Below are 71,596 nucleotides of genomic sequence, written 5' to 3'. Positions count from 1 at the left end.
CGCCAGGGCTCCTTTCTAAACACTTCTGCCCTATCAGCACCTGGTGCAGCATGAGGGAGCTTTCTGCTCCTACTGTAACCGGTGCCCTGCTGGCAACAGTGCCAGGCAGAACCCTGTCCAGGTTCAGGACTCTCGCTGTGGAAAGAATTCAGAGACGAGAGGGGCCAGAAGGAATAAGCAGTAAAGTTTATCAAAGAAAGAGAGAAAGAATACACGTTAAAGAGACAACACGGATGTGTTCAAGGGAGACGCATGCGCCGAGTGGCAGTGGGTTAGCTTGTTATATAGGGAAGTTTTACAGTAATTATCTTATCTCGACCTTTGAACACCAGGTGTCTTCTCTGTTCTAGCAGGAGATAGTTATTGGATCTTGTGACCTGCCATCAAGTATCTAAAATTTGTCTTTGAGCAGATGTTTAGCAGCCATTATGACCCTATGCTTTCTGTCATTAAGAATTTGCTTTGCGCCCATGATTTTACAAGCTTTTATGGTTTGGGGAGGTTTTGGAGCTTTAGGGGAAAGTTTGTCCCAAGAGGTTTGCAGCTGAAGTTTGCAGCTCTGCATTAACTCTTTCAAAGCTGAATAGAAGATGGGGGACCACAGCCTTGATGCCCTGTTCTATCCTGCCTCACTATGAGGAGAGAGCTCTTTTGTCTATACCTGAATATCTAGCTGGTGGCCTGGCATGGGATCCTGGCTTCCTTCTGTGAAGTTGTCTTGGAAGAAGATGTGAGAGAGAAACAAGGATTTCAGGGACTAAAAGCAAACTCAAAAAAAGCAAAAACCAAAAACCTACATAAAAAGAAAAGAAAAAAATAATCTTTACTAAATCTTAAAGTAGTTGATATTTCTGTTGAGTTGGTAGGTGCAGAGTGGGGTTGATGCTTGCAGCCTGGGGCTGAGGGTAGCCAGAGGCTCCAGTGAGCGGATAGCGGGGAAGAAAGCATATTCAAAGTTCTGCTCTTGTCTCTTGTCCAGCCAGCAGTGCAGATTGCAGGTGCAGCTGTCCTGGTAATCATATCAAGGGAGCAGAAAAGGCCCTGCTGGGTGCTCATGAAAACATTTGCAAGTGGAGCAGCTGCCCTCAGCGTTCACTCTCCAGCCCTCCCTCTCAGACCACTATGATTAGGGAATTATAATCTGGAGAGAGTGCAATCTTCCCAAGGAGGATTCTCTCCAAGTGTTGAAGATGAAACCCTTAAGAGAGCAGATGTCTGGTGCAGAGGTAGCAAACAGAGCCCTGGGGCTCTCTGCTCTGGGGCTCATGCTTTCCCTTTTAAAATGCACCAGGATTGGCTCAGTCTGGAGTTCTACATACATATTACCATACAGAGGATCCTTCTCATTGGCCTGCCAGGGCTCCTTTCTAAACACTTCTGCCTTATCAGCACCTGACAGCAACATGAGGAAGCTTTCTGCTACTGTGGCAAGATACCGAGGTCTGCCTATACCTGAAAAGCTGATGAGCTGGAAGCCCAAGCAACTGGACACTGAGCAGTTCACCTTAAAAGAAAGATGACAACATGTAACATTTGAAACAGACTTATTGTAACAGACAGACCAAGAATTTAAAATGAGCATGGTAGGTATATGTAAGAAAATTAGGCAGGGCATTAACAAAGGGAAACCAGGACCAGAAAACATAAAAAGAACTACTGGACATATTAGGTATGAAAAATATGATAGTTTAAATGAAAAAAAAAACTAGATGAAATAAAGAATGCACAGGCGGCAGAGGAATCTTCAAGACAGTAACCTTCCTCAAAACTATGGAAAACAGTTAAGGGGCTGCATTAAACCAGGCAAGTGTAGAATCAAGAAAATGCAGCTTTAAAAGCCATAGAAGCTCCTGGTGCCACTTCCGGCCGGTCCCCTAAACCCTCCCTAATGCAGGGTGGAGCCAATTTGTGCTCCCATTGTTGGTCCTTGGCCCTGTTCCAGAGGGAGCAGAGTTACCCTGGGTGCATTCTAGGGTGCATTGTGTCAGTGCCAGACTATTGGGTGGAAGTCAGAGAATGAGCCCAAGAATTTATCCTGAGCTCACCCTCCCAGAGTTTGTCCTGAGGGCAGAGAAACAGTTTGCAGAGAGCAGGGACAGGGTGAGAAATAATTAAGTTGAAGTGGCCTGGGGCAAAGGACTACCCGCATAAAGTCACCAAGAAAGCACCCAGAAGGGGGAGGAGGCCTATTTCAAAGAGAGTGGAGAGAGCCTTTGGGGAACTCCTGTAAACTATAAACAGGAAATTCTTAACGCCTCCAGCAACTACAAGCCAGAAGAAGCAGGCTTTGCAGCTTGAGCTTCATACAAACTCAGATAAGACAGAGAAGACCCTTTCCCATTTGCCTTGGGCTGACCTCCTTGATAACAGGGCTAAACTCTGAAACAGTACAGTCAATTTGCAGACCGTGAAAGGGCTTTTTGCCTTGGTTTGTTTTGATTAACTCTAGATGTTCATATCTGTCATATCACTAACTAGATACAGACTTTAGGAACAATCAGCTCAGAGACTAAATACCAGGGTTAAAACTTTAACAAACTATAACAAGAAAAACAAGGAGCAGGTGATGATGGCCTATCCAGAGAAACTAGATAGAAATCCAGAGACAATCAACAAAGAGGACCAGACTTTAAATTTACCAGACAGAGACTTAAAGAAAAGAAAAATGATCCTCAATATGCTCATGAAAACATTTGCAAGTGGAGCAGCTGCCCTCATTGTTCACTCTCCAGCCCTCCCTCTCAGGCCCCTAGGATTAGGGAATTATAATCTGGAGAGAGTGCAGTCTTTCCAAGGAGTTTCTAAACACTTCTGCCTTATCAGCACCTGGTGCAGCTTGAGGGAGCTTAAATCACCAGGAGATAAAGGAAATCATCAAGGAGATAAAGGAAAACATGGAGAAAGAATGAAAGGATATGAGGAAACAATGAATGAACAATATGGGAATATCTACTCAGGCTGAAGAGCAGAAAGAAAAAGGAATACGATAGAATGAAAAGAGCTTAGGAGACCATCACACATACTAATATGTGCATTATGAGAGTCCCAAGAAGGAGAATAAAGGGACAGAAGAAATATTCAAAGAAATAATGGTGAAAACTTCCCAAATATAATGAAAGGCATGAATATGCACTCTCAAGAGGCCCGAGAAACATGGTAATGAATTTGTCTCATGCTAAGGACAAGGAGAGAGTTCTGTGAGCTGCAAAAGAAAAGCAACAAGTTAAGTACAAGGGAATCCCAATAAGATTTAAGTGCTGATTTCTCATCAGAAACCATGGGGGCAAGAAGGCAAGGGTATGCAATATTTAAAGCATTGAAAGAAAACAATTGCCAACTAAGAATTTTGTATTTGGCAAGACTTTCTTTAAAAAATGAGAGAGACAGAAACTTAATCCACCAGAGTGTTCCTATGCCAAAAAAGTCCTAAAACCCAGAGGCAGTGGCCTCTTTAAGAACAACAATCAGATGCAGACCCCTTCCCCATAATGTCAACACTCCCTATCAACGTGAAAAAGTTAGGGTGGTCACTGCCTAGACACCACTTAAGATAAAGGAAGTGATTAAACAAGAGGAAGGGGTAGCAACAGACAAGATAGGATTTAACAAAGAATTATGAATACTGAATCTTTATATTAAAAATATGTATATATTTAGATGCTAGGGTATTAGAATAGCTAGAAGGAAATAACTGAAATGGTGGAACTGTAACCTATAACATTCTTTGAAATTGCTCTATAGCTATTCATTGAATTGTGTGTGCTTTTAAAGTTATCACCTTTCCGTATATATCCTATATTTCACAATAAGGAAAGAACTAAAACTGTGGAACTGTAACCCATAATGTTCTTTGAAATTTGCTAACTACCTGTTGAATCATACTTTGAAAGTTATCACTGTTATGTATATATGTTAAAGTTCACAAAAAAAATGCATAAAAATAATTTTAAAAATGAGAGAGATTAAGACATTCCCAGATTAGCAAAAGCTGATGGAGTTCATTACCACTAGACTTGCCCTAAAAAAAAAGCCATGCTAAAGGGAGTTCAGCAGACTGAAAGGAAAGGACACTAGACAATGGATGAAAGCAGCATAAAGAAATAAAATTCCTCTGGTACAGGTAGCTGTATGGGTAATTATAAATGCCAGTACTATTGTATTGTATCTTTTGTTATATAACTCCATTTCTTACTTCTTACAGGTGCTAAAATGTAAATGCATAAAAACTAATGATAAATCTATGGTTTTGGAATATATATATATATAAATTTGTATATATTTGTGAATGTTAGTTTCATGTGTCAGCTTGGCCAGGTGATGGTGCCCAGTTGTCTAGTCAAGCAAGCACTGGCCCAACTGTTACTGTGAGATAGTTCATGGACTTAAATAATCAGTAAGTTATATTGCATCTATCACTGATTACATCTACAATCAACTAAGGAGAGTGTCTTCAGCAATGAGAGACATTTATTCCAATCAGTTGAAGGCTTTAAAAGGAGAAGTGATGACTTCAGGAGTCAGAAGAGAGAGCTTTTGTTCCACCACCTGGACCCCAAAATGACATGATCTTTCCATATACAAAATATATTCATACCATTACAATATCGCAAAAACTTAAATTATTTCAGTAACAATAGTTAAGTACAAGATCCCATCAAAATCAGTTATAGGCATGGTCTGTCTTAAGGCAAAATTCCTCTAGCTGTGGGCCTGTGAAACTCAGAACAAGTTATCTGCTTCCAATATAGGAAGGAGGGACAGTCACAGGATAAACATTCCAGTTACCATAGGGAGAAACTGAAAGAAAAACAGGGTTTAAGGGACCAAAACAGTTCCTAAAACCCACAGGGCAAACTCCATTAGATTTCAAAGTCTGAGAGTCCTTTATAGAATGACGTTTTATCCTTGGGACTTGAGAGAGCAGGAGTCCAACCCTTTCCAAAGGCTTATGCAGCAGCCATTTTCTCTCCAAAAACTGGGGTGAGTGCTCCAACATATCCATGCACTGGGGAGACCACCTTCTTCTCAGCCCCACCCTCCTCAAACTTCGGGGTGCCACCCCATCTCTGCCTCTCTGGGGCAAAGGCTCTCCCCTCTCAGAACAGTGGGGTGGTGGCCAGGCTCTGCCTAAACCCCAGGGAATGTGCTCCACCCTCTCTGAGGCCTGAGGTGGCAGGACTCTTCCTGTGCATCAAGACAGAAGGCCTGCCCTCTGCCTCTGGGGCAAACTCACCGAAATGTCACTCACTGCTGCTCTGAGGTCCTTCTGTTTGTGAACTTTTATAGGACGCCAGTGATTATTCAAGACCCACACTGAATGGGCAAGGCCACACCTCCAAGAAAATAATCTAATCTAATGTATTATCCACAGTTGGGTGGGTCACATCTCCATGGAAACACTCAATCAAAGCAGTCCAACCTAATCAACACTAATACATCTACCCCCACAAGACTGCATCAAAGAACATGGCATTTTGGGGGACATAATACATCCAAACCAGCACAGCTTTCATCTCTACTTCAGTCAGCCAGCTTCTACTAGGGAATTCATTGAAAACCTTCATTGGAGTTGCCAGCTTGCAGCCTTCCCTACAGAATTTGGACTCATGCATCACGATAGTTGTGTAAGACACTTCTATAAAATCTTGTAATCTTTACAGATATCTCCTGTTAGTTCTGTTTCCCTAGAGAATGCTCACTAAGCATATTTACAAAGATATGATTTGTAACAAGCTCAAAAAAAAGGTGGGGGGATGGCGGGGTAGAGGAAAAGTGAATTGTATGCTATTGAAGAGAATTTGGTATCAAATAAAATATAATTGTTATAGATTTAGAGTGTTAAATTTCAACTCCATGTTAACCTCAAAGAAAGTACATGAAAGGTATATTCATAAAGAAATGAGAAAGGACTCAAAATGGTACAATACCAAAAAGCAAATAAATATGGAAGTAGGAATTAATGGAAAAATTGAGGGTCACAAAAGATTATAAGATTTACAAAGACAATAGAGCAAAATGGCAGAAGAATGTACTACATTATCAGTGGTGACTTTAAATGTAAATTGATTAAACTCTCCAGTCAAAAGGCAGAAACTGGCAGAATGGATAAAGAAGCATGTCTAACCTATATGCTACTCACAAGAGTCTCACTTTAAATTCAAAGACATAACGTGGTTGAAAGTGAAAGGATGGAAAAAATATATACCTTGCAAGTAGTAACCAAAAGAGATGTGACATAGCTATACTAAATGTCAAAAAAAAATAGACTTTAAATCAAAAATTGTTATGAGGGACAAAGACGGTCATTATATACTGATAAAGGGGTCAATTCAACAAGATGTGACACTTATAAATAAATGCACATAAATAAATGCACGTAACAGCAGAGCCCCCCCCCCAATATATGAAGTAATTATTGAGAGATTTGAAGGGAGAAATAGGCAGTTCTACATTAACAGTAGGAGATTTTAGCACACCACTTTCAAGAATGGGTAGAATATCTAGACAGAAGATCAATAAGGAAATACGAGACAAATAATATTCTAAACCAGCTAGACTTCACAGACATATATAGAACACTTCACCCAACAACAACAGAATACACATTCTTCTCAAATGCACATGGATCATTCTCCAGGCAAGACCATGTATTAGGTCACAAAACAAGTCTCACTAAATTCAAAGCTATTGAAATCATAGAATATATCTTCTCTGACCACAATGGAATGAAGCTGGAAATCAATAATGGAAGAAATGGAAAATTCACAAATATGTAGAAATTAAACAACATACTCTTTTTAAATCATTTGTTTAAATTTTAGAATATAATGTATATACATAGAAGTGATAGTATTCCATCTGCAATTTAACAAGTAGTAGAGGACAAATATCAAAGAATATTGTGGGTTACAGTTCCATAGTTTCAGTTGTTTCCAAATTGTGAAATATACACAAAAAGGTGATAGCTTTCAAATTACAGTTTAGCAAGTAGCTATAGAACAAATTTAAAAGGATGCTATGGGTTACAGTTCCACTATTCCAATTCTTTCCTTCTAGCTATTCTATAACCTTAGCAACTAAGAAAAAGAGAATTATGTAGAGATTCAGTATTCATAATCCTTTGTTAAATTCAATCTTGTTTGTTGCTACTCCTTCCTCTATTTTAATCACTTTCCCAATCTTCAGGGATGCCTAGGCAGTGACCACCCTAACTTGTTCATGTTGAAAAGGGGTGTTGACATTATGGGAAAAGGGGACACATCTGGTTGATGTTCTTGAGCAGATCATTGCCACTGGGTTTTGGGACTTAGCTGGCATAGGAGTTCTGTGAAGGATTTATGTTTCTGAAGAATAAACTTCATGAGTGAAACTTTTATAGAGTCTCAGATAGGGATCCAGGTATTCTTTAAGTTTTTCAGGACTACTGTTGACTTGGGCTGATCATACTGTGGTCATTTGGCATATCTAGGTAAAGTTTGCATAGGAGTAACCTCCAGGACAGCCCCTTGCCTCTATGTGAACAATCTTAGCCACTAAAACCTTATTTTGTTGCCTTTCTTTTCCCTCTTTCGGTAAAAAAGGCATTCTCAATCCCTTGATGCCAAGGTCAGGCTCATTCCTGGAATCTAGATCCCACATTGCCAGGAAGACTCATTCATCTGGGGTCCTGTCCCATGTGAGGGGGAGGGTGATGGATTTATTTGCAGAGTTAGGCTTAGAGAGAGAAAGTCCATATTTGAGCAACAAAAGAGGTTCTCTGGAGGTGACTCCTAGGCATAATTGTAGGTGGGCTTAGTCTCGCCTATACAGCTATAAGTTTCACCAGAGCAAGCCACAAGATCGAGGGCTTGACCTATAAAGTAAGGGGTTCTTAAGTTCACATAGCATCTGTTATGTCCACAACAATCCATCCATATCTCACATTATTATGACTTAGTTGTACAATCCTCATCACTTTCCATTTTAAACAATTCTTACAACCCAAAACACCTCATAGCTCTTGTCACCCCTTAATTATTTTTCCCTAGTATATGTGTGGTACTAGTATGGTATTCCTATTAATTATAGTCCCTAGTATGCAATAGGTAGATTTTTCCCATATACCCTTCAGTTTTCAATTCTCTGTGCTAGTGTCATACCTTAGAAGTACATCTTGCAAGCACTTATCTATATTTGTGGTGCTGATCTGTCGGAAACATGGCTTTACATAAGCCCTTTCAATTCTATTCACCTTCAATACAGCTCCAATACTTATAATCCCATTAATAATCATCACCCCTATCCATTCTCATACCTTAGAGCTCACCATCATTAACACATCTGAACATAGTAGATTATCATTCCCCCTCACTAGCTTCTCTGTCACTAGGTCCCCAATATTCTACATTATAAGACTTTGATTTCACATTGTTCAAAGAGTTCCTAGAAGTAGTAACATTCAATATTTCTCCTTTTGTGTCTGACTTATTTCGCTCAGCATGATATCTTCAAGGTACATCCATGTTGCCATATATTTCAGGGCCTTGTTCCTTCTTACTGCTGCATAGTATTCCATCGTATGTGTACACATTTTGTTTATTCACTCGTCTGTTGAAGGACACTTGGATTGTTTCCATCTCTTGGCAATTGTGAACAATGCTGCTGTGAACATTGGTGTACCAATGTTTATTCATGTCACTGCTTTCAGATCTTCTGGGTATATACAAAGAAATGGAATTGCTGGATCATAGGGTAATTCAATATCTAGCTTTCTGAAAAGCTGCCAAACTGTCTTCCACAGTGACTGTACCATTATACATTCCCACCAACAGTGAATGAGTTCCAATTTCTCCATATCCTCTCTAGCATTTATTGTTTCCTGTTTGTTTAATGGCTGCCATTCATATTGGTGTGAGGTGGCATCTCATTGTGGTTTTGAGTTGCATTTCCCAAATAGCTAGTGAAGATGAACATTTTTTCATGTGTTTTTTAGCCGTTTACATTTCCTCTTCAGAAAAATACCTTTTCATATCTTTTGCCCATTTTTTAATTGGGCTGGTTGAACTATTGTTGTTGAGTTGTAGGATTTCTTTATATACACAGGATATCAGTCTCTTATCAGATATTTGGTTTCCAAATATTTTCTCCTATTGAGTTGGCTGCCACTTCATCTTTTTGACAAAGTTTTTGAGACACAGAAGCTTTTGATTTTGAGGAGTTCCCATTTATCTATTTTTTCTTTCATTGCTTGTGCTTTGGTTGTAAGGTCTAAGAAGCTACCTCCTAATACTAAGTCTTGAAGATGTTTCCCTACCTTATCATCTAGGAGTTTTATGATACTATTATATTGAGGTCTTTGATCCACTTTGAGTTAACTTTGTATATGGTGTAAGGTAGGGGTCCTTTTACATTCTTTTGGATAGGGATATCCAGTTTTCCCAGCCCTGTTTGTTGAAGAGACTGTTCTGTCCCAGTTCTGTGGATTTGGGAGCCTTATCAAAAATCAGTCGACCATATATTTGGGGGTCTATTTTCAAACTCTCAATTTGATTCCATTGATCAATATATCTAGCTTTATGCAAATACCATGCTGTTTTGACCACTGTAGCTTTATAGTAGGCTTCAAAGTCTGGAAGAGTAAATCCTCCCACTTCATTCTTCTTTTTTAGGAAGTTTTTGGCAATTTAAGGCCTCTTTCCCTTACAAATAAATTTGATAACTAAATTTTCCAAGTCTGCAAAGTAGGTTGTTGGAATTTTGATTGGAATTACATTGAATCTGTAGATCAGTTTGGGTAGAATTTACATCTTAACAATGTTTAGTCTTCTTATCCATAAGCATGAAATATTTTCCCACCTATTTAGGTCCTTTTTAATTTCTTTTAGTAGAATTTTGTAATTTTCTGTGTAGAGGTCTTCTATATCCTTGGTTAGGTTTATTCCTAGGTACTTAATTTTTTTAGTTGCTATTCTGAATGGATTTTTTTTATTCCCTCTTCAGTTAGGTCATTACTAGTGTATGGGAAAGTTACTGACTTATGTTTATTACTCTATACCCCACCACTCTGCTGAATTTTTTTATTAGCTCAAGTAGCTTTGTCAACAAATTTTCAGGATTTTCAAATATAAGATCGTATCATCTGCAAATAATGACAGCTTTACTTCTTCCTTTTCAATTGGGATTCCTTTTATATCTTTGTCTTGGCAAATTGCTCTGGCTAGAACTTCTAGCACAATGTTGAATAACAAAGGTGACAGTGGACATCCTTGTCTCATTCCCAGTCTTACGAGGAAGGCTTTCAGTCTCTCACCATTGAGTACTATGCTTGACTGCAGGTTTTTCATATGTGCCCTTTATCATATTGGGGAAGGTTCCCTCAATTCCTACCTTTTGAAGTGTTTTTATCAAAAAGGGATGTTGAATTTTGTCAAATGCTCTTTCAGTGTCTATCAAGATGATCATTTGATTTTTCCCTTTTGATTTGTTAATGTATTGTATTACATTGATTGATTTTCTTATGTTGAACTACCCTTGCATGCCAGGAATGAACCCCACTTGGTCATGGTGTATAATTCTTTTAATGTATCTTGGATTCAATTTGCAAGTATTTTGTTTAAGAGTTTTTGTATCTATATTCATTATGGAGATTAGCCTATAGTTTTCCTTTTTTGTAGTATCTTTATCTGGTTTTGGTATCAGAGTGATATTAGCTTCATTAAATGAGTTACATAGTGTACCTTTTTCTTCAATTTTTCAAAAGAGTTTGAGCAAGAATGATATAACTTTTTTTGGGATATTTGGTAAAATACCCCTGTGAAGCCATCTGGCCCTAGGCTTTTATTTGTAGGCAGATTTTTCATGACTGATTAGATCTCTTTGCTTGTGATTGGTTTGTTGAGGTCTTCTATTTCTTCTTCTTCTTCTTCTCCTCCTCCTCCTCCTCCTCCTCCTCTTCTCCTTCTCCTTCTCCTCCTCCTTCTCCTTCTCCTTCTTCTTCTTCTTCTTCTTTCGTCTTCATCTTCGTCTTCTCTTTTTGGTTTGAAAAATACAGAAATTTATTCTCACATAAAAGTCCAGAGCTGGTAAAGCAGCATCTTGAAATTGTCAAAGACTCAGACTGCTTCTCTCATGATGTTATATCATCCATAGCATGTGTCTTCCATCTCATGGTGTCCAGGATGGCTAATCAAGCTTCAACTATCTTGTCTGAATTCCATTCAGCAGAAGGGAGGAAGGAAGGCATGAGAAAGGGGGTATCCCATTTCTTAAGGATAGTTTCTGAAAATGGAACACAATTCCATTCACATCCCATTAGTCAGAATTAATCACATGGCTATATCTAGCAATAAGGTAGACAGCCTTTTGCTCAATCAAAATATGAGAGATCTCACTTTTGTGGAAGAGGGGAGAAAAAATACTGAAGGACAACATACAGTCTCTGCCACACATGCCAGTATTTGTTCTAAATTCAGTGTGTTTGTGTTTTTGCCACTTTTTCTAGAATAGATCTGGAACTTAACAGAGATGGATTATTATTTAATCCTTGTAGAACTCAGTGAGGTAGGCATTAACTACTATATCCATTTTTTTTTTAGATGGGGAATAAGTGCTTAAAGCAGCTAGGAGACTTGACTAAATCACACAGTTAAAAAGTGGTGGAGCCAGGATTTGAACTGAAATATGCCAGACTCCTAAGCTATTAATCACCATGGTGATGAGAAAGGCAGAGAGCCAAAGGCAGGGTTCTTCGGTACAGAAGAATTTGAAAGACCCATGGATGAGAAGGAGCTCAGAAAGCAGACTAAGAGGGTAAGAGAACACAGAGAGATAAGAAAAAGAGGCAACACTGAGAGATAAGAGTTAAAACAAAGTAAGTGACATCACGGAACAGAGAAAGGACAAAATTTCAAGAAAGTTCTGAACAAATACCCCAGAGAGATCATATGTGAAAAGAACAGAAACACGTCCAGCTGGATTTGGCATTTTGAGGGTCAAGGTTGACAGGTAGTTTGGGAGTACAGTGGTAAGAGAAGTTGTCAAAATGCCATGATTTGAGATGTGTGGAAGACAAATTAGAGAAAAGACAATAGCTTGAGAGGGATATGGTGGGATCACTGGAGGTTTATTTTTATATCTTTATTTTTAAGATCAGAGACACCTTGAGCCAAGAACAACAGAGCAGTAGAGAGGGAGATAATGAACAGAAAACTAATGAAAAGAAAATTAAAATGGCCCCCACCGAAGCAGTATGGGGTGGGATCTAGAGCACAGGCAAAGAGATTAGTCTTGATCAGGAGGATGGACAGCTCTTCCACTGAGAAGGGAAAGAGGACCAGATGTCTGAAGATGGTTAGTATGTTGGTGGTACTGAAAGAAGCTAAGTTCTATGCTGACCTTAATTTTACTAGGGCAGTAGGAGATAAAGTCATTTGTCAATGAGGGGAGAGGTGAGGTTTGGAGTTCCATGGGAAAGGTAAAAGTTTAGAATGGTTGCTAAGTGAAATGATGGCTGAAGCTGGCAAAGAACATGTGGAAGGACCTAACAGCAGAGAAATCTTGGCTCAAGTGGATACCATGAACTTGTGATGGCTCCAGTCTGCAATGCCTGTTTGATTTTTCTCTGTTAGTCCTTAGCAACCTAGAGTAGATAGGGAATGGTTAAATGGTTGAACTTATTCTGGGCTGAATTATTCATAGTAAGTTCTTCTAGTAACACAGGATATTACTTCATCAATTGGCAGATATTTATCTTTTCCTCACCATTGTAGTGCAAACTGTTTTATAGCGTGATCACTTTTAGCTTAAAAAAATTAAAGACAATATTGATGACAGGCTTAGTTCAGGAAGTTTTAGAAGAGAGCTGAATGACTTAGAAGTCAACATAAATTCTAAGAATCTGCAAATAATTCCATGTAGATATTACAGAATTAGAGGGCTCTCTAGCTTCCAGAGGAGTCCTTTTATTTCTAAATATTCATTGGGAGGAACAAAGCCTTCATTGGGAGGAACAAAGCCTTCTTTGGACTTTTTAACACTGCAAAGGGCTTTGGATAAATTATTAAGTTGCAAACCTCAGAACTGGAGACAGAAAAGCTTGTATTTTTTCCAAACACTCTTACCGTATGTAATTTGCATTATGCATATCATATCCTCATTTCTTTTTTTAAATAATTCAATTTTTTTGAGATATATTCATATACCATGCAGTCATACAAAGTGTACAATCAATTGTTCACAGTACCACCATAAAGTTGTGTGTCTATCACCAAATAAAAGTAAAAAAAGAACACAGGGTGTTTTTTGTTTTTGCACCCATTTTTCTGCTCATCCATCCATACACTAGACAAAGGGGAGTGTGATCCACTTGGCTTTCTCAATCACATTGTCACCCCTCATAAGCTACATTTTTTATACAATCATCTCCAAGATTCAAGGGTTCTGGGTTGCAGTTTGATAGTTTTAGGTATTTACTGTAGCTATTCCAATTCATTAGAACCTAAAAAGGGTTGTCTATATTGTGCGTAAGAGTGCCCACCAGAGTGACCTCTTGGCTCCTTTTGAATCTCTCAGCCACTGAAACTTATTTCATTTCCTTTCACATCCCCCTTTTGGATGCCGGGTCCAGATTCATCCCCGAGAGTCATATTGCATGTTGCCAGGGGTATTCACACCCTGGGGTGTCAGATCTCATGTAGGGGAGAGGGCAGTGATTTCACCTGCCAAGCTGGCTTAGCTAGAGAGAGAGGGCCACAGCTGAGCAACAAAGAGGCATTCAGGAGGAGACACTTAGGCACAATTATAGGGAGGCCTAGACTCTCCTTTGCAGTAACAGTCTTCCCAAGGGCAAGTCCTGTGATTGAGGGCTAAGCCCATCAAACCACCAGTCTCCAAGGTCTGTGAGCACATCAGTAAAAATTGAGGTGAGGAAGCCCAACACCCCTGCATTCTCCCCCAGCAATGTTCACATTAGTGGTAGCATATAATATTTCTCTTTTTGTGCCTGACTTATTTCGCTCAGCATTATGTCTTCAAGGTTCATCCAAGTTGTCGTATGTTTCACGACATCGTTCCTTCTTATTGCCACGTAGTATTCCACTGTGTGTATATACCACATTTTATTTAACCACTCATCTGTTGAAGGACATTTGGGTTGTTTCCATCTCTTGGCAATTGTGAATAATGCTGCTATGAACATTGGCTTGCAGATATCTGTTCATGTTCACTGCTTTCAGATCTTCCGGATATGTACTGAGAAGTGCAATTGCTGGATCGAATGGTAACTCTGTATCTAGTTTTCTAAGGAACTGCCAGACTGTCTTCCAGAGTGGCTGAACCATAATACAGTCCCACCAACAATGAATAAGAGTTCCGATTTCTCCACATCCTCTCCAGCATTTTTAGTTTCCTGTTTGTTTAATGGCAGCCATTCTAATTGGTGTGAGATGGCATCTCATTGTGGTCTTAATTTGCATAGCTAGTGAAACAGAACATTTTTTCATATGTTTCTTGGCCATTTGTATTTCCCCTTCAGAGAACTGTCTCTTCATATTTTTGCCCATTTTATAATTGGGCTGTCTGTACTATTGTCATTGATTTGTAGGATTTCTTTATATATGCAAGGTATCAGTCTTTTGGAAACCTAAATACATGGTTTCCAAAAATTTTTTCCCATTGAGTTGGCTGCCTCTTCACCTTTTTGACAAATTCCTTTGAGGTACAGAAACTTCTAAGCTTGAGGATTTCCCTTTTATCTACTTTTTCCTTTGTTGCTTGTGTTTTGGGTGTAAGGTCTAGGAAGTGACCACCTAATGCAAGGTCTTGAAGATGTCTCTCTATATTATCTTCTAGGAGTTTTATGGTACTGTCTTTTATATTAAGGTCTTTGATCCACTTTGAGTTAATTTTTGTGTAGGGTGTGAGGTAGGGGTCCTCTTTCATTCTTTTGGATATGGATATCCAACTCTCCCAGCCCCATTTGTTGAAAAGACTGTTACATCCCAGTTCAGTGGCTTTGGGGGCCTTATCAAAGATCAGTCGGCCATAGATCTGGGGGTCTGTCTCTGAATTCTCAATTTGATTTCATTGATTGATGTATCTATCTTTGTGCCAGTACCATGCTGTTTTGACTACTGTGGCTTTATAGCAAGCTTCAAATTCAGAGAGTGTAAGTCCTCCCACTTCATTTTTCTTTTTTAGAGTGTTTTTAGCAATTCAAGGCATCTTCCCTTTCCAAATAAATTTGATGACTAGCTTTTCCAAGTCTGTAAAGTAGGTTCTTGGAATTTTGATTGGGATTGCATTGAATCTGTAGATGAGTTTGGGTAGAATTCACATCTTAATGACATTTAGCCTTCCTATCCATGAACATGGAATATTTTTCCATCTTTTAAGGTCCCCTTCTATTTCTTTTAGTAGAGTTATGTAGTTTTCTTTGTATAGGTCTTTTACATCTTTGGTTAAGTTGATTCCTAGGTACTTGATTTTTTTAGTTGCTATTGAAAATGGTATCTTTGTCTTGAGTGTCTCTTCACTTTGTTCATTTCTAGCATATAGAAACATTACTGACTTATGTGCATTAGTCTTGTATCCCGCTACTTTGCTAAATTTGTTTATTAGTTCCAGTAGCTGTATCATCAGTTCTCAGGGTTTTCCAGATATAAGATCATATCATCTGCAAATAATGACAGTTTTACTTCTTCCTTTCCAATTTGGATGCCTTTTATTTCTTTGTCTTGCCAGATTGCCCTGGCTAGTACTTCTAGCACAATGTTGAATAACAGTGGTGACAGTGGGCATCCTTGTCTCATTCCTGATCTTAAAGGGAAGGCTTTCAGTCTCTCACCATTGAGTGCTATGCTGGCTGTGGGTTTTTCATATATGCTCTTTATCATACTGAGGAAGTTTCCTTCAATTCCTACTTTTTGAAGTGTTTTTATAAAACAGGGATGTTGGATTTTGTCAAATGGTTTTTTCAGCATCTATTGAGATGATAATTTGATTTTTCTCTTTTGATTTGTTAATGTATTGTATTACATTGATTGATTTTCTTATTTTGAACCATCCTTGCATGCCTTGAATGAACCCCACTTTGTCATGGTGTGTTATTTCTTTAATGTCTTTGAATTCAATTTGCAAGTATTTTTTTGAGAATTTTTGCATCTATATTCATTAGGGAGATTGGTTGGTAGTTTTCCTTTTTTGTGGCATCTTTGCCTGGTTTTGGTATTAGATTGGTGTTAGCTTCATAAAATGTGTTAAGTATTGTTCCATTTTCTTCAATGTTTTGAAAGAGTTTAAGTAAGATTGGTGTCAGTTCTTTTTGGAAAGTTTGGTAGAATTCCCCCATGAAGCCATCCGGCCCTGGGCATTTATTTGTGGGAAGTTTCTTGATGACTGATTGGATCTCTTTGCTTGTGATTGGCTGGTTCAGGTCTTTAATTTTTTCTCTGGTCAGTCTAGGTTGTTCATAGGTTTCCAGGAAGTTGTCTATTTCCTCTACATTATCCAGTTTGTTGACATACAGTTGTTCACAGCATCCTGTTACAATTTTTTAAATTTCTTTGGGATCCACAGTAATGTCACCTTTCTCATTCATTATTTTGTTTATATGGGTCTTCTCTCTTTTTGATTTTGTCAGACTAGCTAGGGGCTTATCAACCTTGTTGATCTTCTCAAAGAACCAGCTCTTGGTGTTATTTATTCTCTCTATTGTTTTTTTGTTCTCTATGTCATTTATTTCTGCTTTAGTCCTTGTTATTTCTTTTCTTCTACTTGGTTTGGATTAGTTTGCTGTTCATTTTCTAGCTTGTTCAGTTGCTCCATTAGTTCTGTGATTTTAGCTCTTTCTTCCTCTTTGATGTATGCATTTAGTGCTATAAACTTCCCCCTCAGTACCACTTTTGCTGCATCCCATAGGTTTTGATATGTTGTGTTCTCATTTTCATTTAAGTCTTTGGTGGTTATTGACTTCTAATTGTATTCCATTGTGGTCAGATAATGTGCTTTGAATAATTTCAAGTTTTTTAAATTTATTGAGGCTTGTTTTCTGTCCCAGCATATGGTCTATTCTAGAGAAAGTTCTGTGAGCATCAGAGAAGAATGTGTATCCTGGAGATTTGGGATGTAATGTTCTATATATATATCTGTTAAATCAAATTCATTTATCAGATTGTTTAGGTTTTCAATTTCCTTATTGGTCTTCTGTCTGGTTGATCTATCTATAGGAGAGAGTGAGGTGTTGAAGTCTCCCACAATTATTGTGGAAACATCAATTGCTTCCTCTAGTTTTGCCAGTGTTTGTCTCATGTATTTTATGGCACCTTGATTGGGTGCATAAACATTTATCATTGTTATTTCTTCTTGTTGAGTTGCTCCTTTTATTAGTATATAGTGGCTTTCTTTGTCTCTCATAACATTTAAACTCTATTTTAACTGAGATTAATATTGCTACTCCTGCTTTCTTTTGGCTGTAGCTTGCAGGAAACATTTTTCCCATCCTTTCACTTTCAATTTCTTTGTATCCCTGTGTCTAAGATGAGTCTCTTGTATGCAACACATTGACGATTCATACTTTTTGATCCATTCTGTCAATCTATATATTTTAATTGGGGAGTTTAATCCATTTACATTCAACATTATTACAGTGAAAGCTTTTCTTGAATCAGCCGTCTTATCCTTTGGTTTATGTTTGTCAGATTTTTTTCCCTCTCTCTCTTATTGTCTTTTAATGAACCAATATTGAATCTCTTTAGTACTGAACCTTTCTCCATAACTCTCTCTCCTTTCTTTATTTCTCTGTGGGTAAGGCTCCCTTTAGTATCTGAAGCAGGGCAGGTCTTTTATTAGCAAAATCTCTCAGCATTTGTTTGTCTGTGAAAAATTTAAGCTCTCCCTCAAATTTGAAGGAGAGCTTTGCTGGATAAAGAATTCTTGGTTGGAAATTTTTTTCCCTCAGAATTTTAAATATGTCATGCCACTGCCTTCTCGCTTCCATGTTGGCTGCTGAGTAGTCACTACTTAGTCTTATGCTATTTCCTTTGTAAGTGGTGAATTGATTTTCTCTTGCTGCTTTCAGAACTTGCTCCTTCTCTTCAGTATTTGACAGTCTGATCAGAATATGTCTTGGAGTGGGTTTATTTGGATTTATTCTGTTTCTGGGCATTTATGCTTTGTGTATTTATGTTGTGTAGAAGGTTTGGGAAGTTTTCCCCAACAATTTCTTTGAATACTCTTTCTAGACCTTTACCCTCCTCTTCTCCTTCTGGGACACCAATGAGTCTTCTATTTAGACGTTTTGTATTATATATCATATCCCTGAGGTCCATTTCAATTTTTTAAATTTTTTTCTCCATTCTTTCTTTTGTTCTTTCATTTTCCATTTTGTCATCCTCCAGGTTGCTGATTTGTTGTTCAGCTTCCTCTAGTCTTGTACTATGCATACCCAGAATCTTTTTAATTCAGTTGACAGTTTCTTTTATTTCCATAAGATCATCTATTTTTTTTATTTACTCTTGAAATTTCTTCTTTATGCTCTTCTAGGGTCTTCTTCATGTCCTTTATATCCTATACCATGCTCTGGTTGTTTGTCTTTAGCTCTTTGATTAATTGCTCTGAGTACTGTGTCTCTTCTGATCTTTTGATTTGTGTGTTTGGGTTTGGGTTATCCATATCGTCTGTTTTTTTCATATGCTTTAAGATTTTCCATTGGTTTTGGCCTCTTGGCATTTGCTTAACTTGATAGGGTTCTTTTAGGATATGTACACTAATTCAAAGGCTTATCTCTAATTTGTCAGATCTACAGCTTGGTGGCGTACACTTTCTCTAACTAACCAGCATGTGGTGTCTGCAAGCCACCTATTCCATGCAAGCCAGTTCTCCCCAACTTTATCTTTGTGGTGAGTGGGGGTCTGATTCTCTTGGGGGTCCAATTGGTGCACCAAGTTTGCATGTGTTGGTGTTGTCTGCCCCGAATGTGGGGCATGTGTCTGAGCGGTTAGGGAGGGAGGGTGGCTTTAATAATCAAACCTCCTAGGTTTTCCTGGAGATTTAAGGCTGTTGCAAGAGTGTAAACCTTCAGTTCAGTCTCACCACAGATTGTCTCTGCTGCTGACCCACAAGTCCTTCGTATTGGTGTATGGACCTTGGGACTTCTGAGTGGGTCCCTCTTCCAAGCTGTTCCCTCCTAGGGCCTCTGCTGAGGGAAGGCAGTGCTACATCACAAGCGTGCGCCATCCCCAAAGAGAAGTTCTGGGCTGCCAAGCCATGTGGGGTTGTTCCCAGCCTGCTGAAAGGATGACTGAATGGGGCATGTTAATTTCCCCCTTTTCACACAGCTCTGCCTTCCCAACTCTGGGACAATTAGCTGTGGGTGCACGAAAGGCTATTGTCCATGCCCGATATTGTGGCATTTGCACATGTTGCTGGAAACACTTCCTGTCACACTGGGTTTTTTGGCACAGCTCTGGGCTTGGCGCCAGAGCCAGGCAGGGGCATTCCCAGCCCACCGGGAAGATGGCTGTAAGGGGTGTGGTTTTTTCCTCTTTTGGCTCACCTCTGCCTTCCTTGCTCAGAGACAGTTAGCAGCAGGTGCGCAAAAGGCTATCATTCATGCCAGATATTGAGGCATACCCACAGCCCATTCCTGCCGTGCTTCACTGTGCAGTTCTCACTGCTGTATCCACAGCCACTTTTGGGTTTTTTAAAAAAGAACTAGTCTGACTCCAAATGTCAACCCATGGTTTCCTCACACCACAGCATGGCTGCTAGATATTCAGCAGGCTCACTCACGTATTTCAGCATGCAGACTCCCAGTTTCACCAAGTGCATGGTCCCTGTGGATGTAGCAGAACTTGTCCAGCTGGAACTGGTGTTCTGGGTCACTTTCTGGCTTTTATCTAGTATTTTTCATGGAGGTGTTTTTTTGCCCCATCTCTCCTAATTGCCATCTTCCAGAAGTCTCCTTCTATTTCTTCTTGGATCAGTCTAGGTTGTTCATGTGTTTCTAGGAAATTGTCCATTTCCTCTAAATTGTCTAGCTTTTTGACATACAATTGTTCATAGTATCCTCTTATGATTTTTTTTATTTCTTTGAGATCTATAGTAATTATCCTGTTCTCCTTTTTGATTCTGTTTATTTGGGTCTTCTCTCTTTTTGACTTTGTCAGTGTAGCTAAGGGTCTGTCAATCCTGTTGATTTTCTTTCTGTTGTTTTTTTGTTCTCCAGCTCATTCATTTCTGTTTTAATCTTTGTTATTTCTTTTCTTCTACTTGCCTTAGAGTAATTTTGCTGATCATTCTCTAGCCTCTTCAGTTGTTCAGTTAGGTCTTTGGTTTTAGCTCTTTCTTGCTTTGATTAATGCATTTAGAGGTATAAGTTTCCCTCTCAGCACCACCTTTGCTACACCCCACAGGTTTTGATAAGTTGTGTTCTTGTTTCCATTCCTCTTTAAATGTCTAATAATTTCAATTGCAATTTCTTCTTTGACCCACTTGTTGCTTAGGAGTGTGTTGTTTAACCTCCATATATTTGTGAAAGATCTGGTTCTTTGGTCATTATTGATTTCTAGTTGCATTCCATTATGGTCAGAGAATCTCAATAAGATAGAGCAGAAAACAAAGATACTTGCTTTATGTACAAATAAAACATACACATACACAGAACAACACAGAACAAAACAAGGAGTACTCAGAGATGCCCTAAGGGGTGTCCAACTGCTTGCTGGAGTGCAGTTTCCCAATCCTACCAGCATGTTGTGCTCTTGAGGTACAGCTTGCCGGAGGGTAGTTTCCAAACCCCATCAGTAGGTGGTGCTCTTGAGGTGCAGCTTGCTGGAGTGCAGTTTCCTTAACATACCAGCAGGCGGCATTGTCAAGCCAAACTTCACCTGTATGGTGGGTGGAGTCCAAACCAGATGGAGAACAAATCAGTGCACCAGTTCTCTGCTCACCCTGGGGTTGCAATACTGGCCCTGAGAAGGTAGGCAGGGAGTTTGCTCTAAGGCACCCTGCAAATGGAATGTGGGCCTTGCCTGCTGCTTGTCTGCTTGTCTTGTGCCCATGAGTCTCTGGGGTGTGAGAGGAGGTCCTGACTGTGGCTATGGCACCTCTTTCTTCCCTGCTTCTCACTGGTGCATTTCCTGGACTTCCGTGTGGGGGAGAGCAAATGCTGCCTCTGGGGTTCCCTCATGGGAGTTCCCCACTGTCTGCCTGTGGAGGATCACCTCCCCAGCCAACTGTCAAGGTAGGTGCATGGAAGTGGAGAGCCACTGCTGACTCCCTTGCCCAGCAGTGGTCATGCTGCTGTTGGCCAGGAAGTGGTCTGATGGAAACACACTCACCACATCCCTGGAATTGCATGCTTTTTTGTCAGCATCCCCATCAGGTACTGTGGGGGACCCTCTATGATTGGTCACTCCCCAAATCCATGGACCTGGGTGTCTTCCTGTACCTCTCTAGTTTCTTTCATGGAGGAGAATCCCATTCCACCTCACCTACACCACCATCTTTCCAGAAGTCTCCAAACAACATACTTTTAAACAACCAATGGGTTAGAGAGGAAATCACAAGGGAAATTAGCATATATCATAAGGCAATCAAAATAAAAATGCAAACATATCAAAACTTATGGGATGCAACAAAGGCAGTGCTGAGAAGTCAACTTATAACTTAAAATGCTTATGTTAAAAAAGAAGAAAACTTTCAGATCAGAGACCTAACCTCAAAACCAGAAGAGCTAGAAAAAGAACAAACTAAACCCAAAGCAAGCAAAAGTAGGAAATAACAAAGATTAGAGGACAGATAAGTGAAATAGAGAATTTAAATAAATTAGCTAGATGCAAGCTGGTTCTTTGAAAAGATTAATAAAATTGACAAAACTTTATCTAGACTGATGAAGAAAAAAAGAGAGAGGATACAAAGGACTAAAATCAAAATGAAAAGTGAGACATTACTACCAGACATTACTACTGACCCCACTGAAGTAAAAAAGACTGTAAGAGTATACTACAATGAACTGTATGCCAACAAATTAGATAACCTAGATGAACTGGAAACCTTCCCAGAAACACACTAACTACAGTGGCTCAAGAAGAAATAGAAGCTCTCAACAAACCAATAATTAGTAGAGATTGAATGTATAATAAAAAACCTCCAGAGAAAGAAAAGCCCAGGACCAGACAGCTTCACATGGGAATTTTACCAAACATTCCAAGAAGAATTAACACCAATTCTGCTCAAACTCTTCCAAAAAATTGAAGAAGAGAGAACACTCCTTAATTAATTCTAAGAGGCCAGCATCACCCTCATACCAAATCCAGATAAAGACACAACAAGAAAACTACAGAGCAATATTTGTTATGAATATAGATGCAAAAATCTTCAAAAACACTAAAAAACTGAATCCAACAGCACATCAAAAAAATTATACATGATCAAGTGGGATATATCCCAAGTATGCAAGGGAGGTTCAACATAAGAAAATCAGTAAATATAATACATCACATTAACAGGGTGAAGGGGGAAAACCACATGATCATTTCAACCAATGCAGAAAAGGCAGTTGACAAATCTAGCACCTCTTCTTGATTAAAAAAAAACACTTAGAATATTAGGAATAGAAGGAAATTTCCTCAATGTGTTAAGGGGCATTGTATTAGTCAGGGTTCTCTAGGGAAACAGAATTAACAGGAGATATCTGTAAATATGAGATTTTATAAGTGTCTCACACAACAGTGGGGATGCACAAGTCCAAATTCCTTAGGGCAGGATGCATGGGTCCAAATTCCATAGGGCAGGCAGCAACCTGGCAACTCCAATGAAGGTCTAAGATGAACTCCCCAGGAGAGGCTGGCTATCTGAAGAAGAGAAATTCCATACGGTAGGCTGTGAGCTGGCACTCTGATAAGGGTCTTCAATGAATTCCCCAGGAAACGCTGGCTGAAGAAGACGTGAAAGTTCTCTCTCTTCTCCCTTAAAAAAAAAAATCTTCAACTGATTGGATTAAATCCAGCTGGTTGTATTCTCTCATTGTGGAAGACACTTCCTTCATTGATGTAATCAGCACAGATGCAATTAATTGACTGAGGATTTAGTAAACTAGCCTTCTTAGAGACCATCTCTAAATAGAACACAATAACAGACATATGCTTCACCTAACAATACTCAGCTGTCCTGTGTACAATCAGAAACACACCAAATCTCTCCAGAATAGGGTGCAAGTCCTTGGGTAACATTCACTCTTTTTTTTTTTTTTTTTTAATCATCATTTTATTGAGATATATTCACATACCACGCAGTCATACAAAACAAATTGTACTTTCGATTGTTTACAGTACCATTACATAGTTGTACATTCATCACCTAAATCAATCCCTGACACCTTCATTAGCACACACACAAAAATAACAAGAATAATAATTAGAGTGAAAAAGAGCAATTGAAGTAAAAAAGAACACTAGGTACCTTTGTCTGTTTGTTTGCTTCCCCTACTTTTCTACACATCGATCCATAAACTAGACAAAGTGGAGTTTGGTCCTTATGGCATTCCCAATCCCACTGTCACCCCTCATAAGCTACATTTTTATACAACTGTCTTCGAGATTCATGGGTTCTGGGTTGTAGTTTAATAGTTTCAGGTATCCACCACCAGCTACCCCAATTCTTTAGAACCTAAAAAAGGTTGTCTAAAGTGTGCGTAAGAGTGCCCACCAGAGTGATCTCTCGGCTCGTTTTGGAATCTCTCTGCCACTGAAGCTTATTTCATTTCCTTTCACATCCCCCTTTTGGTCAAGAAGATGTTCTCCATCCCACGATGCCGGGTCTACATTCCTCCCCGGGAGTCATATTCCACGTTGCCAGGGAGATTCACTTCCCTGGGTGTCTGATCCCACGTAGGGGGGAGGGCAGTGATTTCACCTTTCAAGTTGGCTTAGCCAGAGAGAGAGGGCCACATCTGAGCAACAAAGAGGCATTCAGGAGGAGACTCTTAGGCACAAATACAGGGAGGCCTAGCCTCTCCTTTGCAGCAACCGTCTTCCCAAGGGTGAAACTTATGGTAGAGGGCTCAACCCATCAAACCACCAGTCCCCTATGTCTGTGGTCATGTTAGCAACCATGGAGGTGGGGTAGGCGAATACCCCTGCATTCTCCACAGGCTCCTCAAGGGGGCACTACATCGTTTTTTTTTTTTTTTTTCCTTGTTTGTCTTTTTTCTTTTTTTTTTTTTTTAACTTTCCCTTCTTTTTTCAAATCAACTGTATGAAAAAAAAAGTTAAAAAGAAAACAAACATACAATAAAGAACATTTCAAAGAGACCATAGCAAGGGAGTAAGAAAAAGACAACTAACCTAAGATAACTGCTTAACTTCCAACATGTTCCTACTTTACCCCAAGAAAGTTACATACTATAGCAACATTTCAGTGAACTTGTTCCTACTACATCCATCAGAAATTAACAGACCATAGTCATTTCTGGGCATCCCCAGAACGTTAAATAGCTTATCTGTTCTTCTTGGATTATTGTTCCCCCTTCCTTAATTGCTCTCTACTGCTAGATCCCCTACATTCTACATTATAAACCATTTGTTTTACATTTTTCAAAGTTCACATTAGTGGTAGCATATAATATTTCTCTTTTTGTGCCTGGCTTATTTCGCTCAGCATTATGTCTTCAAGGTTCATCCATGTTGTCATATGTTTCACCAGATCGTTCCTTCTTACTGCCGCGTAGTATTCCATCGTGTGTATATACCACATTTTATTTATCCACTCATCTGTTGATGGACATTTGGGTTGTTTCCATCTCTTGGCAATTGTGAATAATGCTGCTATGAACATTGGCGTGCAGATATCTGTTCGTGTCACTGCTTTCCGATCTTCCGGGTATATCCCGAGAAGTGCAATCGCTGGATCGAATGGTAGCTCTATCTCTAGTTTTCTAAGGAACTGCCAGACTGACTTCCAGAGTGGCTGAACCATTATACAGTCCCACCAACAATGAATAAGAGTTCCAATTTCTCCACATCCCCTCCAGCATTTGTAGTTTCCTGTTTGTTTAATGGCAGCCATTCTAACCGGTGTTAGATGGTATCTCATTGTGGTCTTAATTTGCATCTCTCTAATAGCTAGTGAAGCTGAACATTTTTTCATGTGTTTCTTGGCCATTTGTATTTCCTCTTCAGAGAACTGTCTTTTCATATCTTTTGCCCATTTTATAATTGGGCTGTCTGTACTATTGTCATTGAGTTGTAGGATTTCTTTGTATATGCAAGATATCAGTCTTTTGTCAGATACATGGTTTCCAAAAATTTTTTCCCATTGAGTTGGCTGCCTCTTTACCTTTTTGAGAAATTCCTTTGAGGTGCAGAAACTTCTAAGCTTGAGGAGTTCCCATTTATCTATTTTCTCTTTTGTTGCTTGTGCTTTGGGTGTAAAGTCTAGGAAGTGGCCTCCTAATACAAGGTCTTGAAGATGTTTTCCTACATTATCTTCTAGGAGTTTAATGGTACTTCTTTTATATTGAGATCTTTGGTCCATTTTGAGTTAATTTTTGTGTAGGGGGTGAGGTAGGGGTCCTCTTTCATTCTTTTGGATATGGATATCCAACTCTCCCAGCCCCATTTGTTGAAAAGACCATTATGGCTCAGTTCGGTGACTTTGGGGGCCTTATCAAAGATCAGTCGGCCATAGATCTGAGGGTCTATCTCTGAATTCTCAATTCGATTCCATTGATCTATATGTCTATCTTTGTGCCAGTACCATGCTGTTTTGGCAACTGTGGCTTTATAATAAGCTTCAAAGTCAGGGAGTGTAAGTCCTCCCACTTCGTTTTTCTTTTTTAAAGTGTCTTTAGCAATTCGAGGCATCTTCCCTTTCCAAATAAATTTGATAACTAGCTTTTCCAAGTCTGCAAAGTAGGTTGTTGGAATTTTGATTGGGATTGCATTGAATCTGTAGATGAGTTTGGGTAGAATTGACATCTTAATGACATTTAGCCTTCCTATCCATGAACATGGAATATTTTTCCATCTTTTAAGGTCCCCTTCTATTTCTTTTAGTAGAGTTATGTAGTTTTCTTTGTATAGGTCTTTTACATCTTTGGTTAAGTTTATTCCTAGGTACTTGATTTTTTTAGTTGCTATTGAAAATGGTATCTTTTTCTTGAGTGTCTCTTCAGTTTGTTCATTTCTAGCATATAGAAACATTACTGACTTATGTGCATTAATCTTGTATCCCGCTACTTTGCTAAATTTGTTTATTAGCTCTAGTAGGTGTATCGTTGATTTCTCAGGGTTTTCTAGATATAAGATCATATCATCTGCAAACAATGACAGTTTTACTTCTTCTTTTCCAATTTGGATGCCTTTTATTTCTTTGTCTTGCCGGATTGCCCTGGCTAGCACTTCCAGCACAATGTTGAATAACAGTGGTGACAGTGGGCATCCTTGTCTTGTTCCTGATCTTAGAGGGAAGGCTTTCAGTCTCTCACCATTGAGTACTATGCTGGCTGTGGGTTTTTCATATATGCTCTTTATCATGTTGAGGAAGTTTCCTTCAATTCCTACCTTTTGAAGTGTTTTTATCAAAAACGGATGTTGGATTTTGTCAAATGCTTTTTCAGCATCTATTGAGATGATCAATTGATTTTTCCCTTTCGAGTTTTTAATGTGTTGTAATACATTGATTGTTTTTCTTATGTTGAACCATCCTTGCATGCCTGGAATGAACCCCACTTGGTCATGGTGTATGATTTTTTTAATGTGTCTTTGGATTCGATTTGCAAGTATTTTGTTGAGGATTTTTGCATCTATATTCATTAGGGAGATTGGTCGGTAGTTTTCCTTTTTTGTAGCATCTTTGCCTGGTTTTGGTATTAGATTGATGTTAGCTTCATAAAATGAATTAGGTAGTGTTCCATTTTTTTCAATGTTTTGAAAGAGTTTGAGTAAGATTGGTGTCAGTTCTTTCTGGAAAGTTTGGTAGAATTCCCCTGTGAAGCCATCTGGCCCTGGGCATTTATTTGTGGGAAGATTTTTGATGACTGATTGGATCTCTTTGCTTGTGATGGGTTGGTTGAGGTCTTCTATTTCTTCTCTGGTCAGTCTAGGTTGTTCATATGTTTCCAGGAAATTGTCCATTTCTTCTACATTATCCAGTTTGTTGCCATACAGTTGTTCATAATATCCTCTTATAATTTTTTTAATTTCTTCAGGATCTGCAGTTATGTCACCTTTTTCATTCATTATTTTGTTTATATGGGTCTTCTCTCTTTTTGATTTTGTCAGTCTAGCTAGGGGCTTGTCAATCTTGTTGATCTTCTCAAAGAACCAACTTTTGGTGATATTTATCCTTTCTATTGTTTTTTTGTTCTCTATGTCATTTATTTCTGCTTTAATCCTTGTTATTTCTTTTCTTGTACTTGGTTTAGGATTGGTTTGCTGTTCATTTTCTAGCTTCTTCAGTTGATCCATTAGTTCTTTGATTTTGGCTCTTTCTTCCTTTTTAATATATGCGTTTAGTGCTATAAATTTCCCCCTTAGCACTGCTTTTGCTGCATCCCATAGGTTTTGGTATGTTGTGTTCTCATTTTCATTCGTTTCTATATATTTAGCAATTTCTCTTGCTATTTCTTCTTTAACCCACTGATTGTTTAGGAGTGTGTTGTTTAACCTCCAGGTATTTGTGAATTTTCTAAGTCTCTGATGGTTATTGACTTCTAATTGTATTCCATTGTGGTCAGAGAATGTGCTTTGAATAATTTCAATCTGTTTAAATTTATTGAGGCTTGTTTTATGTCCCAGCATATGATCTATTCTGGAGAAAGTTCCGTGAGCACTAGAAAAGTATGTGTATCCTGTTGATTTGGGATGTAATGTCCTGTAGATGTCTGTTAAATCTAATTCATTTGTCAGATTGTTTAGGTTTTCAATTTCCTTATTGGTCTTCTGTCTGGTTGATCTATCTATAGGAGAGAGTGATGTGTTGAAGTCTCCCACAATTATTGTGGAAACATCAATTGCTTCCTTTAGTTTTGCCAAAGTTTCTCTCATGTATTTTGTGGCACCTTGATTGGGTGCATAGACATTTACGATTGTTATTTCTTCTTGCTGAATTGCCCCTTTTATTAGTATGTAGTGGCCTTCTTTGTCTCTCAAAACATCCCTGCATTTGAAGTCTATTTTATCTGAGATTAATATTGCTACACCTGCTTTCTTTTGGCTGTAGCTTGCGTGAAATATTTTTTTCCATCCTTTCACTTTCAGTTTCTTTGTGTCCCTGTGTCTAAGATGAGTCTCTTGTATGCAACATATTGATGGTTCATTTTTTTTGATCCATTCTGCGAATCTATATCTTTTAATTGGGGAGTTTAATCCATTTACATTCAACGTTAAAACCGTGAAGGCATTTCTTGAATCGGCCATCTTATCCTTTGGTTTATGTTTGCCATATTTTTCCCTCTCTCTATTAATATCCTTTATTGTACCCATACCGAATCTCTTTAGTACTGAACCTTTCTCCAAGTCTCTCTGTCCTGTCTTTGTTTGTCTGTCTGTAGGGCTCCCTTTAGTATCTCCAGTAGGGCAGGTCTCTTGTTAGCAAATTCTCTCAGCATTTCTTTGTCTGTGAAAAATTTAAGCTCTCCCTCAAATTTGAAGGAGAGCTTTGCTGGATAAAGTATTCTTGGCTGGAAATTCCTCTCACTCAGAATTTTAAATATATCGTGCCACTGCCTTCTCGCCTCCATGGTGGCTGCTGAGTAGTCACTACTTAGTCTTATGCTGTTTCCTTTGTATGTGGTGAATTGCTTTTCTCTTGCTGCTTTCAGAACTTGCTCCTTCTCTTCTATGTTTGACAGTGTGATCAGTATATGTCTCGGAGTGGGTTTTTTTGGATTTATTCTATTTGGAGTTCGCTGAGCATTTATGATTTGTGTATTTATGTTGTTTAGAAGATTTGGGAAGTTTTCCCCAACAATTTCTTTGAATACTCTTCCTAGACCTTTACCCTTTTCTTCCCCTTCTGGGACACCAATGAGTCTTATATTCGGACGTTTCATATTATCTATCATATCCCTGAGGTCCATTTCGAGTTTTTCAATTTTTTTCCCCATTCTTTCTTTTATGTTTTCATTTTCCATTCTGTCATCTTCCAGGTCACTGATTCGTTGTTCAACTTCCTCTAGTCTTGTACTATGAGTGTCCAGAATCTTTTTAATTTGGTCAACAGTTTCTTTAATTTCCATAAGATCATCCATTTTTTTATTTAGTCTTGCAATGTCTTCTTTATGCTCTTCTAGGGTCTTCTTGATTTCCTTCATATCCCGTACTAGGGTCTCATTGTTCATCTTTAGGTCTTTGAGTAGCTGCTCTAGGTGTGTCTCTTCTGGTCTTTTGATTTGGGTGCTTGGGCTTGGGTTATCCATATCGTCTGGTTTTTTCATATGCTTTGTAATTTTCTGTTGTTTTTGGCCTCGTGGCATTTGCTGACCTTGATAGGGTTCTTTTAGGGTTTGTAGACCAGTTGAAGTCCTTATCTCTAATTTATCAGATCTACAGCTTCGTGGAGTACACTTTCTCTAAGTAACCAGCAGGTGGCGTCCACGAGCCACCTGTTCTCCACAAGCCAGATCTCCCCTGCTTAGCCTTTTTGGTGAGTGGGGGAGTGAGTCTTGTGGGGCCCAATTGGTGTCCCAAGCTTGCGTGTGTAGTTGGTGTTGCCTGCCCTGTATGTGGGGCGTGTTTCTGGGCAGTCGGGTAGGGGGGGTGGCCCTAACAATCAAATCTCCCTGATGATCCTAGAGTTTTAAAGCTACTGCAATAGTCTAATCCTTCAGTTCAGTCCTGCCACAGTTTGTCTCTGCCACTGACCCACAAGTCTTTGGTATTGGCGTATGGCTCCTGAGACTTGCAAGTGGGCCCCTCTTCCAGGCTGTGCACCCCGGGTCCTCTGTTGAGGGATGACTGTGCTATGTCGCAGGTGAGTGCCGTCCCCCCAGGGCAGTTCTGGGCTGCTGGGCTGTGTTGGGAGGCTCCCAGTCTGCTCAAATGATGGCTGAATGGGGCTCTGTTAATTCACACTGCTCCCCCTTCCCAGCTCTGGGACATTCAGCTGAGGTTGCAGGGAAGGCTAATGTCCACGCCCAGTTTTGTGGTGTGTGCCTGTTATTTGAAGCACTTCCGTCACACTGGGTTGTCTGGGGCAGCTCTGGGCTATGGGGCTGGCGATGGGCAGGAGTGTTTCCTGTCCACCAGGATGGTGGCTGTGAGCGGACACCCCCCTTTTCTTGGGAAGTTGTGTTGTTTAGTGAATTTTCTCAGCCACTGGATTATTGCCTTTTGTCTCAGAGCTCTCTTAGTTCTGCTCTTGACTTGACGTGCCCAAATTTCAATTCTTTGAAGCTTTCTGTATTGAGCTTCTTAGAGTAATTGTTTTAGAAAAAGCAAAAAGGATTTAAAAAAAAAAAAAAAAAAAACAGCCCTCCTCAGAGATCTAATGGGTTATTGAAATGCTAATAGACAAAGCAACCAGGGCCATTAAGGAAAAGTGCCCAGGGCAGAGAGATCAGCCTTGCTTCGGGATTTGCATATGCGCCTCAAGGCCTGATCTCCGCCCTTCCCCTTTCTGTGTTCACCAGAACTCCAAAAATCCTCTGCTTTTATTTTGGAGTTTTTCGTGTTGTTTTTTTTCTATGCCTGTCTCCTCTCTGCTGGGCTGGCTGCTCTCAGAGTCTCTGGTGTCTGGCCTCAGTCTATCTATGGTTGGAGTTTGAATCAGTAGAATGAGTTTCCAGTAAGAGCAGCCACTGCAATTCTCCCTTCTCCTTCCTGGAGCTGACAGCCCCTCCTCCCCCGGGACTGAGCCTGGCAGGGAGGGGCGCGGGTCCCCTGGCCGCAAAAACTTACAGATTTCGCTGATCTCAGCAGTTCCACGTTTTCATGAGTGTTGTATGAAGTATGCCCAAAGACAGATTGCTCTGTGGTGTCCAGTCCACGCAGTTCCTGGCTTTTTACCTACTTTCCTGGAGGAGTAACTAAAACATACAGCTCACCAGTCTGCCATCTTGCCCCGCCTCAACATTCACTCTTAAACTTGATATCCTATAACTTAAACACTACAAAATGAACAATACAAATTATGTCATATGATAAGGCAATAAGATAGAGAAGAAAACAAAGATACTTGCTTCATGCACAAATAAAACATACACAGAACAAAACAAGGAGGAAATACTCATGCCATCACAGTCCTCATTTCTGTCATCAATCACTTGGTCATACTTAATATTTATTACTACCTACTTCCATTACCCATTCCATGTTCCCTTTACCCTCAGCAAGCACTTTAGCTGGCTGTGGTTCTTTGCCTGGTGGGGTGACCCAAACCTTCATTCCTGAAGTTTCTGGGCCATTGGTATCCCTTCCTTGATTGAGTTGTTGAAGTGTTCCATTGACTTTAATCACAGGGCATGGTAGTACTCAGAGATGCCCTAAGGGTTGTCCTGTATCCCAGGAAAACTCTTCTTCACTTCTATTGTGTAGGTGCAATCCTATTTCTCCCTGATAGTCAGGATCAATCACCCCAGCCAGGACAGTAATCCCCTTCCTTGCCTGTTAATGCAGAGGCACCAGAAGCCCACAGTGGCCAGGTGGCAGTCTTAACTTCCAGTTCAATGGAATTATTGTTGTGTCTCTTGGTGGGAGCACTCCTTCTTTTGGAACTAAGACTTGTAAACCATCAGAGCTTAAGCCTGCAGGGAGAGGAAGCAAAAGTTTTCCTAGTGGATCACTAGGGGTGATAATGAGTGGTGCCACTCCTGTTTCCACCCCTTGATTCCTGGACCTGTGAATCCTGGCTTTGGGGAAACAGCACCATAGAGTGGATGCTGATTCAGAGCATGCACAGCCTCCTGGATAACACTGTCCCAGCCCTGCAAGGTAATGCCACTGTTTTGGTGCCATAATTGAGTCTTCAAAAGGTCATTCCACCATTCTATCAACCCAGCTGCCTCTGGATGAAGGGAAACATAAATCTATAAATCTAAGATTTATAAAAGTGTCTCACATGACTGTGGGTATGCATGAGTCCAAGTTCCACAGGGCAGCCAGCAGGCTGGCAACTCCAATGAAGATGTTCAAGAAACTCCTCAGGCAGCTAACTGGCAACTTTGACAAACTCCTCAGGAAATGCTTTGCTGGTCTGCCAAAGAAGAAGTGAAGGTCCTCTATCTGTCTTGCTTAAAAGTCTTCAACTGATTGGATTAAATCCAGCTGATTGCATTCTCTCTTTGTTGAAGACATGCCCTTCATTGATGTAATCAGTTACAGCTGCAGCCAATTGACTGATGATTTAATAAACCAGCCTTCTGGCTTATTAACTAGCTACAAATGTCCTTGCAGTAATGGTTAGGCCAGTGCTTGCCTGACCAGACACCTGGGTACCATTACCTGGCCAAGTTGACACATGAACCTAACCATTACACTTGGTCAGAAGCAATGCTGTGAGTAATACCATGATGGTGGATAAAGCATTCTGTAAGTCTATGGAAGGTAGTATTGGCAGAAGCATTGAGTGCAGGGAAGGCAAACCCATATCTGGAGTATGTGTCTATTCCAGTTAGAACAAATCACTGCCCCTTCCATGATGGAAGTGGTCCAATGTAGTCAATCTGCCAGCAGGTAGCAGGCTGATCACCTTAGGGAATGGTGCCATATCAGGGACAGAGTGTGGATCTCCACTGCTGGTAGATATGGCACTCAGCAGTGGCTGTGGCCAGGTTGGCCATGGTGAGTGGAAGTCGATGTTGCTGAGCCCATGGATAACCTCCACCCCTACTGCCATGATCACTTGTTCATGAGCCCATTGGGCAATGACAGGAGCGACTGGGGGAGAAAGCTGACTGGTATCCACCGAACAGGTCATCTTATCCACGTGACTATTAAAATCTTCCTCTGATGAAGTCACCCTCTGGTAAGCATTCATATGGGACACAAATAACTTCATGATTTTGCCCCTCAGAAAGTTCTATCCACATACTTCTTCCCAAGACTTCTTTGTCACCAGTTTTCCAATCATGTTCCTTCCAAGTCCCTGACCATCCAGTCAAACCATTAGCAGCAGTCCATGAATCAGTATACAAGCATACCTCTGGCTTGTTCTCCTTCAAAGCAAAATGAACAACCAGGTGTGCTGCTCAAAGTTCTACCCACTGGGAGGATTTCCCCTCACCACTGTCCTTCATGGACATCCCAGAAAGGGGCTGCAGTGCTGCAGCTGTCCACTTTCAGGCGGTGCCTGCATATCATGCAGAAGCATCTGCAAACCAGGCCCAAGTTTCCTCTTCCTCAGTCAACTGATTGTAAGGAACTCCCCAAGAGACCAGAGCTCTGGGCTGGGGAAGAGAAGGTAAGGTGGAAGGAGTGAGGGCCATGGGCATTTGGGCCACTTCCTCACATAACTTACTTATGCCTTCAGGACCCACTTGAGCCCTATCTCATGTGTACCATTTCCATTTTATGATGGATTGCTGCTGTGCACACCCAGCTTTATGGATTGGTGGGTTGGACAACACCCAGCTCATGATAGGCAACTCAGTTCTCATGTAACTTGGTGGCCCATGGTTAAGCCTTCTATCTCTATTAAGGCCCAATAGCAGGCTAAAAGCTGTTTCTCAAATGGAGAGTAGTTTTCTGCAGATGATGGTAAGGCTTTACTCCAAAATCCTGCACTGTGATTCTCCTATAGGAGCCTGCTAAAGGCTCCAAACAGCATCTCTATTTGCTACTGACACTTCCAGCACAATTGGATCAGCTGGGTCATATGGTCCAAGTGGCAGAGCAGCTTGCACAGCAGCCTGGACTTGTCACAGAGCCTCCTCTTATTCCAGTCCCTGATCAAAACTATAAGTTTTCCTTGTCATTCAGTAAATGGACTGGAGTAGCACACCCAAATGAGAAATATATTGTCTCCAAAATCCAAAGAGGCCAACTAGGCCTTGTGCCTCTTTTTCATTGTAGGAGAAGCCAGCTGCAATAGCTTATCCTTCACCTTAGAAGGGATATCTCGACACACCCCACACCACTGGACACTTAGAAATTATACTGACATGGAAGCCCACTGTATTTTTGTTGGATTTGTCTCCCATCCTCTGACATGCAAATGCCTTACCAAAAAGTGTAGAGTAGTTGGTACTTCTTGCTCTCTAGGTCTAATCAACATGATATCATCAATATAATGGACCAGTGTGATGTCTTGTGGGTGGGAGAAACAATCAAGTTCTTTGAGACCATATTATGACATACAGCTGGAGAGTTGACAAACTCCTGAGGTAGGAGAGTGAAGGTATACTGCTAGCTTTGCCAGCTGAATGCAAACTGTTTCTGGTGGTCCTTACTAACAGTTATTGAGAAAAAAGCATTAGCCAGCTCAATAGGTGCATACCAGATGTGCCAGTTTGAGTGTATTGTAGCCCCCCAAACACCATTATCTTTGATGTGAACTTGTGTGGGCAGATGTACTGGTGTTGATTATCTTGCAATTCTTTGAGTATTTCCATAGAGATGTGACCCACCCAACTGTAGGTGATAACTCTGATTAGATAGTTTCCATGGAGGTATGACCCCACCCATCCATCATGGGCCTTGATTAGTTTACTAGAGCACTATATAAGCTCAGACAGAAAGAGCAAGCTTACTACAGCCAAGAGGGACACTTTGAAGAATGCACAGTAGCTGAGAGAGCAGCTGCAAATGAGATACAGTTTGAAGACAGCCATTGAAAGCAGACTTTTGCTCTGGAGAAGCTAAGAAAGGACAAATGCCCCAAGAACAACAATTGGGAGAAAGCCATTTTGAAACCAGAACTCTGGAGCACCAGCCACATGCCTTCCCAATTAACAGAGGTTTTCCAGACACCACTGGCCAACCTCCAGTGAAGGTACCTGATTGTTGATGTATTACCTTGGACACTTTATGGCCTTAAGACTGTAACTGTAACCAAATAAACCCCCTTTATAAAAGCCAATCCACTTCTGGTGTTTTGCATCCCAGCAGCATTAGCAAACTAAAACACCAGGTACAAGGAGATGTGTTGATTTGCTCAAGAAATGATACCACAACTAGAAAAACAGCTGCAATTGAAGTCACCACCTGATTAAGTTCATGATAATCCACTGTCATCCTCCAAGACCCATCTGTTTTCTGCACAGGCCAAATTGGAGAGTTGAATAGTGATGTGTTGGGAATCACCACCCCTGCATTCTTCAAGTCCTTAAGGGTGGCATTAATCTCCACCATCCCTCCAGGAACCCTACATTACTTCTGGTTTACTATTTTGCTAGGTAGGGGCCATTCTAGAGGCTTCCACTTGACCTTTCCTACCAAAATAGCCCTTACTCCATGAGTCAGGTAACCAATGTGGGGATTCTGCCAATTGCTGAGTATGTCTATTCCAATTATGCATTCCAGAACTGGGGAAATAACCACAGAATGGGTCCAAGGACCCACTGGACCCACTGTGAGATGGACCGGACCTAAAATTCCATTGATCACCTGACCTCCATAAGTTCCTACTCTGGTGGACTAGAGTGACATTTTGGGTCTCCTGGAATTAATGTCATTTCTGAACCAGTGTCTAATAATCCCCCAAATATATGATCATTTCCTGGTCAAATGCCTTAGGTCTCCTTGGGGAAGTCTGGGAGGAAGATTAACAGTATAAATTTTTGGCAGTGTAACAGGGTCCTTCCCCAAAGGTATCCAGCCTTCCCCTCATTCAAGGAGCTCTGGGTCTGTAAACTGTCTCAAGTCTGGGAATTGATTAAGAGGCTGCAACTCTGTTTTTGTAATTCAAGGTAGACTTTTGTTCACTTGACCTAGAATTCTTCTGCTTATACAGCTCAAACAAGAATTTAGTAGACTGCCCATCTATTTTACTTCTAGAAACTGCATGATCTTCCAGCCAACACCGTAAGTCTCTGTGAGTCAGATTATTTTGACTATTGCTTTGAGCCTGCTGTCCATTATGGTAGCCATACTGCCCTGTCTTTGGTGATTAATTGCTGCCACATTAATTCTGCCAACTCAGGATCTGATTATCCCCATTGTGTTTAAGGATTCCAGCTCAGTGACAACAGTTTTCACAGGAATATCTGATCTACAGAGAAGGGCAACTACAGAGCTCTTCAGGGATGATGGAGCTAACGTCACAAATTTATTCCTCACAGTCCTGGTGAAAGGTTTGTCCTCTGGACATTCCTGGGGTATGTGAGCAGGTCTTCCATGATAAATCCACTCTAACATTCCAATCTCTCTAAGTCTTTGGATCCCCTCCTCAACATTATACCAGGGCAGTTCTGGCATTTTACCACAGGTAATGTCAGCCACCTTTTGATCCATATTTTAGCCAATCGCCCAAACTGATAATGCCTTTTCTAACCCCTTGAGCTACACTGAATGCAGAATCTCTGCTTAGTGGATCCATATCAATAGACTCAGCCTGTTCCAATTTTATATTCCTCCCACCATTATCCCACACCCTTAATATCCATTCCCACACATATTCCCCTGATTTCTGTCTATATAAATTAGAAAACTCATGCAGTTCATCTGGGCTATCGCATACTTCCTTATGGGTTGTACTTTGCACTTCACCTTTTGGGGTCTGCTGGGACTTTAGTCTAGTTATAGGTCTTGAAGAAAAGAGTGGTGGTGGGGGTGGGATGAAAAGTTTTCTTCAAGCTAATTACCTCAGGCATTCCATTCCAGTTTCATCTGGTGAAACAGGATTAATCTCTCTAGACAGAGGAATGAGGGCTGTTTCTCCAGGGCAGGTGATTACAGGTTTAGCAAGCACTGAAGGGTTAATCTCTTTAGGTGGCAGTTGGATGGCAGGCTTCTCAGGGCAGACTGGAGGTTGTGAAGATGTTTCCTCAAGCAGGCTGGAGGTCAGGTAGCTGTCTCTTCAGGGCAGACTGGAGACTGGGTGGCTCTTACCACAGGGCAGGCTGGAGGTAGGGGGGCCATTTCCTCAGGGTAGATGATTACAGATATATCTAGCAAAGACTCAGCAGAATCCACATTTCCAATGTCCCCACTGCCATCATTATCAACCCATATGTCCCCATCCCAATTTTCAGAATCCCATTCTTTTCCAATCAATGCCTTTACTTTAACAGCAGACACTCTGCAAGGTTGAGATTTTAGTTTACATTATAAATCTGCTACTTGCATAATGAGACTCTGGGTCTGGTTTTCAGAGATTTCAACTCTGCGGCCACAGGAAATAAGTTTCTTTCAGGGCACACATAGAAACCTTTACATCTTTCATATGGCATTTAAGTTGAAAATTTGAAGCCTTCAGCTTGTCCCTTTCTCTTATAAATGTACCCAGTGTATCTAAGAACAACCAGCCAACATGATTATACCTCTTAATTCCACAAAACTCTGTTAAGGTGTTGAAAACACTGCCACCCAGAGCCTTGCCTCATATAAGAGTATGATTAGGAGAATCAAATAGTGATATTTTGTGTATCTCCATTGCCAACTCATGTCATGGACTGTCAGTGTCATCTTGATTATTGGAAATAGAGTCATTAGTGCCTTTGAATCTAATCAGATTAGAAAACCAATTGTAAAAGCCCATTTTAAGATTCTGTTTCTCAGACCCACTCCCGGTACCAAGATGTATTAGTCAGGGTTCTCTAGGGAAACAGAATCAACTGGAGATATCTATAAATATGAGATTTTATAAGAGTGTCTCATGCACCTATGGGGATGCACAAGTCCAAATTCCCTAGGGCAGGACACACAAATCCAAATTCTGAAGAGCAGGCAGCAATGAATGTCTTTGATGAACTCCCCAGGAGAGGCTGGCTGGCTTAAGAAGTGAAAGTTCTCTCTCTTCTCCCTTAAAAGTCTTCAACTGGTTGGATTAAATCCAGCTGATAGAATCCTCTCATTGCAGAAGACACTCCCTTCATTGATGTAATCAGTCACAGATGCAATCAATTGACTGCTGATTTAATAAACCAGCCTTCTGGTTTATTAACCAGCCACAAATGTCCTTGCAGTAACAGTTAGACCAGAGCTTGCTTGACCAGACACCTGGGCACCATCACCTGGCCAAGTTCACACATGAACCTAACCATCACAGGCATATATGAAAACCCCACAGCTAACATCCATACTCAATGGTGAAAGAATGAAAACTTTCCCTCTAAGATCAGGAACACGATAAGGATGCCCACTGTTGCCACAGTTATTCAACATTGCACTAGAAGTTCTAGCCAGAGCAACCGGGCAAGAGAAAGAAATAAAAGTCATCCAAATTGGAAAGGCAGAAGTGAAACTTTCCCTATTTTGCAGATGACGTGATCCTTGTTTTAATCTCCTAGGCTGCATAACCGAATACCATGAAATGGGTCAGGTTAAATAACGGGAATTTATTCACTCATGGTTTTGAGGTCAAGAAAATGCCCAAGTCAAGGTATCATCAAGGCAATGCTTTACCCTGAAGACTGTGGCATTCTGGGGATGGCTGCCGGTGATCTTGGTTCCTCTGTCACATGACAAGGCACATGACGGCATCTCCTGGTCTCTTCCTTCTCGTCCTGGTTCTGTTTCATCTTCTTGCTTTTTGTGGCTTTCTCTCTCTCGTGTCTGAGTTCATTCCATTCATAAAGGACTCCAGTAATAAGATTAAGACTCATCCTGATTGAGGCGGGTCACACCTTAACTGAGGTAGCCTCCTAAAAAGGTCCTACTTACAATGGGTTCACACCCACAGGAATGATTAAATTTAAGCACATGTTTTTTCTAGGGTACATACAGCTCCAAACCACCACATACTCAGTCCACAGGTTGGCTCCTCTATAGAGGGATTCTTGAGCAATCTCCACTCCTCAATCTCCACTCAGCCCTACTAACCACTCCCTGCACAAACTTTTTCTATAAAAAGCCTGTCATAGGCTTTGTGGGCCAGAACTGTTAAGACTATGCAGCTCTGCCATTGTAGAACAAAAGCAGCCATACTTAATGTGGGGGGAAATGGCATGGTTGTATTTCAATAAAACTTTATTTACAAAAATAGGTGGCAGGCCAGATCTGACCCTCAAGCTGTAATTTGCCAACCCCTGTCCAATATGCTGCACATTTATTTACAAATCTTCATCTCCTGACTCTACTCTAAAACTCCCAAGTAAGGAGCCATGGCTTATTCATTTCAGAAGCCTGTACCTGGTCAGCATAGCTTTGTGAGGCAGTGTTGTACAGGGGTCAAAGGTGGGGCTCCAGAGCCTATCTACTTCTGTCTGAATACTAGTTCTTCTTCTGTGGGGCTACATAATAAAATCTACCTCATAGAGATTTCCTAAAGCCACAGTGGAAGTAAAAGGCTTCTCATTATGATTGAATCAGAAAAAAAAGTCAGAATACAAACACTTCTTAATTCTATAGACCACAACCTGCTTTCTTGCCCTTCATAAAGTTTTTCTAGTATATTTGCTTATAAATATTTATTATCTACAGTTATATATTTAACTGGAAAAAAGAGAAAAACGAACTGATCGTATGATTTACAATGAAAGTGAAACATGGTAGGTATATGTGTAACTGTGTGTCTATGAACAGAGAATCAACACAAAAAAAAAGATAAAAGAAAGAGGTAAAAACAAACAAACAAACAAACAAACTTGTTCCATGAATCTCTGTCTTTCTTTGAAGCCTACACTTGAAATACATAGATTAAAGGTAGTCATATTGGGTAAAAAGATTTTTAGCATGTAAGTGCTATGTTCACTTTACATTGACGAGAAGGAATCATAAAAAGGGTTTTGCTGCTTGGGGAAGAACATAATTAATTTTAGTCTTATTGGGACCTGGTTTCCACGTGCAGAATCAGCTCTTGTTTAATTCCATATATATCAACACAAAGAAAAGACTTTCCCAGCAAACTATCTGTACAAACAAAGGGAGACTGCATTCTTTCTGTGCAAGAATTTTTGTCCTAGTTGTTTCTGTTTAATTGATATGAATTAGACTATATATGTTCATTGCATTCAGAACACTGGAATAGGAAGAGTGACTGAAAACGGGGTGAAGAGATAAGGAAGGAGGAGGGTTGGGCAGTGGCTGAAAGAAAGGCACTGAGAGAGGAATAGGCCACCAGCGGTCCTGGAGAGAGCGAGCGAGCCCAGCCCCTCCACAGGCCCTGGGATTCTCCGGACGGGGAAATGCAGGGGGTCCGCAGCTCACAGGTTGATGCTAGCCATGGTCTTCTCCTTGGAGGGGGAGGGAGGCTCTGAATTCTCCCCCAATAGCCTCTTCTCAGACCCTTCCTCAACCTGAAAAGAAAAGGGAGAAAAAAAATCCCTTCTGGGAAAAAACTCCACCAGGAGGAGTTCGCTTCTAAAAACTTCAAAGTCAAGAAGAGGGAAAGGGGAGGGAAAAAGAAAAGGAGACAGAAAAGGAGGCACAAGCATAAAGGTGCAAAGGAAGGGCAGCTAGACAAATATCTAGGACAGAAAGGAGGAAGGTGACTGTGCCGGTTTGAATGTATTATGTCCCCCAAATGCCATTATCTTTGATGTAATCTTGTGTGGGCAGACATTATCAGTGTTGATTAGACTAATTCTTTGAGTGTTTCTTTGGAATGTGCCCCACCCAGCTGTGGGTGATGACTCTGATTGGATAATTGCCATGGAGGTGTTGCTCTGCCCATTCGGGGTGGGTCTAAGTTGATCAGTGGAACCATATAAATGAGCTGACATAGCAGAAGGAACTCAGTGCAGCTGTGAGTGATGTTTGAAGAGGAGCTACAGCGAAGAGGGACACTTTGAAGAATGCACTGGAACTGAGAGAGGAGCTTCAGCTTACAGAGACATTTTGGAGACGGCCTTTGAAAGCAGACTTTTGCTCTGGAGAAGCTAAGAGAGGACAAACGCCCCAAGAGCAACTGAGAGTGACATTTTGGAGAGAAGCTGAAGCTTAGAGAGGAATGTCCTGGGAGAAAGCCATTTTGAAACCAGAACTCTGGAGCAGACGCCAGCCACGAGCCTTCCCAGCTAACAGAGGTTTTCCGGACACCATTGGCCATCCTCCAGTGAAGGTACCCGATTGTTGATGTGTTACCTTGGACACTTTATGGCCTTAAGACTGTAACTGTGTAACCAAATAAACCCCCTTTTATAAAAGCCAATCCATCTCTGGTGTTTTGCATTCTGGCAGCATTAGCAAACTAGAACAGGGGGGTAATTAAAGGAGGGCAGAGGGAGACAGAGGGAGAATTGAAGTTAACCCAGGACACAGAGATGGGGTCAAATTCCCCATGCAGCGAAGGGGAGAGTTGAGTACTGGAAAGAAGCTGAGAGGAGAGCATGGCCTCTGATGAGCAGGGTTCTTGGCCCAGGGTCCCTCCCTCTTCCCAGAGCTTCAACAACCAGATCCACTCTTGTCCAGCAGGGCCTCCCTGACAACTCACCAGGGGCCGGGGGCTCTGGTTACACAATCTCCGAAGACCCACTCCCAGGGAAGCCAAGGACACAATAACCTGCAGGACACAGACAGCCAGGAGCAGAGCACGGATTGCTAGGAATAAGTTCTGGAGAAAAAAGAAGGAAAAAAGACACAGTAAGAAGTCTGCTCTTCCAATTCTGCTTTGACCACCACCTCGTCACCAAGCCAGACTATATTATCTAGTGATGGGAACAGCCACATCTCCCACCCCATTTGCCTGCCTGCAGTGTGACCTTGCCACTAGCTATCAAGAGGTGCAGTCTACTTGTCCACTCCCTTGAATCTGGATGGGTCCTGTAGCTGCTCTGACCAATATAATATGAGTGGAAATGGTGCTATGCCATTACAGGGGTAACTCTTCAATGGCCTGGCAGTTCCCTTTTCCTTCTTCTTGAAATGCTCTTAGGTGGGATGTTCCCCATTAGAATCTAGTTGCTAGGCTATGAGAAGCCCAAGGCACATGGAGAAGCCATTGTAGGCATCCTGGTGGACAGCCATTATGTTTTGGGGTGGTTTGTTATGCAGCATTAGATAACTGGAACACTGCCACACCAGAAAAGACAGAAGGGTGGCTCATGATCTCCTCTCCTAAATGTTTCTTCTTTGCTTCTCATCCCCTTTGACTCAGGGACTCTTCATGCCATGAGGGTCTGAGGAATTTCTTGAGCTTAAGTTAAAACCTCATGAACCAAAGATCTAGAATTAAGTCCAAGATCAAAGAGCCTACACCTCTGCCCTCTAGTGCCCCAAGGCCATGGGAACCAAGGGGCTGTGATGAGTTCCTGAAAGACTGGACTCTTCGTGCTCACCATCAGCATTTGCATGTAAGATCTGCACTGACTCTCCTTCCAGTCTGAGTTGTAACTGCTTCTACGCCTCCAACCGTACTCAATGGTTGTGGGAGATTGTGGGAGATCACACACAGTGTCAATGTAGAAGAAGCCATCAGTTTGCCAGGTTAAGCTATTCACACAGAGGACGACGGCAGCCAGTGCAGTGGCAATGCCAGCCAGCGTGAGCAGACCTGAGACACAGCCCTAGAAGGGAAAGAGGTTCAAGAAGCAGTTTCCCTCTATTGATGGCAGAGCCACAGGAGCCCAGCCTCAAACTTGTCTCTCCCTCCCCAGATCCTGTCCCAGGAAACTCTTCCCACCCCTCCAGGAAAAACTCCAAGATATTGAGGTTTGGGGGTAGAAGACAGAAAAATAGAAGCAGAAAGACTGAAACATAGAGGCAGGGAGATGGACAAGGTGGGGGTCAGAGTATGCCCAAAACTCACTGAAAATTTGCCCTGATACTTCTCATGGACAATGGCCCCAACTCCTGCCACAATAGCCTGGAAAGAGAAGACACTAGAAAAAGCACTCTTATTTATTCTCCCTCAAATGATCTCTCATCATCCTTCCCCCAGTCATTCCCAGAAAAGCCAGTGTGAAGCAGGATCCATGGGACAGGCAATGAAACCTAGTGTGTGGTCAGGACTCCCATCTACTCACTCTCTAAGGCAGTTTCTTCATGACAAAAGGCATTTGGACTCTAGGTCTTTGACTTCTTTCCCAAATCCCTGACCCTTATCTAAAGGAACTTTCTCCTTGCCCATAGTCTTTTGCCTCCCACAGAGCCTCTCTGCTCACAGGCCTTTTCTTACTCACCACAGTCCCTGCCCAGAAGGCACAGCCCGAGCCTCGCAGCTCAATATAGGGCCCAAAGTAGAGGAACACTCCAAGAGCACAGCTCACAATCCCCAGCAATAACTGGGTCACCTGCAAGACAAGAAGAAAAACCAGACCCCTTCCCAAGATCCCAATCACACCAGGATCGATGGCCCACTGCTACAAAGGTGGCTTTTCTCTCCTCATCTACCTTGATGCCTCCGCAGCTCTGGATTCTGAGAAGTTCTGTTCCCTTAACCCACCTGAAGCCACATGCTCCTGGTTCTCCCCTCATCCCTCCGATAAGCCTGGCTGTTTATTCTTCAGTACCTTTTCCTAACTACCACACTGTGTCATCCCACATGGTGATTCCCACATTTTTCCTCATTCTCTCTTAGGAATCCCACCATCCTGTTCAAACCTTCAGCCTGACCTCAGCTTCTGACCCCAACCTTTCTCTTGAGATCTAACACATAAATCTAAGGCCTTCTGTGGCAATCATAAAGAAAGATGCATCACTTAACTGAAAGGAAGTGAGGTTAGCTGAAAGCCTACAGTTTTTAGCTTCTTTGGGGTCCTCCTTGAATTTCAAGCTGAGGGCACACTTTTTGGGATGGCTCCCCTGTCAATGATTGGGCAACTTCCACCTAACATGGAACTCCTCTAATGGGTAATCTTTACTCTGGAGTTCCCCACTGGGCTGGCAGAGACCTTTCCTTGTCTGCCCTCCTGTCTGATGGCTCCTTCTGTCCAAACCCACTTCCTCTCTTTGGATTTCATAAGAGTTATACCCTAACAAACCTTTTGCACTCCTAACTCTGACTTAGCCTCTGCTTCCTGGAGAACCCAACTCTCAGCCTCCACCTGTAAGTCCTTCACCACCTGAAAATCCTGCCAGCATCTCAGATTCATCACATCCAAATGCCACATTCCGCCCCCATACTCCCAAAGTTTGACTTCCTTCGTCCCATTTCACTGGTCATCCAAGCTTCACACCTCAGTGTGTGCTTGGGCTCCTCTCTTCCTTCAGACCCCGAGTCATGGAGCTCCCACCCCACAAAAGATAGAGACTCCTTTCTTTCCTCATTGTTTCTGCTGTGACCACCAGGTACAGCCCCTCAATGCTTTTCCCTGTGCACCTCCTAGGTCTGAGGCAGCCTAAAGGCTAAGTTCCTGCTCAGAATCCAACCACCAGAAAGCTGATTCAGGACAGACTCCTCATCCTGTCCCTCAAGGTCCTCGACGAGAGGGCCCCTCTCTGCATTTTCAATCTAGCCAACCATGAGCCCCAGTCATGTTCTCCACATGCCAAGCTGGCTGGACTCTTTACCACTATAGACCTTGCCCTAAGCTTTATGTTCTTGCCATCCTCTTAACCCAGAATTCTTTTTCCTCAGTCTTCCACCTCTATCTGTCTGAATCTACTCCTTCTCCATTCAAGATCTGGCTCAGGAGATGCCAACTCCTGCCTGCTGAGGACTTCTCCTGGGCTTCCTTCTTCTCATGGCACCTGATTTTCCTTCACTTCCAGTCGTTTTCTGTAGTTGCCTGATCCCTTCTGAGAGATGGAGAGCAGGTGAAGGTTATACCCTAGGGATTCTCACCATTGTTCTCCCTGAAATGCCTAGGTATTGCCTTGCACGCTGCTGGCCCTTAGGCACATGGGTTCAATGAAAATGAATTAACAGCTCCAGAGGTTCTTCCACCCTTGCCCCACCTCTGGCTGGGATTGCCCCTTTGTAGCAAAGAAGAGGCGAACATTCCTTTTCATCCAAATCTCTGGTGGAACCTTGCATGGCTTTTCCTTTTCCCAACCACACAGCCTCACAAACGACATAGGCAGAAGGAGATCTAAAATATTCTTGGGTACAAAATTGGATATAAACAGTGAGCTCTCATATCCCTCCTCATGGAAGTTGAATCCACTTTCCTTTTCTGTATCCCATTGAAGGAGAGCCTCCATCCTTGTCACCTCGTGAACCCATCTCTCCAGCCACTCTTACCCCTAGTGCCAGCTGCTCGTGGCCAATCCTGGCTTTGGAAGGGGCAGTGTCCTGAGGGCGAGACAGAAGCTGCTTCAGGGAACCCCCAGCTTTTAGAAGTTGGGACAAAGCTGACTCCTGATGGATGTGGACATTGATGTGGGTGGGCTGGGAGAGTGCAGAGGCCACTTTGACTCCATTCACGGTCATCACGTTGTCAGTCATCCTGCCTGCCCAGGAGAAGAGACACAAGAGTAAGGTCTGGGACGAGGAGATGAAAGGTAAGGTAAAAAGGAGTCCATCACATGGATAAGGGGAGAAAAATCTGTCTCCTCCTCAAGATTCACAGGGTGCTCCCAGTGCATGGCCACAGTGACCTTAAGCTGGGATACAAATCAGAATCACCTCTGAAGTTTTTCACCTCATGCCTGCTTGGGCCTCCTCCCAAAATGATCTGATACATTTTGTCTAGGGTCTAAGGTGGGACAAAAAAAAGGAATTTTAATTATTTTAGTGACTTAGTTATATATATTTACACATAATACTTTCACACAGTTGCAAGATTCAAAAGATACCAAGAGAACTGCCCACCCATTCCGGGGCTGAAGGAACCTAGTGAGCTGGAGAAGCCCATCTCCCTAAATTACCAAGATTTTCAGAAACATCTGAAAAAATTTAATTTGGGAGGAAGAACCTAAGATGGCAGCTGGGTGAGATGGCAAAAAAACACCTCAATGAAAAATACTAGATAAAAGCTAGAAAGTGACCCAGAACACCAGTTCCAGCGATGCACCAGTTGGGCAAGGTCTGCTAAATCCACAGGGACAGGGCATTTGGTGAAACCAGGAGTCTGCATTCTGAAACGACAGGCTGGGAACACCCCTGCATGGCCCGGCAGGCCAGGGCTTCCCTGGAGGGCCGGCACGCACTTGTGACGTGGCACAACCTTCCCTCAGCAGAGGTCCTGGAAGATCATGGCTGAGAAGGGGGACCTGCTCAGAAATCCCAGGGACCCTATGCCAATACCAAGGACTTGTGGGTCAGCGGCAGAGACAATCTGTGGCAAGACTGAAATGAAGGCTTAGACTCTTGCAACAGCCTTAAATCTCCAGGAACACCTGAGAGGTTTGATTATTAAAGCTTCCCTGCCTCCCTAACCACCCAGACACATGCCCCACATTCAGGGCAGACAGCACCAACAACACACCCAAACTTAGTGCACCAGTTGAACTCCACAAGAATCAGATCCCCACACACTACAAAGACAAAGTTGGGGAGAACTGACTTGAGGGGAATAGGTGACTCACAGATGCCATCTGCTAGTTACTTAGAGAAAGTGTATGCCACCAAGCTGTAGAGCTGACAAATTAGAGATTGGTATTTTTTATATCCAGAAACAACCCTATCAAGTAAAGCAAATGCCAAGAGGCCAAAAACAACAGAAAATCTTAAAGCATTTGCTAAAACCAGATGATATGGAGAACCCAAACCCAAACACCCAAACCAAAAGATCAGAAGAGACACAGTACTTGGCGCAATTAATCAAAGAACTAAAGACAAACAACGAGAGCATGGCACAGGATGTAAAGGACATAAAGAAGACCTTAGAAGAGCATAAAAAAGAAATTGCAAGAGTAAATAAAAAATAGAGGATCTTACGGAAATAAGAGAAACTGTTGGCCAAATTAAAAAGATTCTGGATACTCATAATACAAGATTAGAGAAAGTTGAACAATGACTTAGCCTCCTTGAGGACCACAGAACAGAAAATGAAAGAACAAAAGAAAGAATGGGGGAAAAATCGAAAAAATCGAAATGGATCTCAGGGATATGATAGATAAAATAAAACATCCAAATTTAAGAATCATTGGTGTCCCAGAAGGGGAAGAGAAGGGTAAAGGTCTAGAAAGAATATTCAAAGAAATTGTTGGGGGAAAACTTCCCAAACCTTCTACACAATACAAATACACAAAGCATAAATGCCCAGCGAACTCCAAATAGAATAAATCCAAATAAACCCACTCCAAGACATATTCTGATAAGACTGTCAAATACTGAAGAGAAGGAGCAAGTTCTGAAAGCAGCAAGAGAAAAGCAATTCACCACATGCAAAGGAAACAACATAAGACTAAGTAGTGACTACTCAGCGGCCACCATGGAGGCGAGAAGGCAGTGGCATGACATATTTAAAATTCTGAGAGAGAAAAATTTCCAACCAAGAATACTTTATCCAGCACAACTCTCCTTCAGAATTTGAGAGAGAGCTTAAATTTTTCACAAACAAATGCTGAGAGATTTTGCTGATAAAAGACCTGCCCTACTTCAGATACTAAAGGGAGCCCTACTGACAGAGAAACAAAGAAAGGAGAGAGAGATATAGAGAAATTTAACAGAGATATACAGAACATTACATCCCAAATCACCAGGACACACATTCTTCTATAGCGATCATGGATCTTTCTCCACAATAGACCATAAGCTGGGACATAAAACAAGCCTCAATAAATTTTAACAATAATTGAATTTATTCAAAGTACATTTTCTGACCACAGTGGAATACAAATAGAAGTCAATAACCATCAGAGACTTAGAAAATTCACAAACACCTGGAGGGTAAAAATGAGGGGGAGATGAAAACATTCCCAGATAAGCAAAAGCTGAGGGACTTCATCACCAGTAGATCAGTCTTATAAGAAATGCTAAAGGGAATTGTGCAGGCTGAAAGGAAGGGACACTAAACAATTGACTGAAACCACATGAATAAATAAAGATTTCCAGTAAAGATCACATGGTAAATATAAATACCAATACTACTGTATTTTTGATTTGTAACTCCGCTATTTACTTCCTACAGGATCTAAAATACATAAACTGCAATGATAAATTAGTGGTTTTGGACTCAATGTAAAATATGTAATTTTTGACAAGAACTACATAAAGGTGAGGGAATGGAGGAGTATAGGAACATAGTTTACGTGTCCTATTGACGTTAAGTTGGTATTAAAGAAAAACAAGATTGTTATAGATTTAAGAGGTTAAATTTAAGCTCCATGGTAAACACAAAGAAAGTATCAGAGAATATGACCATAGAGATGAAGAGTATGGGTTACAAGAAGTGGGGGAAGGGGCAATGGGGAGTTAAGAAATGAGTGTAGGGTTTCTGTTTGGGGTGAAGGGAAATTTCTAGTAATGGATGGTGGGAAAGTGATAGCATTGCAACATTCTAAATGTGATTAATCCCACTAACAGAATGCTAGGGAGGGGTTGGAATGGGAAGATTTAGGCTGTATATATGCTTCCACAATTGAAAAAAAAAAAACAGTCTAAATAGATAATGACAATTAAATGCCAAGGATGATCCTGGATGAGATCTGAGGATGGAGGAGAGGAGGCTCAAAGGGACACAGCTGGGACAAAAGAAAGAAAAAAAAGGAAATCTAGGATGTAAGCTTTGTATCAGTGTTGAATTTTTTTAACTTCTTAGCTGCGCTTAATGGGATTGCATAAAAGAATGTTCTTGTTCATGGGAAATGTATATGTGAATTATATTGTTTGTTCAAGGATGTGTGCAGCTTGCTCTCATATGTTCAGAAGACAGAGCAATAGATGATGGATGATAGGGAGGGAGGGAGGGAAAGAAAGAAATGGTGGTGTGACAGGATGTTGAAGTTGGTGGATCGGGGTATCGGGGGAGGGGGATCGAGGGGTCAGGGTATGCTGGAGTTCTGTGCATGGGGTTTGTATTGTTTTTGCAACTGTTCCTGTAAGTTTGAATTTATTTCAAAATAAAATTTAAAAAAAAGATACCAAAGGGTATGCATTTAAAACCCTCATCTCTCATATTTTTCTCCCAGCCACATTGTTGTCTTCCAGATGAAAACAATCTCATCAGTTTCTTGTATGTCCTACCAAAGTTTTTTTTTCTTTTTGCATATAAAAGTCTGTAAAAATATGCTTTCTTCACACTTTTTTACCCCATATGTTTTGACCATAATCCTGTATCAGCCCACAGAAAGCTTACCCACTCTTTTGTATAACTGCATAGTATTCCATGGTATGAATGCAGCATAATTTACTTCTGAAGTCCCCTCTTGACAGGCCTTTATACCAAAATTGTTTTTTATTACAAACATTGTAGACTTGGTGCATAAACAATGGAAATGTACATTTGTAATTTCAGTGGACATTGCCAGTTACTCTCCATAAAGGTTGTAGCAGGAGCAAAATCTAGAAGTGTCTATTGCCCCTCACCATGGCCAACAGTGTGTTAACACACTTTTAAAAAATATTTTTTAATTTCACATGAGGAAAAATACCTTCTATTATAGTTTTAAATCACTTTAATGCAATAAAATATATTTCAAGGCATTTCGATAAATTACACATCAGTGTGACCACCACTACAGTCGAGATATAGAACATTTCTATGCTTCAAAACATTCCATCATGCTCCTTCCCAGCAAATCTTCCAACCACTGGTCCCAGGCAAGCACGGATCTGCTTTCTGTAACTATTCCAGTATAGTTTTAAGCCACAGCTCTCTTCATAGGAGTGAGGCTGATCATCTTTTGATAAGTTTAAAAGCCATTTTTATTTATTTCTTTTGTGAACTCTCCCATTCATATCTTATGCTCTTTTTGTTTTGTTTTGGTCTTTACAGGAGTACTTGGTGTATTAGAAAAATTAGAACTTCATCTGTAATATGGGTTCCAAACATTTCTTTACAATTTGTGATTTATTTTTTTACTTTGCTTATTATATTTTTATATAAACCCAAGTTTTCTATCTGTTTCTGGAAAGCTTCCTGGGTTTTAAATCATACTTAAAAAGGATTTCCCCATTTGAAGATTATAAAATAATTCTTCCATTTTTCCTTCTAAGTAGTTCATGCTTTCAGTTTCATATTTAAATGTTGATCCATCTGGAATTTATCTTCATGTAAGTTGGGAGACATGGACTTAAGTTTTATTTGCTTCAGATGTCTACCCTCTTGTTCCAACAGCATTTTTGGAATAAATCGTCTTTCTTCTACTGATTTAAAATGCTCCTCTCAGCAAAAAAAAAAAAAAAAAAAAAAAAGTTCCTATAGGAATTTGGGTCTATTCTAGTCTTCACATTCTGTCCCTTGGTATATATGATAAGCCATGCACCATTACCACAATTTTAATTAAATGAGCGTAGAGTTGAGCTATTTCATGAAACCCTCATGTTATTTTTTTTTCTTTCAGAATTGCCATGAAATTGTTGGTAGTTTACATCTCCATATACACTTTAGAATCAACTTGCTGAGATCCAAAAGAATCTTCCATAGGACAATTCCAATGGGCATCCCAGTTAATTATCACTGTTTAAGTTGAATATTGTTAATAAAAATTCTAATAACACCAGTAATAATAGGAATTCTAAAGTCTTTGTGTTTGTATTCTACTTACTTTTCAAAGCAGTTCCACACTTTCACCTACCTGACTGAGTTAGAAAGGATGGGTACTTGACAACTTCACAGATGATCAAGAGATTCAGACTTGTTCACAGACACACAAAAGGAAGTCCAGCTCCAGATTCAAGACAGATCTTCTGTTGAGGGCCCAGGAGTCAGCAGAAAGTTAGCGGCCCTGAGGGGTCCTTGGGCTCCAGCTCTCTCCAAGCCCCCTGGGGATCACCACTTTCTCCCACTGGGCTCCAACCCCCAGACAAGCCTCGCCCCCCGGCTCTCCCCCTTGTCTGGCCTCAGAGGCCTTGAGATTCCCTCCTCCCGCCCGCCATCCTGATGCAGGGTTGTGGGCTCTTCCTGCTGCCCTGGACAATTTTCCCCTACCAGTTCCTCCCCATGCCCCTGGACCTGGGGGAAAGAGTGCCCGCGTGCCCTGCTCGTCCCTGTGCCCCCAGCCCACAGTCACCCTACAATAGGGCTTCGCCCTCAAAGGACCCTCAAAGGATCTCTCAACACCAGATGGCCAGAGACTTTCCCCCATCCCCATCCAGAATTAAGGTGTGAGGCAGTGTTGAGGATGGAGAGACCGAGCCAGGCCAATTTGCCCAGGGACAGGCCCTCTCCTCCTTTCCAGCCAGCTTTCTGGGGTCACAGTCCTCCATCCAGTGGTCCCTCCCTCCCAACCAATTCCTATGGGAAACCAGGAATGGGGAAAGTGGACAGCCTGTGAGATCGGAGGGGGCTTTAAGGGACTGGTCTTGGAGATTCCCCAAGAGAGAGAGGTTCTCTGGCAAAGGGTCTGCTGGGAAAGGGGCCCACAGGGCCCTGGAGGGCCCCACCTCACCTGCTCTCCTCTGTGACCCTGCAGCAGAATGCGGCAAAGCAGATCCAGAGCTGGGAGGAGCCTGAGCTGGAGCTGAGGACCCCAGCTGGAGGGGAAGAACCTGGGGGAGAGCCAGAAAGGGAAGGTTGGAGGGAGGGGCGACTGGACTTCAGCACAACTTCCCGGCAGACATCTGAGGCTAAGGGGCCCTTCTGGGGATTTTCAGACTTGAGGAGATAATCAGTGTGACTGGAGAAGGCAGAAGGAACTTGGTGGGCACACACACACACACACACACACACACACACGCACGCACACACATCCATCCATTCAGGAAACATACACGCAGACCCGCACTCACCAGCATAGGCCCATACCCATTCAGAAATCCCTGGCCCAGTTGGTTTTGCTTTGTTTGTTTTGCTTTGCTTTGCTTTCATGGCATAGTCTACACATTATTCCTGCCCCCACCCCCATCCCCCAAAAGGGGGAAATAGCCCCATAGACTTCCCCAGAGTTCATCGGCTCCATCATCTCCTTCACTCTCCCTCACCTTCACTTCTGATTGAGCCACTAGTAGCTGGAAAACCCCAGAAGGGCCCCTTAGCCCCAGATGTCTGCCGGGAAGTTGCACTAAAATCCAGTGCCCCCTCCCTCCAACCTTCCCTTTCTGACTCTCCACCAAGATCTTCCCCCTCCCGCTGGGGTCGTCAGCACCAGCCCAGGCTCCTCCCAGCTCTGGTCTGCTTTGCCGCACTCTGCAGCCAAGTCCCAGAGGAGAGCAGGTGAGGCGGGGCCCTCCACGGCCCAGCGGGCCCCTTTCCCGGGAGACCCCTTTGCCACCAGACTCCCAACCCAAGGGATTCTCCGGGACCAGCCCTCCAAAGTCCCCACCCTGCCTCACAAGCCCTCTCCATCCCTCGGCTTCCCTCAGGACCTGGGAAGGGGAAAGACCCCTAGATAGGGCTGACCCCAGGAAGTTTAGCAGGAGAGGATGTGTGTCCCCCGATCATCTGGTCTTTCACCTCCGTCTCCACCCAGAACTCAGCCCTTCATTGCTGGACCTGGCCGTGGGGTGGGGGTGTTGGACAGACAGTTCAGTGCTGAGTAGGCCTTGGTGGAAAGGCAGGTATTTAGAGGCTGAATGAGGTGTGACCCCGGAACCCGGCCGTGATTTGGGGGTCCCCCTCCAGCCTGAAAGGGGAGACAGAGAAAAGGGCCCAGGCAGCCTGCCACGCTCCCATACAGGAGTCCGGCAGTAGAGGGCTGAGGAGGTGAGGACCACAGGGCACCTGCCGGATCCAGACCCCCGGGGCAGTGGGAGGGAGGTGAGTGGGAATGTCTGGGTGACGGGTACCCCGCAGCCCACGGCACAGCCAGGCTGCCGCTCAGTGACACCCTCGGGAGAAGGCGCGGGGTGGTGCTCTGTTGCTCTGTTCTGCGACCCTGGGTGGCCATCTGGGGCCTCGGAGCCTCCACTGCTCATCCCTGAGCAGACGCGGCGCCTGTCCTCCCGAACTCCAATGGAATCTTTGAAATAATAAAAATATTTTTCTGTCAACTTCTCCTCACCCGGGCTCCCTCCCTCGCTCGCAGGACGGATGGCCACGGACATGGGGCCCGCAGACGGAGGTGAGGCGGTCCCTGCGGCCCCCCAGCCCACCCACATCGATGTGCACATCCACCAGGAGTCTGTCCTGGCCAAGCTCCTGCTCAGCGGGTGCTCCCTGCTGCGGACCCGGGCCCGCCCCCGGGACGCCAGCTCCGAGGCCGCGGGTCGCCGGCTGCTGGCGGCGTCCTGGGTGAGTGTGGCTGCCCTCCACGGGGGGCAGGGGGGCGGGCGGGCATCCAGGTTCCCACGTCTCAGTCCGGGGAGGCCCCCTCTTCCGGCTGGCCACGCACTCTCTGCCGCTCTCTGAGAGGGAACTGAACTAGCTTTTCCTTCTTACTAGAAATCAAGTTTTGGGGTGCTTTGTTTCTGTTGCCCGACCCCCACCCCACCCCACCCACACACCTCTTTTCTTTCTTTCTTTTTTTTTTTTTCTCTCACTTACTGGTCTTTCAATAAAAGCTGCGGCTAAGGTAAGCTGCAGTCTAAAGGGATATGAAACAGCCATTGACCTTTTCTTGTTTTTTCTTTATACCACTGACCTTTTAAAGTCTCAGCTGGTAGCCCCCTGCATCCTCTTCCCTTAACCAGGTCCCCAGGGTGGGCTGGCTGCGCGCTCTCTCTTTCTCTGTCACTCTCACTCTCGCCTTCTCTCTCTCTATTGGTTTTAACCATTACTGCTTGGCTGGAGTAGTCAACACCTCAAAGGTGCTCTGAGATATGGGGCAGAAGGCTCATCCTGGGCCCCAGTGATCTGGAGTTAGGTTCCTTGTCTTTCAGGTGGTGCAGATCGTGCTGGGGGTCCTGAGCGGGGTCCTGGGAGGATTCCTGTACCTCTTCCCCTACTCCTACCTGCTTGCCTCAGGAGCTGCCATCTGGACGGGGGCTGTGGTGAGTGCGACAGCAAGGATGGTTGACTGGGGCCCTCCTCTCTAGGCAGCTGTCACCTCATTATTCTCTTCATCACCATCACCATCACCATTGCACCACAGGATGTTAGAAATCAAAAAGACCCGAAATTATCTGGGCCCGGTCCTGTTTCTACAGATGAGTACATGCCTGAGAGAAGTGAAGTGTTAGGTCCAAAGTCACACAGGCATTTCTGATTCCCTGGCCATTGCCTCTCTCCATCTTCCACAGCAAATATCAGTTGAGGATATGGGGACCTGGCCCCTGCCATGCAGAAGTCTGCTGCGAGGCGGTGGGGGCAGGACACGTCAGGACTCTATGCTTGGCAGGGAAGCACCTGCTCCTCTTCTTTGTCTCGCATTGTCCTGTGCAGGTCCTGCAGGCAGTGGGAATTCAGTGGGTGTCATGTAACAATTGTGATAACTGTGACACCAGAGTGTGCACAGTCTGCAATAGGAGCTTTGTGGGCTGATCTCATGGTAGGACTGAGGAATCCTTAGACACACCTGCACTCTTAGATCAGCAGAGCACAAGTATGCATTGAGAGACAGGCAAAATGTAATTATGCTTATCCATCCAGTGGCAGAAACCACTCAGGATTGGTTATAGAACAGTCACACAGCATTTGCATCCCTCTGTCCACGGGGAGGGACTGGCCCCTGTTCTTGAATTGGGCACTGCCAGGACAGTGCTGATGCAGCACAGAGCCTGATGCATTCCAGACTGTACTGCAAGCTTCTTCAACAACCCACAACACAGTTCCTCATGGATGTATTTGACCTCATTGCACCCTGCAAATCCCACCCTTCTTGGAACTTTCGTGAAGCACCTGGTGATGCTTAGAAAGAAAGGTTTTGGAGAAGGGGATGTTCAAGCTTGACCTTGACCACAAGCACTTTTAGATTCCCCCAAAACAGAAGGACCTGCAGCCTCAGGAGTTTTAGCCAAGCCTCAACACCCTCATCAATGATCTTACTACACAGACAATAAAGCTTAGCTCCAAACCTTGAGCAAACCTAGAGGGTGCTGGGGGAGGGCCTGCAGGACGGTCAGCTGTCTTGGCAGAAGTCACAGTGACAGAGGGAAAAAGTAGGTGACTGAGGGGAATTGCTTTCCTATGCTAACCCTGCTCCTGGTTTGATTTCTCCCCAGGCTGTGCTGGCTGGAGTAGTTGCCTTCACTCATGAGAAACGGGGTGGCATGTGCTGGGTGAGTCCAGGGAAGGGCAGGGGCTGGAACCAAGCTGGAGGCTGCCCCAAGCCTCCTGCCTGCACCAGCTCCCTGGACTTTAGCCCTCTTTTCCCCAGGCTGGGCTCCAGGAGAGACTGGACCCACCAGGGTTTCCTCTGCCTCCTCTCTCCACCAGGGCTTACTGAGGACGCTGCTTGCCCTGGCAGCTTTCTCCACGGCTGTTGCTGCTATTACAATTTGGGCTGATTGGTACCACGGATACCCTTTCTATAATGAAGACTATGTCTGTGGCAGCTCCTCGGAGGGCTGGCCCACCCTACCCCCTAGCACTAAGAGTCCAGAAGAAGTCAGAAGGCTAAGCCTTTGTCTCTCCTACATAGACATGCTGCGGGTAAGTGACCAAGGAGAAGAGGCAGCAGCAGGTGGCGGGAAGTACACCAGACCTGTGGACTCCCCAAGCATGGCTCTTTTCTGAGCTCCCCCAGAAGCTACAGGCTTGGGGATGAAGGGTGGAGAGTGACTTCATGTCAGTGAGGAGCAGAAAGACACAGCAGGGATGGTGACAGTCCCTCTGGTGCCTATGAATTTGGTCCTCTGTTCCCAGACCTTGTACAAAGGACTTTGGGCCTTGCTTTTGAGTGTCTGGATTGTGCTGCTTGTGGCATCTCTAGTCCCCCTGGGTCTGTACTGCTGGAGAATCCTCCTACCTAAGAAGGTAAGTCCCTAAACTGTGCGTCTGCACGTTCTAGGGGTGGCAAGGCTTTCCAGAGGAGACAGGAATAGAAGGTTTGGGGATACAAAAAGGGCCCATTACAGGGAGTCCTGAGTGGCATTGTGCCACTCTTTCTATAGCAGTGGTGGCCCAGCCAGAGAGACCCTGTCCCAGACTTAGTGGTCCCAAGACCAAAGAACCCAGGAAGCCAGGGGAGTCCACATCCATGATAGGCCTTTGGGGCTCTTGGCATCAGGTACCATGAGGTTGATGGTGGGATGTGACTGGCTCCAGAACTAGACTGCCCTGGTGGAGAGAAATTCTCCTTTCTCTCCCCATCAGGGCTGTCTCACTCCACCTCTCCCTCAGGAAAAGGACAGGAAGGAACTGCTGGAAGTGGAATCAAGCCCTGCCTCTTTCTGAGTACTCCTGCCTGGAGCTCCTGCTGGACTGTGAAGGCCTGCATCTGGTTCTTGGAAGAAGAATTAGACAGGAAAAGAGACTCTCCAAGAACCCCAGATGTTCTCCCCACAATCATATCCACTGCCTTGCATTCCCCAATCAACCTAGTGGCTCTTGCCCATTTATTACTCACCTTCACCATCCTGCCCTGCTTTGTGTCCCCTCTTCAGCAGTAATTTGATAATAAAATCTTGTTGTATTGCTCCCAGCTTCTTGCTTGGTTATTACAGAGGATTTCCCTTGGCTGAAAGAAGCAGTGGAGAATGAGCCAACAGCAAACCTAAGATGTGCCTCCCATGGCTCCCCAACCTCTCTTGGTCTAGGGTTGCTGGCCCTTCTTTGAGGATGGTCCTGGGGCTATAGGTCAAAGTGCCTGGGTACCAGGGATAAAGGAGCTAGACTCGGAGCCCCACTTCCTGCCTTGCAGATCTAAGAGGGAGAATGCTTGACAATTTGAGAATTAGATTTCTTTATTTGGATTGTTTGGAGATATTAAAAAATAGGTAACATAGCACCAAGATGCAATCATTTTAGAAAACGTTTTTTCAAAGATAGGACATCTAACAGTAGGTGAGATACAAACGCTGAATAATTGTCCCATGAAAAAATTCCCCCAAATACTTGATAACATATGGATTCTATTCATAGTTAAAATGTGAGGAAAGAGAAATCCTCAAAGGCCATCATGGAAGTAGGAGCAGGAATTCAGAGATGAGTCTTGAAACAAGGATCTGCCTCTTTCAGGGTCCCACAACCACTCACACACTTGGAGCCTTATTAGAACAAGTGACAGGACTCAGTGTAGAGTTGTACCCAGAGCTAAGTTTTAACACAGCAAAAGAATACACAGCAGAGATTGTGGGGAAACGGTGGAGTAGGAAGGTCCGGGAATCAGTCTTTCTACCAAAACAACTATTGAACTGGCAGGAGCATTCTGAAGCAACGATATTTAAACCCCCAGGTCTTGTGGAACACTGTGCAGCACCCAAGAAGGAGCTGGGGGAAGAGGCTCATAAATTGCAATAAGTGCCTGCGAGCTTCACCCTGCATGCAGCGGCTGCCATTCCCCTTCCCCTAGCCTCGAGGTGGGCAACAGTGGGCACTGGAGCTCTGGACCTGGTGCAGCTCGCTGGTGCGAGGGAGGAACAACAAGACCTAGTCCTCCAAACTCCAGAACTGTGTGGTCTGATCCCAGATTGCTGTTTTTTTTTGTTTCTGTTTTTTTTTTTAAATTCAATTTTATTGAGATATATCCACATACCATACAATCATCCAAAGTGTATGATCAATTGTTCACACTACCATCATATAATTGTGCAGTCATCACCCCAATCTATTTTTTGAACATTTTCCTTGTACCAGAAAAAGTGAAAATAAGAATAAAAAAATAGAAGTAAAAGGAACACCCAAATCATCCCCCCCATCCCACCCTATTTTTCATTTAGTTTTTTGTCCCCATTTTTCTACTCATGCATCCACACACTGGACAAAGGGAATGTGATCCACAAGGCTTTCACAATCACGCTGTCACCCCTTGTAAGCTACATTGCTATACAATCATCTTCAAGAGTCAAGGTTACTGTGTTGCAGTTTGATAGTTTCAGGTATTTACTTCTAGCTATTCCAATGCATTAAAACCTAAAAAGGGTTATCTATATAGTGCATAAGAATGCCCACAAGAGTGACCTCTCGACTCCATTTGGAATCTCTCAGCCACTGAAACTTGATTTTGTTTCATTTCACATCCCCCTTTCGGTCAGGAAGATGTTCTCAATCCCATGATGTCGGGGTCCAGATTCATCCTCGGGAGTCATATCCCAGGTTTCCAGGGAGATTTACACCCCTGGGTGTCAGATCCCACCTAGTGAGGAGGGCAGTGAGTTCACCTGCCCAGTTGGCTTAGCTAGAGAGAGAGGGCCACATCTGAGCAACAAAGAGGTACTCAGGGGGAGACTCTTAGGCACAATTATAAGCAGGTTTAGCCTCTCCTTTGTAGTAATGAACTTCCTAAGGACAAGTCCCGTGATAGAGGGTTTGGCACATCAAACAGCCAGTCCTCAGTGTTTTTGAGAACATCAGCAACAATCCAGGTGAGGAAGCCCAACACCTCTGCATTTTCCCCCAGCTCCTCAGGAGGGCCCTGCATTTATATACTTTGGAATGTGTCTCTGTTTCACACTAACCTATGTGTACTTACCAGGTCTCACTTCTATTAAAAGTTCCATGTAATAATGGTATTTGAACAAACTGTACAAGTTAAATTGTTTAGAAAATATAAATCTTGCACCAACTAAACATTTCAACCCTTGGTCTCCCATGATATTTGAAGTTTTAAAACACAGTCAGTATTGTCCTTTACCCTTTGGCCTGATTTGCCCTAGTCCTAACCACATCTGCTTCATTCATATCAGTAGTTGAAGTCTGGAATCTCTTTCAGCTTTTTTAACAGTTGCTATATGCTCTAATACTGACATTCAAATCTGCCGAGTTCTAGCTCTGAGTTTCAGGTGTCACACAGATACCCAAAGTTCCAGGGATCAATCAGGTTACACATAAAGGGATCAGCATCTTGGAATCTGGAGATAGCCATTACAATTCAGGAATAGATGTGACTGCTGTAAGAGCTCACAATCTAGGGACTGTTACAATAAGCATTCCCCTAATAAGCTGTGCTCTAAGGTTCAATTCTGAGTTTACACATTGTAGTTAGTCCACATTGATGAGGCATTGTAGTAGTTGCCTTTGTTTCTGGCATAGTGCCTTCAAAATACTGTCTACAGGTTCCATTCACATCATTAGGTGTCTCACAGCTTCACTCCTTCTCGCAGTTGCTCAATATTCCATTGTAAGCACACACAACAGTTCACCATTCTGTTCCTTACTCGATGTCCCTTAGGCCACCTCTACCCATTGCCAATCATGCATACTGTCTCCATAAACACCAATGTGCAAATGTCCATTCATGCTCCTGCTCTCAGTTCCTCCAAGTAAATGCCCCCTAATGAGGCTGCAGGACCTCATTAGCTTCGAGTGGAACCACCCCACTGTCCTCCAGAAAGGCTACACCATTCTGCCTCCTAACCAACAGTAAATACGTACATCCCTCTCTCCAAGTTTTCACCAGGACTTTTATCCCTGTTTATATTTTTCCATACAATTTTATACAGCTATATTCACATACCATATAATTAGCCACAGTATACAATCAGTTGTTCATGGTATCATCATAGAGCTGTGCATTTATCACCATAGTCAGCACTTGAACCTATTGATTACTATGAAAAGAAAAGCTTTTTTTTTTTAACAAATAATAAAAAGATAATAAAAATAAAAATAAAATATCATACATTCCAATATAGTAGTAGAGTCAGACAACACCACCATTACCAAGAGTCCAATATCCCACCCTTATATACCCCTCTCATACACATTTAACTTTGGTATATTGTCTTTGCTACATTTAATGGAAGCATCTTACAATGTTACTATTGACCATAGACTTCATTTTGTTTTGATTATATTTGTTCCCCAATACCATCCCCTTTCCAACACTCTGCATGGTTGACATTCATTTGTTCTCCCACATGCAAGAGCAGTTTCATATTTGTACATTTAGTCACAATCCTTGACCACTCCAGTTTTTGCTAAGTTAAACAGTCCCAGTCTTTATCTTCTATATTTACCTCAGGTGTCATACATTTCCCTAGCCCACCGCTTTCAGCTTTACTCACAGACATCTTTGTTCAGTGTAGTTACAATATTGTGCTACTGTCACACAGTATTATGCTATCTATTTCTGGATCTATACAATCAATCCTGTTGAACATTCTGTAGTCCTTCAGCATCAAATGCCTGATTTCTACCCTCTTTCTAGCTCCTGGTAGCCTGTGTTATCATCTTTTAACTCTCAAAGTTTGCTCATTAATGCTAGCTTATATTAGTGAGACCATACAGTATTTGTTCCTTTGTTTCTGGCTAACTTTATTCAACATAATGTCCTCAAGGTTCATCCACATTATTATATGCTCCGTGTCTTTCTTCTGTCTTACAGCTGTGTAATATTCCATTGTGTGTAAATATCACAGTTTGTTTATCCACTCCTCCGTTGATGGACATTTGGGTTGTTTCTATCTCTTGGCAATTGTGAATAATGTCGCAATAAACATTGATTTACAAATGTCCGTTTGTGCCTTAACTTTCAGTTCCTCTGACTATATACCCAGCAATGGAATAGCTGGGTCATATGGTAAATCTATACTTAGCTTCCTGAGGAACCACCACACTGTCTTGCACCATTCTACATTCCCACCAACAATGAATAAGTGTGCCTCTTTCTTCACATCCTTTGCAGCACTTGTAATTTTCCGTTTTTTGGAAAATGGCCATTCTGGTAGGTGTGAGATGAGATATCATTGTGGTTTTGATTTGCATTTCCCTAATAGCTAGTGAAGTTGAGCATTTTTTCACGTGTTTTTGAGCCATATTGTATTTCCTCTTCAGAAAAGTGTCTGTTTATGTCTTTTGCCCATTTTTAAAATTGGGTTGTTTTTCTTTCTGTTGTTGAGTTGTAGGATTGCTTTATATATTTGGGATATTAAACCCTTATCTCATATGTGGTTTCCAATTATTGTCCACATTGTGTAGGCTGCCTTTTTACCTTTCTGACAAAGTCCTTTGATGTACAAAAGTATTTAATTTTGAGGAGATCCCATTTGTCTATTTGTTCTTTGGTTGTTTGTGCTTTGGGTGTAAGGTCTAGGAAACCACCTTCAATCACAAGATCTTTAAGAAATTGCCCTACGTTTTCTTCTAAGAGTCTTATGGTCTTAGTGGTAATGTTTAGGTCTTTGATCCTTTTCAAGCTAATTTTTATATAAGATGTGAGATGGGGTCCTCTTTCATTCTTTTGGAAATGGATATCAGTACTCAAAACACCATTTATTGAAGAGGCTGCTGTGTCTCAGTTGCTTTGGCTTGACTGTCTTATCAAAGATCAATTGTCCATAGATGCGAGAGTCTATTTCTGAACACTCAATTCAATCCATTGGTTGGTGTTTCTATCCTTATGCCAGTACCATGCTGTTTTGAGCACCATAGCTTTGCAATATGCTTCAGAGTCAGGTAGTGTGAGACCTCTCACTTTGTTCCTCTTCATCAAGATATTTTTGGCTATTTGGGGCACCTTGCCCTTCCAAATAAATTTGGTTATTGGTTTTTCTGTTTCTGCAAAGTAAGTTGTTGGGATTTTAATTGATATTACATTGAATCTATGAATCAGTTTAGGTGGAATTGACATCTTAATTATATTTAGTCTTCCAATCATGAACATGGTATGTTCTTCCAATTTTTTTAGGTCTTGTTCAATTTCTTTTAGCAGTTTCTTGTAGTTTTCTTTGTATAGATCTTTTGTGGCCTTCGTTAAGTTTATCCCTAAATACTTGATTCTTTTGGTTGCTATTGTAAATGGAATTTTTTTTATTTCTTCCTCTTGTTGCACATTCCTTGTGTATAAGACCACTACAGATTTTTGTATGTTGATCTTGTAGCCTGCCACTTTGCTGTATTCACTGATTAGTTCTAATAGTTTTGCTGTAGATTTTTCTGGATTTTCTACATATAGAATCATGTCATCTGCAAACAGTGAAAGTTTTACTTCTTCCTCTCCAATTTGGATGCCTTTTATTTCTTTTTCTTGCCTAATTGCTCTAGCTAGAACTTCCAGCACAATGTTGAATAACGCTGGTGACAATAGGCATCCCTGTCTTGTTCCTGATTTTAGAGGGAAAGCTTTCAGTCTCTCCTCATTGAGTACAATGTTAGCTGTGGGTTTTTCCAATATTGCCTTTATCATATTGAGAAAGTTCCCTTCTATTCATATACTTTGAAGTGTTTTCATCAAGAAAGGATGTTGAATTTTGTCAAATGCTTTTTCTGCAATCAATTGAGATGATCATGTGGTTCTTCTGCTTTGATTTATTGATGTGGTGTATTACATTAACGGATTTTCTTGTGTTGAACCAGCCTTGCATACCTGGAATAAACCCATCTGGCCATGGTTTATAATTCTTTTAATGTACTGCTGGATTTGATTTGTGAGTATTTTGTTGAGAATTTTTGCATCTATATTCATTTAAGAGATTGTTCTATAATTTTCTTTTTTTGTAGTATCTTTGTCTAATTTTGATATTAGAGTGTTGTTGGCTTCATAGAATGAGTTAGGTAGCTTTCTCTCTTCTTCAATTTTTTGAAGAGTTTGAGCAGGATTGATACTAATTCTTTCTTGAATGCTTGGTAGCATTCACATGTGAAGCCATCTGGTCTTGGGCTTTTCTTTTTTGGGAGCTTTTTGATGACTGACTCAATCTCTTTACTTGTGATTGTTTTATTGAGGTCATCCATTTCTTCTCGAGTCAATGTTGATTGTTTATGCTTTTCTAGGCAGTTCCATTTCATCTAAGTTGTCTAGTTTATTAGCATATAGTTGCTCTTAGTATCCTCTCATTATCTCCTTTATTTCTGCAGACTCAGTATTTATGTTTCCTTTCCTGTTTCTGACTGCATTTATGTGCATCTGTTCCCTCTCTCTCTCTCTCTCTCTCTCTCTCTCTCTCTCTTTCTCTCTCTCTCTCTCTTCCTCCCTCCCTCCCTCCCTCCCTCTTTTGTTAGCTTAGCTAGGGGTCCATCAATTTTGTTGATTTTCTAAAAAAACAACTTATGTTTTTTTGTGGATTCTCTCTATTGTTTTCCTGTTCTCAATTTCATTTATTTCTGCTCTAATCTTTGCTATTTCTTTCCTTCTGTTTGCTTTGGGGTTAGTTTCCTGTTCTTTCTCTAGTCCTACCAGGTGAACAGTTAATTCCTCAATTTTTGCTCTCTCTTCTCTTTTAATATAGGTGTTTAGGGCAATAAATTTCCCTCTCAGCACTGCCTTTGCTGTATACCATAAGTTTTGATATGTTGTGTTTTCAGTGTTATTTGCCTCGAGGTATTTACTAAATTCTCTTGTAATTTCTTCCTTTACCCACTGGTTTTCTAACAGTGTGTTTGTTAGCCTCTATGTATTTGTGAATTTTACAATCTTCTGTCTGTTATTTATTTCCAACTTCATTCCATTATGGTCTGAGAAAGTGTTTTTAATAATATCAATATTTTTTAATTTGTTGAGACTTGCTTTGTGACCCAACATGTGGTCTATACTAGAGAATGTTCCATAAGCCCTTGAGAAAAATGTGTATCCTGCTGTTGTGGTGTGTAGTGTTCTATAAATGTCTGCCAAGTCTAGATCACTTATCGTACAATTCAACATCTCCATTTCCTTATTGATCATCTGTCTAGATGTTCTATCCATTGATGAGAGAGGTGCATTGAAGTCTCCAACTATTATTGTAGAGGTATCTACTTCTGCTTTCAGTGTTCTCAGTTTGCCTCATGAATTTTTGGGGCACTCTGGCTTAGTGCATAAATATTTATGATTGTTATGTTTTATTGATGAATTGACCCTTTTATTAATATATAGTGTCCTTCTTTGTCTCTTTAATTGTTCTACTTTTGAAGTCTAATTTGTCTGATATTAATATAGCTACTCCCACTTTTCTCTGGTTGCTGTTTGCATTAAATATCTTTTTCCAGACTTTCACTTTCAGCTGATTTTTTTTCCTTGTGTCTAAAGTGAGTTTCTTGTAGACGGCATATAGATAGGCCCAGTTTTTTAATCCATTCTGCCTGTCTGTGCCTTTTTATTGGGGATTTTAATTCATTAACATTTAGTGTTATTAGTGTAAGGGCAGTACTACCATTTTGACTTCTGGATTTTATAGGTAATGTCTTATTTTTTCCTCTCTCTCCTTTTACCCTTCCTGATAATCTTCATTTCTACACTCTTCTCCAAACATCTCTTTCCTGTCTTTTCCTATCAGCCTATAGTACTCTTTTTAGTATTTCCTGTAGTGCTGGTCTCTTATTCACAAACTCTCCCAGTGTATTTTTGTCTGAAAATATTTTAATCTTCCCCTCATTTTTGAAAGACAGTTTTGCTGGATATGGAATTCTTGGTTGACTGTTCTTCTCTTTCAGTATCTTAAATATATCATACCACTGTCTTCTTGTCTCCATGGTTTCTGTGGAGAAATCTGTACATAGCCTTAGTGAGCTTCCCTTGTTTGTGATGGATTGCTTTTCTCTTGCTGCTTTCAGAATTGTCTCTTTTTCTTTGACATAGGACAATCTGATCATTAAGTGTCTTGGAGTAGGTCTATTGGGATCTATTCTGTTTGGGGTATGCTGTACTTCTGGAATCTGTAATTTTCTGTCTTTCATAAGAGTTGGGAAATTTTCAGTGAATATTTCTTCTATTATTCTTTCTGCCCCCTTTCCCCCCCTCTTCTCCCACTGGGACACCCGTAACACATATATTTGTGTGCTTCATGTTGTCACCCAGCTCCCTAAGACCCTGCTCATATTTTTCCATTCTTTTCACCATCTGTTCTTTTGGTGTGTATGAATTCAAAAGTCTTGTCTTCCAATTCATTGATCCTTTCTTCTGTCTATTCAAATCTACTGTTGTATCCCTCCATTGTCTTTTTCATCTCTTCCATTATGTCTTTCATTCCCATAAGTTCTGCCATTTATTTTTTCAGTTTTATGAATTCTTTATAGTCATCCAGTGTCTTTCTTAAATTCTTCATCTCTTTTGCTATCTTTCCTCAGTTCATTAACTTGATTTTTGAATTGATTTAGGAGATTTGTTTGATCTTCCTCAGTTCATTGAATTAATTTACATCGGTTGCTTCAACTCCTGTATCTCAGTTGAACTATTAGTTTGTTCCTTTGGCTGGTCCATATTTTCTTGTTTCCTAGTATGGCTCATTATCTTGAGCTGTCTAGGCATCTGACTTACTTGATTAGTTTATTCTTGAGCTTGTTTTCACTCTTTTACCTAGGGTTTTCTTGTTGGTTGGCTTTGTTCTCTAACCTTTGGTTTTCCATTCAGCTTATTCTAGGCCTCTAACTTAGGTTCTATTTAGTTGATCAAAGTTTTCCACCTCTTGTTTTTCTGTTTCTTGCCCTGCCTCTATGTAGCCTTTTTGCCTGAGGGTCTCCTCAGATATGATCAACCCCAGTCAGGTTTTCCCAGGCCAGAGAGGACCAGATCTTAGGAGGAGGGTATGGAGTTTCCTTGATAATGAGACCCTCCTGTGAGGTGTTTAGCTTCTGTGCTTTTCCTATCCTGTCCAGCAGGTGGCACTTGCCAGCCAGAAGTTCCCCCAACAGTGTAAGGAGATATGGAGCCCTTAGTTCTCCTGGTGACCCTGACCCTGTCGGGGCATGGCTGACTAAAGCTGGTTTCTGAGTTCCAGCCCCTGGGGTCTGAGTTCCCTGAAGGGGGGCTGCCAGCGGAGCTGGACAATGTCCCCCTTCTCTTGGGGGAAATTATGGCCTTTAGCAAATTATATCCCCCACTAGACTTATTGCTTTGTGTCTCAGAGCTATCTTAACTCTGCTCTTGCCTGGGCCCAAATTGCAAGTCTTTGAGGCTTTCTGTAATGGGCTACTTACAATAGTTATTTTTTAAAAAGAGAAAAAGATTAAAAAAGAAAAAAGAAAAAAGAAAAAAGAAAAAAGAACCAGAAAGGCCCAATATGGACTATTTAAGGGAAAGCCCTTTAATTCCAGCCTTGCAGTTCTGATTGGTTATTGAAATGCAAAAAGACAAGGAGTTGGAGAGCAATTGCAGTGTGGGGTGGGGTGGGGGGTGGGGGGTGGACAGAAAAACTGGCTTTTCAGAGAAGGGCCCTGGCCCCCTGGGTTTGCATATGTTCCTGATTCTGTTTGATCCCAGCCCTTCTCCATATTATATTCATCCCCAACTCTAAAGTCTCTGTTTTTGTTTTTGGTTTTGGTTTGTTTGTTTTGTTTTGTTTTTGCTGTTTTGCTAGCCCTATCTCCTCTCTGCTGGGCTGACTGCTCCCAGATTTTCCAGTATCTGGTCTCAGTTTATCTATGGTTGGAGTTTCTTCAGCAGTCTGAGTTTGTTAATCAGTTCTGTAACTGCAGTTTTCACTCCCAGTTCCCAGCATCAATGGCCCCTCCTCCCTCAGGAAACCAGCCACAAAACAGTCTGTTGTGCCTGGCAGGGAGGGGCACAGGCCCCCTCACTGTGAGAACTTACAGAATATGTTGATTTCAGCTGCTCCAAATGCTGGAGACTGTTGTATTATGCATGTACAAACTCAGGTTCCCCTGAGGTGTCTGTTCCACACAGTTCTTGGCTATCTACAAGCTGCCCCAGAGAAGTTACTAAAACACACACCTCACCACTCCGCCATCTTGCCCCATCCCTCTCAGATCGCTGTTTTTGTTGTTTTTGTTATTGTTGTTGTTTTGAGTTAAGACTTGTGGATTTTTTTGGGTCTTGCTCTCCTTTGTAAGTTTCATTTTTTTTTAAATTCAGTATTATTGAGATATATTCACATACTATACAATCATCCATGGTGTACAATCAACTGTTCACAATACCATCTTATAGTTGTTCATTCATCACCCCAATCTATTTTTGAACATTTTCCTTACACCACAAAGAATCAGAATAAGAGTAAAAACTAAAAATAAAAAAGGACATCCAAATCACCCCCCACCCTATTTTTTCATTTAAGTTTTGTCCCCATTTTCCTATTCATAAACTGGATAAAGGGAGTGCAATCCACAAGATTTTCACAATCACACTGTCACCCCTTGTAATTTACATTGTTATACAATCGTCTTCAAGAGTCAAGGCTACTGGGTTGGATTTTGGTAGTTTCAGGTATTTACTTCTATCACTGTTTTTTTTTTAAGTTTAATTTTATTGAGATTGTTCACATACCATACAATTATCCAAAGATCTAAAGTGTACAATCAATTGCCCACAGTACCACCATACAGCTGTACATCTATTACCACAATTTTTTGTTCAATTTTTAGAACATTTTCATTACTCCAGAAAAGAAATAAAGGCAAAAAAAGTAAACTCAAATCTTCCCATACCCCTAACCACTTCCCCTCCATTAATGACTCATAGTATTGGTATAGTACATTTGTTAATGTTGATGAAAATGTTGAAATACTACTAACTGTAGTATATAGTTTGCAATAGGTATATTTTTTCCCTAAATGCTCCTCTATTATTAACTTCTAGTTATAGTGTCATACATTTGTTCCAGCTCATGAAAAAGATTTCTAATATTTGTACAGTTAATCACAGACATTGCCCACCATAAGATTCACTGGTTTATACATTCCCATCTTTTAACCTCCAACTTTCCTTCTGGTGAAACACATGACTCTGAGCTTCCCCTTTCTACCACATTCACACGCTATTCAGCGCTGCTAGTTATTCTCACAATATGCTACCATCACCTCTGTCCATTTCCAGACATTTAAGTTCAAACTAGTTGAACATTCTGCTCATAATAAGCAACTGCTCCCCATTCTTTAGCCTCATTCTATATCCTGGTAATTTATATTTCATTTCTATGAGTTCACATATTATAATTAATTCATATCAGTGAGACCTTGCCTTATTTGTCTTTATGTGTCTGACTTATTTCATTCAATATAGTGCCCTCACAGTTTCTTCATCAACCCATTTTTTAAGATGGTTTTGTTTACACACCATATGTTCTGTCTTTAAGTAAACAATTGCTGTTTCCCTGTATAGTCACATATATATGTATTCACCACAATCACCACTATCTATATAAGGACACTCCATTTCTTCCACAATGAAGGAGGAAGAGTCAAAAAAGGTAGTGATACAAAAGAAAAAGAAAAAAGAAAGAGAAAAAAACATGACAGCTAGGAAGCAACAAAAGGAAAGATACAATTAAACTAAAGTAGAATAAACAGTCAGACAACAACACCAGTGCCAAGAGTCCCATATCCCTCCCTTATGTCCCCCTCTTATATGCATTTAGCTTTGGTATATTGCCTTTGTTACATTAAAGGAAGCATAATAGCATGTTTCTGTTAACTATAGCCTCTAGTTTGCATTGATTGTATTTTCCCCCCCAACACTACCCTATTTTTAAAACCTTGCAAGGTTGACATTCATTTGTTCTCATGTAAAAACATATTTGTACATTTTGTCACAATTGTCAAGCACTCTATGTTTCACTGAGTTATACAGTCCCAGTCTATGTCTCTCCCCTTTCTTTCTGGTGTCCCCCATGCTCCTAACCTTCCTCTTTCAACCATACTCACAGCCATCTTTGTTCAATTGACTTACATTGCTGTGCTACCATCACCCAAAACTGTGTTCCAAACCTCTCACTCTTGTCTTCCTTTCTGTCTACAGTGCTTCCTTTAGTATTTCCTGTAGAGCCCGTATCTTGTTCACAAACTCTCTCATTGGCTGTTTGTCAGAGAATATTTTAGTCTCTCCCTCATATTTGAAGGACAGTTTTGTCGGATACAGGATTCTTGGTTGGTGATTTTTCTCTTTCAGTATCTTAAATGTATCACCCCACTTCCTTCTTGCCTCCATGATTTCTACTGAGAAATCCACACATAGTCTTATCAAGCTTCCTTTGTATGTGATGGATCACTTTTCTCTTGCTGCCTTCAGGATTCTCTTTTTATCTTTGATGTTTGATAATCTGATTATTAAGTGTCTTAGTGTAGGCCTATTCAGATCTATTTTGTTTAGGGTATGCTGTGCTTCTTGAATCTGTAATTTTATGTCATTCATAAGAGATGGGAAATTTTTGCTGATTATTTCTTCTATTTTTGCTTCTGCCCCTTTTCCCTTCTCTTCTCCTTCTGGGACACCCATGACACTTACATTCATGTGTTTCATGTTGTCATTCAATTCCCTGAGACATTGCTCGTATTTTTCCATTCTTTTCTCTATCTGTTCTTTTGTGTGTAGGCTTTTAGGTGTCTTGTTCTCCAGTTCCTGAGTGTTTTCTTCTGCCTCTTGGGATCTTCTCTTGTATGTCTCCATTGTGTCTTTCATCTCTTATGTTTTGCCTTTCATGTCCATAGATTCTGTCAGTTTTTTTTTTGAACTTTCAATTTCTACCTTATGTTCACCCAGTGTTTTCATTATACCCTTCATCTCTTTTGCCATATCTTCCCTAAACTTTTAGCATTAGTTGCTTCAATTCCTGTATCACAGTTGAAGTGTGTTTGTTCCTTTGACTGGGCCATATCTTCATTTTTCTTAGTGTAGGCTGTAGTTTTCTATTGTCTAGGCATCTGGTTTCCTTGGTTACCCCAATCAGTTTTCCCAGACCAGAATGGGCTCAGGTCCCAGAAGGCGGCAATATTCAGTATGAGGTTTCCCTAAGGGTGTGTCTTAGATTGACACACCCTGTGAGGTCTCTAGCCACTATGCTTTTTCCTAACCTGCCCAGCAGGTAGTGCCTGTCAGCCTGTTACTCCTGACTGGTGTAAGGAGGTGTGGCCCCCTTAGTTTTTGTTTTGACTGTTTTCCCTCAGGCTTTGGGGTCTGGTTCTGAATGGAAGGCTGGTAGCAAAGCTAGGCACCACCTCCTTCCTCTTAGGGAAGATAAACCCCCTAAGGAGTTGTCATCTGCATTTAAATTGGTTCTTTGTCTCTCTGACTCTGCTATCTCCACCCTTGTCTGGGTCAGAATGCTGTGAATTGAAAATGCCTGAGGCTTTCTCCATTGGGCCACTCAGGTTGAGAGAGGAAAAAAGGGACAGAAAGCCCCCTTTCAGGACCAGTCCATGGCCTCCCAAGTTTCACCCATTGGCCAGAGATAGCACCTGGTCTTCTGGGATCCCCCTCCTGGGACAGAGAATTCTTCTGGCTCTTTAAGGCCAGTCATCACTAAAAGTCTCTGTCTGCTTGTTGGGGATTTATAGCTTGTATTGGGCAGTCCACATTTGTTAATTCAATCCCCAGTTGGAACTGGCCTGAGGTATAGTCACTTGTTCAGAGAGTGCTGCTTTCTACTACAGCAAGGTTTTGCAGTTCAGGCTGCCATGGGGGATGGGGGATCTGGTGCAGTTCCACAGTTTTTACTTACAGATTTTATGCTGTGATCTCAGGCATTCCTCCCAATCCAAGTTGGTGTACGATGTGTGGACAGTCACGGTTGTCCACCAGCAGTTATTCCAAATTATTTACTAGTTGTTCCTGGTTGTTTATTAGTTGTTCCAGGGGGACAAACGCTTTCACTCCTCTCTATACCACCAACTTTCTCCTCCCAGATCACTGTTTATGATCAGCTACTTCAGATCACTGTGGGCTGGCTCTGAAGGCAGCCATTGTTCAAACCTTCCTCAGACAAAGGCAGCACAGGAATCTTAAAGAGAGTACCCTTCCTCAAAACTACAGAAAATAATTAAAGGGCTGCAATGATTGGGCAGGTGCTGAATGAAGAAAATGTATTTTCAAAAGCCATAGAACATAGTGGAACATCTGGAAACATAGTAGTCAAATTGTTCAATGTCAGTGACGAGGAGAGAGTTCTCAAAGCTTCAAGAGAAAAGCACCAAGTCATGCACAAGGGAATCTTAACAAGAGTACATGCAACTTTGCATCAGATACCATGGAGACAAAATGGTAGAGATATGATATATTTAGTGCTGAAAGAAAACAACTGTCGATCAAGAATTTTGTATCCAGCAAGACTTTCTTTCAAAATTGAGGGAGAGATTAAGACATTCCCAGATAAACAAAAGCTGGGGGAGATCATTACCAATAGATATGCCCTACAAGCAATGCTAAAGGGAGTTCTTCAGACTGAAGGGAAAGGACACTAGACAGTGAACTGAAGTGGCATAAAGAAATAAAGACCTCTGGGAGAGGTAACTATATGGGTAATTATAAATGCCAGTATTATTGTATTGTATTTTTTGGTATGTAACGCCACTTCTTACTTCTTACAGGTACTAAAATGCAAATGCACAAAAGTAATGAAAAATCTATGGTTTTGGACATACAGTGTACAAAGATAATTTGTAACAAATACAAAAAGAAAAGTGGGGGACAGAGGGGTAAAGGAACAGTGAATTTGATAAATTGGTATCAAATCAAATATGATTGCTATAGATTTAGGATATTAAATTTCAACAGTATGGTAAACATAAAGCAAATCCATGAAAAAATATATTCAGAAAGAAATGAGAAGGGGCTCAAAACGGTACAATAAAAAAATATATGAAAATAGGCATTAACCAAAAATTAATAGTCAAAAAAGGTATAAGACTTACAAAGACCAAATAGCAAAATGGGAGAAGGACATACTGCATTATCAGCAGTCACTTTAAGTGTAAAGGGATTAAACTTTCTAGACAAAAGGCTGAGATTGGAAGAATGGATCAAAAAGCATGACCCAA

The 71,596-nt window shown here is 41.7% G+C and overlaps 2 protein-coding genes across 4 annotated transcripts; one reads left to right on the top strand and one right to left on the bottom strand.

Moving 5' to 3' along the window:
* Nucleotides 1-39,658: 39,658 nt before the first annotated feature.
* Nucleotides 39,659-51,508, bottom strand: TMEM176B (transmembrane protein 176B). Its single transcript, XM_037835832.1, has 8 exons — nt 51,390-51,508; nt 50,577-50,688; nt 45,136-45,344; nt 43,133-43,243; nt 42,760-42,816; nt 42,290-42,517; nt 41,446-41,565; nt 39,659-40,309 (listed from the first exon to the last, which is right to left on the bottom strand). Exons 3-8 carry the CDS (start codon nt 45,337-45,339, stop codon nt 40,217-40,219), a joined length of 813 nt encoding a protein of 270 aa, XP_037691760.1. The 5' UTR covers nt 45,340-45,344; nt 50,577-50,688; nt 51,390-51,508; the 3' UTR covers nt 39,659-40,216.
* A 490-nt stretch (nt 51,509-51,998) lies between these two features.
* On the top strand, nt 51,999-56,459 carry TMEM176A (transmembrane protein 176A). 3 transcript variants are annotated; one of them, XM_037835833.1, is made up of 7 exons: nt 51,999-52,153; nt 52,965-53,170; nt 53,758-53,868; nt 55,039-55,095; nt 55,253-55,468; nt 55,682-55,792; nt 56,132-56,459. In XM_037835833.1, exons 2-7 carry the CDS (start codon nt 52,970-52,972, stop codon nt 56,210-56,212), a joined length of 777 nt encoding a protein of 258 aa, XP_037691761.1. In that variant the 5' UTR covers nt 51,999-52,153; nt 52,965-52,969; the 3' UTR covers nt 56,213-56,459. The 3 variants fall into 3 exon arrangements, with proteins under 3 accessions (XP_037691761.1, XP_037691763.1, XP_037691762.1); XM_037835835.1 differs by having other exon boundaries at nt 52,000-52,153; nt 56,159-56,459; XM_037835834.1 differs by lacking the exon at nt 51,999-52,153 and adding an exon at nt 52,556-52,696.
* Nucleotides 56,460-71,596: the final 15,137 nt, after the last annotated feature.

The sequence above is a fragment of the Choloepus didactylus genome, chromosome 5, assembly GCF_015220235.1.
Source record: "Choloepus didactylus isolate mChoDid1 chromosome 5, mChoDid1.pri, whole genome shotgun sequence".
Lineage (NCBI taxonomy): Eukaryota > Metazoa > Chordata > Mammalia > Pilosa > Megalonychidae > Choloepus > Choloepus didactylus.
The sequence above is the reverse complement of the archived record's forward strand: the minus strand, read 5'-3'. Positions and strand labels throughout refer to the sequence as shown.

Coding starts and splice junctions, on each gene's coding strand:
- TMEM176B (XM_037835832.1), bottom strand. CDS start 45,339: ATGACTGACAACGTGATGACCGTGAATGGAGTCAAAGTGGCCTCTGCA. Junction 42,817..43,132: donor CCTTCTGGGCAGGGACTGTG/GTGAGTAAGAAA, acceptor TTCTCTTTCCAG/GCTATTGTGGCAGGAGTTGG. Junction 42,518..42,759: donor AGTATCAGGGCAAATTTTCA/GTGAGTTTTGGG, acceptor TTTCCCTTCTAG/GGCTGTGTCTCAGGTCTGCT.
- TMEM176A (XM_037835833.1), top strand. CDS start 52,970: ATGGCCACGGACATGGGGCCCGCAGACGGAGGTGAGGCGGTCCCTGCG. Junction 55,469..55,681: donor CCTACATAGACATGCTGCGG/GTAAGTGACCAA, acceptor CTCTGTTCCCAG/ACCTTGTACAAAGGACTTTG. Junction 55,793..56,131: donor GAATCCTCCTACCTAAGAAG/GTAAGTCCCTAA, acceptor TCTCCCCATCAG/GGCTGTCTCACTCCACCTCT.